The sequence below is a fragment of the Lepidochelys kempii genome, chromosome 5, assembly GCF_965140265.1.
Source record: "Lepidochelys kempii isolate rLepKem1 chromosome 5, rLepKem1.hap2, whole genome shotgun sequence".
Taxonomy (NCBI): Eukaryota; Metazoa; Chordata; order Testudines; family Cheloniidae; genus Lepidochelys; species Lepidochelys kempii.
The window spans coordinates 86,184,782-86,256,132 of record NC_133260.1 but is presented as its reverse complement, the minus strand read 5'-3'; the positions used below and the strand labels follow the sequence as shown (position 1 = coordinate 86,256,132).

The 71,351-nt window shown below is 42.3% G+C and overlaps 1 protein-coding gene across 1 annotated transcript; it reads left to right on the top strand.

Moving 5' to 3' along the window:
• Window positions 1-22,144: 22,144 nt before the first annotated feature.
• NXNL2 (nucleoredoxin like 2) lies at window positions 22,145-28,765 on the top strand. The gene is made up of 2 exons (XM_073346233.1): window positions 22,145-22,837; window positions 28,171-28,765. Exons 1-2 carry the CDS (start codon window positions 22,536-22,538, stop codon window positions 28,337-28,339), a joined length of 471 nt encoding a protein of 156 aa, XP_073202334.1. The 5' UTR covers window positions 22,145-22,535; the 3' UTR covers window positions 28,340-28,765.
• The last annotated feature ends 42,586 nt before the right edge of the window (window positions 28,766-71,351 follow it).

The window sequence follows — 71,351 nt, the reverse complement described above, 5'->3', positions numbered from 1 at the left end:
CCAGAGTGGATAGTTAAAGAAACTCCTGGGGGGTTGTTTATCTTCCCCTCTGCCACCTCCCCAGACATGTTAACCCTCTTCATGGTACTAAGTCCCTTCAACCATCCTTACACAACTGATTAAGACTTTGGGGAGGGAGAGAATGATACTCAGGAAGGCAGATGTGTTAATCCATCTGAGGGCAATATACATAAAGCTAGCAAATAGTTGTTTAATGTGTAAACATTGAAGATGCAGATATCACAGCCCTAAACAGTCATTTATATTGTGTAGGGCTCTATGTATTCTCTGCAGAACCTAAAACTGCTTAACTATAGCTAAAGGTCTTTTTAGACCTCTTATGAATGGAAGGATAGCCTTCCAAATATGAACTGGCTTTAAACTGATGCAAGGTTGTCTTCATGTGTCTGCAAACATTCTAAAACAATATCTCAGAAAGGAATAATTTGTTCCTGTTTAGCTCTGAGGTGTTTACTTCAAAGCCTAATAGCCATTTAAATGGCATCCTTGTTAACATTTACCTTACTGATTACTTCAGCAAAAACACCAGGTAATCCATTGTTGCTTGCAAGGAGTGAATTGGAGTAGCTGGTTGTTAAGTTTTGTGCTGTTCCCCCTTATGGCCTCTCTCTAATTTTGAGGAGGAATGACTAATCATTTGGAGTTGAGGAAATCAAAAGTGATTTTTTTCATCCTTCTGTATTGTCGAAGGATAGATTTCAATTCTTCAGCCATATCTAACAGATGTGTCTAATTCAGCCTTCTCTCCAGTGATGGTGATTCTGTAATCTCACTGGGCATGACACGCTGTCAATTCTGTTTGTTTTCCTTGCTGATGCCCATAACTCCAATTTGATGTGGATGACTAAATAAGAATGAATGATCCCTGTCTATTCTAACATCCCATTTTATATTTGAAAAGAGTTGTTTTCCCTGTGTTACTTTCCTTCAGATTGACATTGCCACTCCTGTAAGCTTTCTTTAAATTCTGTTCTCATCATTTTATTAGTGTTGTTGCTCTCTCTGAATTTTCATTAATTTCTCTTCCAAATTTGGAGTATTAAAACAATCCAAATATCATATACTGCAGTTAAGGCACTAACCAGTGCCAAAATAAGCTGATGTCAAGTTAATATCTCCCATTCCATTTTGATACGATTGATTATTCTTCCCTACCGCATGTGAAATTTTGCTAAATTTTTTAATTTAATTTTATTGATTTCAATCCATTGTTCTGGTTTAAAGATTTTAAATCTTATTCGACAAAACAATCTCTCGCAGATTAACAAATGCACAGAAACATAGGTATAATTTGGCATACTCTGTACTCTACCCATCAAGTCATTAATTATAGCTAAGACCTGACCCTTGTAAGACCTCTGGGAACAACTCCATTCAACTTAACACTAACCATTACTTAGGCATTCTCTACACCCAAACTTCAACTGGTTTTATTAAAAACGATTTGGTTAAATAAGTGCGCAAACCTCTGTGTGAACATTTACTTTGGTTTCTTAAACCTGTTTCACATTGACGTAATTTAAACCAAAATAAACCACTCAAATGAAATAAGAGTATCACACAGCCTTTTACAGTAATTTAATAGCACATTTTAAGTGTAAACTAGCACAGTGCTGTGTACACAAGCCCTCAGAATTTTTTAATGCATGTCCCTATTAACTCACTTAAGTTTGCTTGTCACACAGCCCTGTAGTGTTGTATCAGATGCCCTAAATGACTGTGACTTTTTTATTCACTAGGTTTGTTAACCTACCAAAAAAGGAGAAGTTGAGTGGGCATTTGGTATAAAGCCATTAGATTCACTAACCAAAGATGAAGGTGTACTCACCTTGAGCTGAGTTGTGGACCCATCTCCCTGGGACATGAGGATAATTCTTTGTACCCATTCTATTCCTGCTCGCCAATGAAGTTGCCACTTGTGGTGATGAAAAGTTTTTTGTAACTTAGGCACGTCTGTTAAGTTTGGCATTTGAGTGGATTTCACTGTGTTCTGATGATTTGACTCTTCCCTAGGTATTTATTTTAATCCTTTGAAAATGTGAATCAATTTATATTTTTAAATCTCTTCACAAGTTTGATCAATTAGAAAATAAGGAGAACTTCTTAAAAAATCATTGTTATAAACATCATGTTAAGGAAATACTTGTAAAATGTGAGTTCATCATGTGACCTATGATGTCCAAAGAAAGCTTGTTTGGGAGTCAGCGTGGGCCAGTGGACAGAGCACTAGACTAGGAAAGTGGTCCTAGTCTCATCTCTGCCACTGGTTTTCTGTATGACACTGGGCAAGTTGCTTTCATTTCCTTGTCTGTAAAATGAGAATAATGGCTTATCTTTTTGAAAGTGCTCTTGAGATATATGGAGGGAAAATGCTAAAGAGCTAAATATTACTGTACTTGATGGGCAACTCATCAGCCCAGGCAGGTGAGGCAAAATCTAACAAAATTCCCAAAAGCTACAAAGTACATTTTGTATATTTTTATTGCATTGATAGACACACAGATTTAAGGACAAATTGTGATTTGATTTAAATATCACAACTCCCTCCAGTAGCAAAACACCGCCAGAAAGTTTGAAGAATGTAGTGCTGCATGAGGCTCAAATCTTGGGATAGCTAAGAGTGCCTCAAGAAGCTGCTTTGTTCACATGGCAATTTACCATGCCCAGGAGTCACTTTATAAGAACGTGGTAATCCCTGCTTGGTGAGGCCACAGTGGGATTGTAGAAGTTAGGCAGGTCTGCAAAGGCCCTGCACCTCCCCAGCCTCCCTTCCCCAAGGGGTAAGTGTATGCCTGCATATGCATGAGGAGCCCCTGCCAAGCCCAGTGGCGGTTCCAGCTCCTGGGTCAGCCTGCTGCTTCTTCACCGTAAAGAAGGTAAGTTTTTAATAGCTATTAAATTATAGATTGGATGATTACGGAAATACATATCTTATGGGTTTGTACCTCATCTGTCAAAGCCATAAGCTGCCATTGCTTGATAAGCAAGAAATCTGCCACAAAAGCCTGTAGGCCTGTAGCCTAAAAGGGTCAAAACAAAGGATAGAATCAGGAACCCAAAGAACATGCCCAACTCTAGGGCAAGGATGGCAGCAGCTGACCATATTCACTTCTAGGGGAAGCATACAGTTACTTTTGCTCGTGGTATGTTATTGTGCATTGCATCGAGGAATAGTGTTTTCAGTATCTGGTTCAAAAAATTCTTTATCTCTGTGGAGAGTCCCACCAACATGAGTTTGTTCATCTATTCTCTGGGTCTTGCACCGTTTCCGAGGTGTATTAATTCTGTGCCTGCCAAGAATTCACTCGGATCAATAGCATAATTGTTATAATAGTATAAATTCACTCCATATGTGATGGGGTGTCCACCCCACTCAAAGCAGAGCAGGTTAAATTAAGTTAATTAACCTGATGGACTGCACGGATGGGGAAAGACAAATGATTGAGCATGGCTGAAATGGAACAGGTGGGGATAGTAGAAAGCCAAGATGTTGGCAGCAGAACAAGGCTGCAAGGGAAGTAGTCTGCAGTCCCTCCCTGGGAGAAGGGAGATGTGTTTGGGGCTATGGAGTTAAGAAGTCTTCAGTTACTCCCTGGGAGGAAGGAGTTTGGACTGGTAAACTCAGAATGTGGGAAGCCAGAAGACATAGGAAGGAGTCCAGGAAAATAGCAACAGGGTCTGGGAGAAAGCAGGTTGCCATTGCTAGACATAGGTCTCTACACTGGAAATCTGGAGTAGAAGGCAGGCTCAGGTTCCCCTACCACCACTTGGGGAAGCAGCAGGTTCTGGCCAGTGAAGGGAAGACTGCCATTCTGGATGGAGAGACTTTGATACCCCGAAAGGGGAGGACTACAGTGACCTGGTTGGAGGGCCAAGCCATGAAGAGAGCACCCTGAGTCACAGAGAGAGCAAGGGCATGCAAATGAGCAGCAGATGGAGTTTGGGGGTTGGGCCTGGAAGGAGCTAATCCCCAAAAGAGCCAGGAGGAGGTACACTAGCAGTGATTGGACCCCATGACAAATGTCTGCTCGTGCAACAGTGATGGAAAGACAAAAACGGTTTGTAAGGGAGTTTAAAAGTAGCCATGCTGTTTATGGCAAAACTTGGGACCAAGCTAGAATGCCATGTCCCTGTATATTTCTGTTGAGAAGAAGCCATGGAACATATGCTGAAAGCTACCACGAGGCATACAATCTTGTTAATTCAGTTTAAATTAATGGGTCTGGTCTGGTGTCAGAACTTAACTCTTTTGTCTATCTTCAGTACTTACAGGGCCCCATTACTGTCGTGACTCTCAATTTATGACGTATTTATGCTCACAAAACCTTTAAGGGGAAGTACTAAGTCACTTGCCTAAGGTCACACAGGAAGCTTGGAATTGAACAGAGGAAGCAGAGCAGGGAATTGAACCCTAGTCCCCCAAATTCTAGGCTAGTGCACTAACCACTGAAGAACCCTTCCTCTTGTCCCTGTGCGTACAGTCATAGTGGAGCTGCTGGAGGTAGTAGCCAGCTGGGAAGTGAAGGGGACAGAATAAGGGGATAGGCTCAAAGGGGAACATGCTGAGAGAAGTGGGAAGCAGGGGCAAAAAGGGAGATGTTTCTCCAGGATCTCAGTTCAAACAATCACTCCAGGCTCTCCCCAGAACTTCCCCGTGTTCTCCCTCTGCTAATAACCCCTCCAGGCTATTCCATGTTCTCCATCCCTAAAGAGACTGTTCCTGCCTCCTTCTCCATCTTGATCTCTGAGGTTTCCCAGGTTCAGCTGCTTCAGCCCCCTCACTGTTCCTATTTCCCTCCTTCCTTTTCGCATGGTGCAAAGAATAGGCTTTGGCCTCCCACATACATGTGTCACTGAGGCGGGCATCTGCGTCTTTATCACTGGTGAAACATTTCACATATGGAGCTGCACGCAGCATGGCAGTTATGAGGTAAGTTCATTGACTTTGATAAAAGTGGAGCTTGATGCTTAAAAGTTTGATGATCACCTTTTCTCAAACAGTATGTGATGTTGCCTGGCATTGTGATCACAGAGAGAGAGAAAGACATAATGGAACAGACTTATTGTTAACTTGCCTAGTTGAATTCTCAGTCTTTTAACACTATTTCCACATGGCTTAGCTGCTGCTCGGGCCTTGCCATGCTGGTCAATGCCTTGAGCAGTAGCTTCTGTTTCAGCTATCATTATGCCAACTGGCATTTAATTGCTCTTTCCTTTTAGCTTGATAAAGGGTGCTGAGTACACCCTTTAGCCATAACTTAGTTTGTGACTGAGGACAGCCATTAATACCTTCCAGCATAACGCCTTGCATTTCCTAGATCTCTGTTGTCTGATGTGAGAGGAAGGTCTGTATCATATTGCAAAGGAGTTGAGTTTAAATCCTGTAAAGGGTGTGTCGTTACTGTCACTGAAATTTCTGCTACGTTTTTCCATAAACCTGTTAGGTTAAATAGCAGGCAAATATGTAAGACACAAAATAAGTCAAATTTAGAAAAAGTACCATAAACAATATATAATCATCTTGTTTTGTCTTTTGGATTGGAAACAGCCTTGAATACAAATAGAATTAAACGGGACAGTTTAACAGGGATTTCTGTGTCAGGACAGAGATTAGGAAGTGGAATGGAAGTGTTAGAGTTCTCTAAAATTCTAAACTGCCTGATCGGTTACTGCCAGCTTGGGGGCAAGTGGGAGAATAAAGGAGCAGGTAAGTCAGAAAGAGGACAACCCATTAACGGCCCCATCCATAGCTCAGTAGTAATGGGCAGGGCACCTGATCAGAACACAAGAGTCCCCTTAATCCCCAGGCTGGATTTGGGCAATTTGGGCCCCTAGTCATGGCTCCTTTCCTGCTTGAGGTGACAGTGACTGGGGCCATAGGAAGTCACCACCACTCTCTTATATGGGCAGGATGAGGCTTACCCTATCCCATCCCATCACTCCCTGCCTTCTGGTAATCTGGGGTCTATCCCAGAGAGAGAACTCACGCACACTCACCTGAGCAGAGGACTGGCAGGTGGCCCTGCTACCACCACCCCAACAAAGCCTTTATGGGGTATTTGCAACCCCAACTTCCCTTGAGGTCCCCTTCAGATTTCTCTGCTGGGGTGATCTTGGCATAGGACCCCAAGAGCAGCAGGTCTCAGAGTTAACCACCAAGATGAAGGGGCATTTTATTCAGAACCATTTCATGGTGTTTGCAGGCTTAAGCAAATATCACTGCAGCAGTTATGCTGGGTTTGTTTTCAAGCATTTTTCACAGCCATACAGACTAAAACCTTGCATTTAAAAAAAAAGAAAAAGAAAAAAGCTGAGATTCTGATGTCATTGTGTGACCCCGGGATTCTATGCCTTAGGATGTCTTCATGCCTTGGCCTTCATCTGGCCCTGCCGACCCCATGACGGCACAATTAAGAACTGAAACATAGATAGAATCTAACTGTTCCCCTGCAACTAGAATAATTTAAAGCATTAGTCCAGTTACGGTGCTGCTGCTAGGTCCTGCCCGCCCTGCTACTATTCACTCTGTGGTAACTTGATTCCCTTGCAATTATACTATAGATAGGGCCTAATGGTCAAGTCAACCCAAAACATAATTGGTGCCCCTCATTCTCCCCAGTATAAGTCTGAGCCCAAGGAAGGGGGAATCAAAGGGACCTTATTGTGTCTTAACTGTAAAGCAAGGTTAGTCATTTAAAGTGCAAGTGTTTTAACAGATATCCCAGCTATAAATGGCTGAAATGTACTTTTTCTAACTATTTAAAAGTGATATGTTTTGGATCCTTTGTTTAACATGGGATGTAATGGGAATGTCGAGTGATCTTTGTAGAGATTATTCCATAATTAAAATATCTAGTCCTAAATTACTGTGGTGCATGTTTGAATCAAACAATTAGTCATTTCTGAAATCTGGAACTGATAAGAAGTAACTATTTTTACTGCTTTCTCTAAAAGCAAATCTTAAATTAAATGTATAGCTGTGAAACTCCCACTGATGCTAGAGTAAGCTTGCTAGCCTGCCACCAGCATAATTAAAACTAATAGAGAAAAATAACCAAGGAAAAAATAGTCACACTTAAATGTACTATTTTTGAGCTGGGATCACATGGTCTTCCTGATCTGCTTCAGATACAGCAAGTTACAACACAAGGGTCCAAAACATTTTCTCCCAGGAAATTACCTTAAGTCACCCCTCAAGTGGAAAGGTCTGACAGCTTGCAGAAGAGGCAGAGGGTACAGCCTTTTGATCCTGTGCATCCACTGGGAAGGGAACCTAGTTTACCCTGTAAAGGCTTTCTTTCCCTCCATATTACTGCACTGGCTTCCTCTCTGCCCCCCACTCAGTAGCATAGCCAGTGACAGAGACCTCCTCCCTGCAAAAACACATGCTTCTGTACAGTACAGCAGTTGATGCTTCAAGTAGCACTAATTCCTGCTTGTTTTTCCAGCCAGAAACGTGAGCTTTGCAGAAGACAGTATTGCAGAGACAGCTTGGTCTCTTTCTCCACTAACCGCTTTATTTTAAGCAATCAGTCAATACCTGTTTCTCTTGAGCATGTTCGTTTTCTCTTCATCTTGTATTCATCAGAACTTTTTGATGTCTCCATAAATAACCAGGCATGAAAATTACCCAAAAAATACAAATTAAAAAGCATACTTACAAATGCTATTTGGAGGCTTGGCACCTGGTCAAGCAGCACACCTCTCTCTCCTTAGGGCTCTGTAAAAATAGGACTTTAAATACTTTGTTGCCTTTTTTATTAGTACAAACTCATCCCAAGTAGCTAGATGTTGAAGCCTTGCTAAAGACTGTCTAGAAAGTTATTGCATTATTATTATTATTATCATTATTTTGCCAAAACCCAAACACATTAAATTTCCATGGTGTAGCTACAGGGCAATCTTAACATCAGGTTCACCATCCCATCTAAGTTCACTTGAAGAACTATCATGCTCAAGAATAAGAAAATGGTAGATTTTTGCAAGAGATCAGTGTTCAGGCAATGATAGCTTTTCTGTGAATAAAGTCAACCAAATGATGATGAAGGGCGCAATAAAAACAGAGGAGCAATCCTCTAGTCCAGTAGTGCTCACTCCATTCCCAAATCTTCCTGCAACAGCCACACTCTTGTTCCCCATGATCCTGCAGGAGGATTTAGGCTTACTGCTGGTTTGCTCCTGTCTCTCTGATTGGTCTCTGCTCTACCTCCTGTGGTCAGAGTGATGCACATAGCATCCCCAGCCACTCTGCCTAATATGAGTACTCCTCTGTCTTAAAGCAATACCGTTCCAATATAAAGCGTTGTTAATGGTGTTCTTATTTAGGGAAGGAAAGGTTACAGCTTCACCTTTTTATTGTTTATAAAGTTAATCTAACTTGAAAAGTGAACAGCAAAGGAAACCCATCATGGATACTGTTTTATGTAGGTCCTATTGAAATGGTCACTCATAGGTGGTGAACTTCTAAGCTACATGGTGGAATGTATTACAATGGTGAATTCTATCACCCAGGGGGATGGTGCTCAGATTTCTACAGTGATGGGGGTAATATACAAACCTAGATAGGTAGAGATGTAAGTGTATTAACACTGTATTGATGGAGGTCTTATAAAATACACAAGGTCTTTGACCTTCTAAAATACTGAATATAGCATCCTGAACTGGCCTCAGTTTTTTACTGCACTCTGTTCTCCTGCTCCCATCCCCCAGGATACACATATGAAATAGCAAAGATGCTTTGAACATATTGCCCTGAGGTACAATGCATGATTCCTTTAACAGGTTTATTAACTGTCCATGAGAACAACAAATGATGATGTGCAGAATCCATTTAACAAGATTTAATAATTTAGTAAATCTGGTGATGATCTTATTTTACTGTTTCGTACTTGAGATAATATTTATTTGATATAGCTTTAGTCCTTCATCTGATGTTCCTTTGAAGCCAGAGCTTAATCACAATCCTAGGATCTGTAAAGACTGTTTTGCACGAAATGTGTTCTCTCAACAGGATTAGTTTTGTCAAATAATTGAGTAAATGGCCTTTGCTCTATAAATTTAGCCTCTCAGTGGAGAAATAACACATTTCTTCATTATTTAATCATTGGGAAATCTAAACTCTCAACATCCAGGGATCATAATAAATTATATATATATGTACACATACAAACTGTTCTGAAGGAAAACATTTCTTTAAAGAAAATTCTTAAATGCAAATTATCTCTTTTTTCCCCCCCTTGATGACCTGAAGGGTTCTGGTAATTTCTTAACTGAATATTTGGAAAGATGTTACTCATTCTCATCTTGCCTAAAATTGGAAATTTTCTCTAATGAACACATCGAATGAAGGTAAAGATACTGAACTGCAATTAAGTGAGCCTTTTATTTAGTAGTGAGGATGAAAACATTTTGACATTGAGCAGTCTTGACTATTCCAGAGTCATGTTAACTATAATTAGAGTATATCTTAGAATCATAGAATATCAGGGTTGGAAGGGACCTCAGGAGGTCATCTAGTCCAACCCCCTGCTCAAAGCAGGACCGATCCCCAAAATTAAATCACTGTGCACATTTTTGTTCTATAATATAACCACCTCATCTGCTGAAATTAGCAAATTACATCATTACCTACTTGGATTTGCTCTCTCATCACCAAAATTCTTTTTTAAAGACAAAAGAAAAGATGTAGAAATAGAAGACCTGTTGAGCCAAAAGGCCTTTTTCTGTTACCAGAACACATTACCAGCATGTTAACGGGGAGGGAGTGAAGCAGACTTCTCTACATAGCTCTATCCAAGCACATCAGCCTTCATTTACATGGGAGGACTACCCTCCAGCGGGTTATCAAGGTATTTTCTTTTCCATGTTTCCCATAGTGTTTAATTTGAGAAGGCCTACTGAGAGGACTGAGTTGTCTGATCCAGCCTAATTGTTCAGCAAATGCAGACACTACACATGATGAAATGTTGTTAGGCAAAACTGGGAGATTATGACTTAAGTCTATATATTTAAGAAATATGAGACCCAGTGAAAAAGTTCAACAGATAAATTACCTGATTTAGAAACAGTGGAAGGAGAACCATACTTTGAATATTTAAAAAAAAAAAAAAAAAAAAGCTTTTTAAATTGTTAGGAAGCATATTAATTATGAGCTCTGGATTATGCAGCAAAATAGTCATATTCTGCATAATTTAAATTAATCTAATTAGAATGATTAAATTAATCTATATAGAATGTGAGCCATTAGGAAAAAATGAAATTCAGTCCTACTATGCAGAGGAAAGGACTAATTTACCTTAAGGTCTCACCTATGCCAATCATGATATCCTTTCTCAGACAAAATTCTCATTTGCTATAAATAAAACTATATAAACAACCTTAAAAAGGAGCCCATGTATCACTCTGGGTACCCGTGGCATTATTTAAAGGAACAATACAACCAAAACGAGCAGCAAACCCCAGGGAAAACTCCATCTCTAAAACACCTAGAACTTTCCTCTCAGAAATCCTATGCCCCTGCCCCCATAGGTGTCCATCAGACCACACCCTTTTCCAAAACTGTGGCCAAGAAAGAGTTTTAGGAATGCAGGACCCTGTGTCTGAACCAGAGAAGAGATAGGCGCAATCACATGATAACATCACAAAGAAATTACAGCAAATTGCTATAAGGACAAAGAGTGGAGGGGAAAAGAGAATGAGTGAAGGCAAATGAACTTGTGCAGAATTTTATGCCAGTGTTTTTCCATTGCTGCAGGCACACACATTTTTCATTGTTGCCATGATGCTAAGGCTGTATTAAATCATTCCGAGTTGCTCCCTAATCATACCTGCTCATTGCATCAGCGTTCTTCACTTCTGAAGTCTAGCATACCTAACAGTAATTGGCAGCTTGATGTACATTAGCGTAGGACATCGTTATCGAAACGCTCTTACTAGCCCAGATTTTCTCTAGGGAGAATGTGCTAACCTCAGCTAATTTCCCAAGGCTATCTTGAGGCTCAGAAAGTCAATGCTGTAATTTCAAACACTAATTAGTAGTTCTGAAATTCAGTCCTGAGTCTCACTATGCTTTATAAAAGTATACTACATGCTTATTTAGCCTCTATGTATACTTTTTTTTGGTTTAAAAAAAAATTGTTCCTTCCAACATATCAAATCCAGATGGTTTGTAAATTTTTATGGTAGCATTCTTTTCTCCCTTTCCTTACACCTCTTTTCCTCTGTAATTGTTTTATTGAATTTCAAACAGTGTTTTGGGGTAAAGTTAGTATGTAGGAGATGATGCAAAGTAAATTCCGTAGTGCTATCACAGTTGCAGAAAATCTGTTGTTCGAAAGGAATGGATGTGATTTACATGCATTGAACAGCTCTACCATCCTGCAGTACTTGGTAAAGGGCCAAATCCTACAGTCCATGCTCATTCCTTACTTGACATTATTTTTTCCCCCCTGAGTAAGAACTACAGGATGAAGCCAAAATTCTATCTTTTCCAGGGAAAGGGAATGTACACCCATTTAACTTGCTGTTAGCCTTTTATGGATACAGTATGCTACTCTCACGCAGTTTGAAAAAAGGCTGAAAGGGACATAATTTAAAAAACTTTTGCACTAGTTATTTTATCTAGGAACATTGGGCTAATATGTTGTTTACCGTTTCATGTTCAGAGGGCACTATGTCTTTGTACTCATTAGACAAGAAAGTGACTCCAGTAAATTCACTGTATATGTCCGGCTTCCCCCTCTTCCCTAACTGGGAAATAGTATGTAAGATATGGCATGTACAAATAGGGTGGGGAATTTTGTATGAGAGATGTCATTCATTTAAAATATTATTTTGCATTGTAGTAAAATTTTATATTTTCCATCTCCCTTGCCTTTCTGCTCTGTACTGTGGTTTCTGTTCAGAGCATTGTGAACCAGTGGGCTGACTGCTGGGCTGGGACTCAGAAGACCTGTCTTCTATTCCCAGCTCTGTCACTGGCCTGATGTGTAACCCTGGGCAAACAACTTTTCTTCTCTGTGGTTCATTTTCCCCCTCTGTAAAATAGGGATAATGATACTGACCTTTGTCAAGTGCTTTGGTATTTACAGAAGAAAAGTGCTATATAAGAGCTAGATGGTGGTGGTATTATTATATATTATTTATTATTAATTGACCTGTCTGTCTTGTTTTTGATCAAATATCCTTATGTATTCTGTAATTTATTGAGTCTCAACTTTTTCCATACTGGGATTGCCTCTTCCATACCAGAACCCGTGCTCCCATCTAGCTGGGATCTGGGCAGGGCTCTCCTTCCATTTAGCAATATGGAAGGGCAATGCGGTTGTGATCCCTTACACCATTCGTAACTGACAACCCCCAGCCAGCCCTGGTTGAGAATCTCTGCTATAATCCACTCTCTAAGTATTTGTTTTGTTTGACAAGTGTCTTTTCAAGGTGACTGCTAGTCTTTCATTTTGATATTGTGCTGGTGTGTTAGGGTGTTCCCATTGACTGTCAAACCAAAGTTGCTACAGAAAAGTTTGCTTTTCCAATTACTCACACCTCTCCAAGGGCTTGATCCATGTCTGTTGAAGTCAGTAGACTCCCATCAACTTCAATGGATTAGATCTGAAGTGAAGAATTGAAACATACTACTACTCAGGTTTCTAAGTGTGTGGATCAGTGTTGGAAGTTTGCTACACCCGTATTGCACGGGCCCACATTCACGTGGCTTGGTCTCCTACCAGAGGAGATATTGAGCTTTCACCTTAAACTACTCTCTTGCTTGGCACATACTCTAATGTTCTGAACCCTCTGAATAGCTTCAGACAGCTGTCTTTTATCATCTTCTAAATTAGCCTACCAGAGAGGTGCTTCTTCCTCCAAATGTGAACTTCCTGCCAAAATCTACACCTGCATAGGCCCAGAAAATCTTAAACCAATTATATAAATAGGACACAACTTCAAAGTTTGCTATCTGCAGAGCTCTAATCAGGAGCTTTTATGCCATTGGGGTGGATGGAGTTCCAGTTCTTGCTCCTAAATTTACAGGGCCATGAGATTACAACCTTCAGAGTTGTGACATTTCAAAGTGTAGGAAAGTTATTTTCAGTTATCTTCAGAGACTTTTATGTTTTCTGGAAAGATCTGTATAGTTGAACTCATGGTAACTAACACCTGAGTTTAAAGGTGGAGTGGTACAGAAAAAATCCCAAAAATTCTTTTAATTCTCTCTCTTAAATAATCCTAAAATACCTTTTTGTAATTCTCGTACAAAATACATCATAGTGAGGCATGGCATAAAAATTTTATTGGCACTCATTTTGGGATGGCTTTACCAATTAATGCATAATATGCCCAACCCTGTGTTCCTATATACTGCATGCTGCTTTGCAAGGAAATTAAAAAGATGCATCCCTGTTCTGAGATATGTACAATCTATGGCCTAATCATGTAAACCTTTGCTTACATACCAGACATAGTGCTTACTACTTACTGTTGACTTCAGAGGGGCTATTTGCAGAGGCAAGCACTGAAAGTGTTTGCAGGATCAGGCCCTTTATTACATGGGACACAGCAAGAGATGCCAAAAAAGAGGGTGGAGGAGGGAGCACAGGGTATGTTTAGAAAGTACAAGGACTATGAGTAAAATATAATATGCTTTCATTATGTACTACTTCTTAGTTCTTTAATTTGTGTGTGTATCTTATAGGAACAGTAGTTTTACAAATGTAAGGGTAGGGGAATGATACCACTTAAGTGCATTGTGCTTAGGAAATTTTTAGTCAATTTTGGCCAATATTTGCTTGCATTTCATTTCTTCTATGTTCAAACAGAGGGATGATTTGGCTTTAAACTGCTGTCTTAGATGGGATTTAAGATAAGATGTTACTGAGGCGAGCTGTTAATATAACTTTGACATTCCTGTTGCATTCCCCAAGCCTGGGGCCTGTTCCAGTTCCCATTGAAGTTAATGGTATAACTCCCATTGACTTCCAAGGGAGCAGGATCATGCCCACTGTGGTATGAATTAGCTGAAAATATTAACTTGCCATTATGTTAAAATAAACCAAACAAAAACACCCACCATATGGTCAACTTAATATTCAATGTTTATAACTGTAGGGAAAAAATCTGAATGGCACATTTTAGGGTGGAAAGTGTCTTATGTTGAATTGTGTTAAAATCTGATATTTGCCAGAGGATTTCATTAACCAGGTATTGTTTAAAAGTTTTCAGGGAGGCAGTGTCATCTCCATCTAGAGCTAACATGTTCTCCTGAGGAAGGATCAGGGACTCTCTTTAAATAGCTCCATGATTACGAATCTGAGAGAGGATTAGAGAACTAAGTAAAGCAATAATGTTGATGCCCTTAATGAAAATAAAAAGGGAAGAGTCCCAGACAATATTTGCCATGAACAAAGGTCAATATCATTCAATAAATACCGCAGTCTCCTGTTTTGGCTGTAAATGAAAATGAAACCTCTTTGTACCAGCATATGTTAATGTCATGGAGAGTTGTACTCAAAGTCAACTGAGGTCAAAAGTTGTTGCAAGCTAAGTTTTTGTGACTCAGTACTGTGTTGTCAATACCTTGCAATGTACTGGCTAGAGGTTCATCACAACCTTTTGTAAAGCGAATACGAAGCGGGTCCAAACTATATGGTTGAGATTCATGAGCTGAAATATTGGCCAGCCAATCAGGAGCTGAGATCAATTAACTAATTTCACTTTAAACTAGCTCTGTCAAGCGATTAAAAAATTAATTGTGATTAATCACACTGTTAAACAATAATAGAATACCATTTATTTAAATATTTTTGATGTTTACATTTTCAAATATATTGATTTCAATTACAACACAGAATACTTAGTGTACAGTGCTCACTTTATTTTTATTACAAATATTTGCACTGTAAAAAAACAAAATAAATAGTATTTTTCAATTCCCCTAATACAAGCCCTGTAGTGCAATCTCTTTAGCATGAAAGTTGAACTTACAAATGTAGAACCACGTACAAAAAATAACTGCATTCAAAAACAAAACAATGTAAAACTTAAGAGCCTACAAGTCCACTCAGTCCTACCAATTGTTCAGCCAATTGCCCAGACAAACAAGTTTGTTTACATTTTCCGGCAATAATGCTGCCACCTTATTGTTTACAATGTCACCTGAAGTATGCCCGTTCATGCTTCAAGCACCATTCCAGAGGACATGTGTCCATGCTGATGACGGGTTTTGCTCGATAATGATCCAAAGCAGTGGGAACCGATGCATGTTCATTTTCATCTTCTGAGTCAGATGCCACCAACAGAAGGTTGATTTTTAGAGGTTCAGGTTCTGTAGTTTCCGCATCGGAGTGTTGCTCTTTTAAGACTTCTGACAGCATGCTCCACACCTCCTCCCTCTCAAATTTTGGAAGGCACTTCGGATTCTTAAACCTTGGGTCAAGTGCTGTAGCTATCTTTAGAAATCTCAGATTGGTACCTTTGCGTTTTGTCAAATCTGCAGTGAAAGTGTTCTTAAAACAGACATGTGCTGGGTCATCATCTGAGACTGCTATAACATGAAATATATGTCAAAATTTGGGTAAAACAGAGCAGGTGACATACAATTCGCCCCCAAGGAGTTCACTCACAAATTTAACTAATGCATTATTTTTTTGAACAAGCGTCATCAGCATGGAAGCATGTCCCCTGGAATGGTGGCTAAAGCACAAAGGGACATAAGAATGTTTAGCATATCTGGCACATAAATACCTTGCTTTCAGGTGACATTGTAAATAAGAAGTGGACAACATTATCTCCTGTAAATCTAAACAAACTTGTTTGTCTTGGCAAGTTGCTGAAGAAGTAGTAGGACTGAGTGGACTTTTAGGCTCTAAAGTTTTACATTGTTTTGTTTTTGAGGGCAGGTATGTAACAAAAAGGACATTTGTAAATTGCACTTTCACAATAAAGGGGTTACACTATAGTACTTGTGTGAAGTGAACAGAAAAATACTGTTTCTTTTGTTTATAATTTTTACAGTGCAAATATTTATATTAAAAATAATATAAAGTGAGCACTGTACACTTTGTATTCTGTGTTGTAACAGAAATCATGATATCTGAAAATGTAGAAAAACATCCAAAAACATTTAATAAATTTAAATTGGTATTGTTTAACAGTGCGATTAAAACTAATTAATCATGATTAATTTCTTTAATCGTGATTACTTTTTTAATTAATCACATGAGTTAACTGCGATTAATCAACAGCCTTACTTTCAACTCAACTTTTAAAAAGAACAAGATGGATCTACAGGATGGTCCGAGCCACGCAGCCCTCCAGACCAGATCTAAAACAATTACCTTGTTGTTCCCTTTGTTTTCCATACATACAAAGTAACCATCTGTGTTCAATCCAAATTTACTTTATTTTAGATGAAAGAAAACAAAGCCAATTTTTCATGAGTGATTCTCCTCTATCTAGGCTGCCGCAACTCTCAGAGCAAACTGGTTGCTGTCTGTGCACACAGAACTCCAGCAATTTACAGTTGTGGAACTCTGAAAACAAAAGCATCAAAGTGTCTTAGCTACTCATACTACAAATTTTAAATTCCTTCTACTGCTTATTATGTCTTATTTACCAGCTAGCTCGTGCGGGTACTTGTACGTAGAGTGCATGATAACTCAAACCTTTTTTCCCCCCACTTATGTGGCAGCAATGTGGGAACTCTGTCCTGCGTGGCCAGAAGAAAGGAGTGAAGAGTTAGAACAGTTAGTCTACAATATTTATTCCCCGCTCATGACAATGCAAAAAGGAGCAGCAATCACTCCTCTTCCACCTTACAGAGGTGGATTGGTTGTGGATTTGTGGGATCACCAACCAATGGCCTCACGATACCTCTGAAAACTGTGGTGTCCATTGCTGGACGGACAGGTCAGCTAGATGCATGGGCAAGAGCAGAACCACCCCCATAGAGCCTGAAATCCATAGGGTTTTCCTTACATTTCCTTGTCTGTCTCCAGGCTACTAAGGCACATGGCCATGATGCCCATTCTCTACCGCAAGCCATCTCCTGTGGAGACAGTGTGACAGATTGGAGGCTTTGAAAGAAATGTATGTCTCGGAGGCTTAGCTCCCTTTGGGCTGTTCGAAGCACAAGAAAAGCATGTTGGCCTTGATCAGTTGTTCCATTGTTCCCACTTTTGTGCTCGGGATGAAAGAGTAAAAGGGACATGGGAAAAAATAGGATGGTCAGAAGTTTGGAGGAGTGAAGCATGGATGGCATGGGAGAGCTACTTCTTCATAAAGAACAGGAAGACTTGTGGCACCTTAGAGACTAACAAATTTATTAGAGCATAAGCTTTTGTGAGCTACAGCTCACTTCATCGGATGCATCCTTCTTCATGTTATCAAATTCTCCTTTTGAAATCAGTCTGTTTTCCACTGGAAGCAGGTAGTAATGCCTATAGGATTAGAGGTTTATGGTCAGAAAAGTAGGATACCTGGTTGTCAAGAGTCTGGCAAAACTAGAGAATGATTATGCTTGAACTCAAAACGTTTCTAACCACCTAATAAATTATTTTTCCGCTATAGTGGTGCTAATCCGCTATTATGATTAGTCATAAGTGCTTGGAAAGAAACTGCACTGATGACTAATTTGTGTATCTAAAACCTCTTATCAAAGCAAAATATTGGCTGCAGCCAAGTGTGGATTACATTTGCTATAAAGGGGTGAACTTTGGCATGTAGAAAACAAGCACCAGCTCTATCAATAGTATGTTGAGGGCTACACGGCTCCGGTAACAGATAAAAGATGGGAGGAAGGGAGGGAGGGAGGGACGCGAACGTCAGGAGATAAGGTCTCCTTAAATCAAAATGACTTTAACATCATTTGTTTAAAATCTAATGCATTATTATAATACAAACCAATGCAGTTATCTTTGATGAAGAGTATCAGGAACATATCACCATGTTTCCCAAAAAATTGCCATGGTAATAACCAAAACTATGTCTTGGAGTTGCCCTGACATTCTCAAGCTCTGAAAGAGACCCACCTTGCTTTTCTCTCCCACCCAGAAGTGATGGTAGCACCCTCCAGAGAGAGATGTGTGTCCGTCCTTTCTCAGCTAGAACGTTGGGTCAGCCCAATGAAAGAACTCTGAGAGAACTAAAGGGGGAAAAAAGGAAATCTCTCCAGAAATATTTAAAATACTGCTTGGTTTCAACTCAGTTTGCGCATACAGTAGAACCTTAGCGTTACAAACATCTAGGGAATGGAAGTTGTTCATAACTCTGAAATGTTTGTAACTCTGAACAAAACGTTATGGTGGTTCTTTCAAAAGTTTACAACTGAGCATTGACTTAATATAGCTTTGAAACTTTACTATGCAGTAGGAAAATGCTGCTTTTAACCATCCTAATTTAAATGAAACAAGCATAGAAACAGTTTCCTTACCTTGTCAAATCTTTTTAAACTTTCCCTTTTTTCAGTAGTTTACATTTAACACAGTACTGTTGTATACGGTATTTGCTGCTTCTTTTTTTCTTTTTTCTTTTTTCTTTTTTCTTTTTTTTTGGTCTCTGCTGCCTGATTGTGTACTTCCAATTCCAAATGAGTGTGTGGTTGACAGATCAGTTTGTAACTCTGAGGTTCTACTGGACTATAAACTATATTTGCTCTTCAATAGATACCTAGCTTTGTGGTTTATATAGCTCAGACTGTATAGTTGGTACCCAGAAATTGGCTCTAGATGTCTAAAAATCTCTAGAAAATGCATGTTCTATTACTACGGATTGTGTTCCATCTTATTATAGGTGACACTATGTTTTTCGAATGTTTAAGTCTGTACCTGATATTCATTGGCCATAGCTCTCAATCTTCCAATAAATCAAATGTGACCTAAACTTTATAACATGTCGGACACAGACCCCCAAAAAGGGAAAGAACAAACAATAGAGGGGAAAACTTGAAGTTGTCTTTTCCATGTGTAAAGTTTCTGTAATAGTTATGATATCCATTGTACATGATATGATCGTACCTGCTTTTTGTAGAATGAGGTACACTTAGGTCAGTTATCTTTATTTTAATCTAACTTGTGATCAGGTTCATTTATGTGAGAGCCTCTGAAATGTTCACAGAATTGAGATGATGTATTTTATGAGTCAATCAGAATAATTAAACTATCATATTTCATTCAATTTTAGAAGTCAGGATCATGCTGTAGCAGATTTTTACTTTGATGTCTCATATGTAGGTTGTACTACATTGAGCAGAACAAATTAGAAGTGTCCACAGTCAAGATATAATTGCTTAGTTCTCAAAATGTGGTGCTGGAAATGTATATTGATGATCTTTTGATTCATATGTTAGGATCAGCAGGAACAACTGACCCATTATTCAGCCCAAGCATATAATAGTCTCATTTTTGTTCCAAGAATACCTCTTTTTCCACATGCAAACTGTGTAAAGAGTGATCCATTTTCTGCATATATAGAATCTGTGGTTTAATAGAACCCCATTGTGCTAGGCGCTGTACAAACACAGAACAAAAAGAAAGCACCTGCCCCAAAGAGCTTACAATTTATGTAATCAGGATATACTTTAAAGCAATGGTATTATACTGAGCCTGAAAACATTTCTACCCCACATTCGGAGAGACTTTCAGTTTAGTAATAGCTGAGTCTTGGGCTGGGTTAGGGTTAGGGTCAACTGAATGAGAAAAAGAGAGAGAGAGAGAGAGAGCACTTGCTACAGCCATAGTGGGTGTTAGGGAGAGTGGCTGAGCAGCCAGGTCAGGACTGAGTCCTAATTCTTTTTAAAAAATAATTGGTAAATCAAGCATCTGAAAGAGTATGATGTCCATTTACAGAATGATCAAACAAAGAGACTGAGAAAAAGATTGAGATGTGCAAGCTGTGGAATAATTGTACAGTTTACATCAGGCATTAATTTGTTGGATGATATCCAAATAGTATAATCAAAACATTCACTGTATAAAGGCTTTCTGTATATTTTACAAGAGGGGAAACAAAACAGCTTGCACTTCCGTGTGTGGTTTGTATTGTTTAGCATAAACCTTCCATAAACACACACAACCTCAATTATTTATCTAAGTATTCAGTACTGGCTTGAGAGTTTTTGGTGTCCTATACAAACTAGAAAATGTATAACCTTCACAGTAAATAGTCCCTAAATATTTCAGTGACCCCAATACTTGGCTGTCCTTGAGGTAACCTCCTGATTTTGTATGTATGGTATATCCATCCTGATTTCATTGTTGCTTATCTATTAATCTTATTTGTCTGTTTTAGCAGGATAAAAACAAAAACATACATCTCACCTCTTCCCAATAAATTCACTTTAAAAACCTGTGTTAAAAGAATACCCTGCAAACCCATCTCTTCACTTTAGAGTAAACAGAAATTATCTATCACGTTTTCTCCCACATGATTGGGCCCCTAAAGAATCTTTGTTTTAAAATTATTTAACTTGGCCAAGGTCCTTCTTAGAAAATATTACCTCCTAGAATCCAAAAAGTTTTTTTTTTTATTTTGGAAAACAGATTCATCCTGCGTCTGAAAATTTAACAATAATAACAAAACAGATATTACAGTCAAACCAAAAGAATACTGAATAAATCCATCTGTGCTCCCTAGGGTAGGAAGTGATGCAATGGCGATAACACTAGACAGTCATTCTAACTACTTCCTTGATACACCCTGTTGTGCTAGGGAGGAGAACTCATATCAGTAAAGCTATTGTTGTAAATTTATAAATGCAAAATGCAAAAACACTCAATGAAAAACAGCTGAGATTTTGGATGTGAAAATGGCAGAAATTTAGCAATTGCTGCTCAGCCCCCTTATAGATTCAAAGGCTTAGAAGAGACCACATCTAGTCTAACCCCCTGCCAAGATGCAGGATCTGTTGTGTCTAAACCAGCCAAGACAGATGGCTATCATCCAGCCTCCTTTTGAGGACATCCTAGGGTGACCAGATGTCCTGATTTTATAGGGACAGTCCCGATATTTGGGGCTTTGCCTTATATAGGTGCCTGTTACCCCCCCCACCCCCCCATCCAGATTTTTCACACTTGCTGTCTGGTCACCCTAGAACTTCCAGTGAAGGAGCTTCCACAACCTCCCTAGGCAGTCTGTTCTATTGTCCTACTGTTCTTATAGTTTGGAAGTTTTTCCTGAGATTTAATCTAAATCTGATATGCACAGATGTGCAAAGACAACATCCCCACAGCATTTCCATCATAGGGGAGTGTTGTGAGAATGTTATCTGTTTGAAAAGGCAAGACTGCAGTTGTGGCCACTTTGATATGTTGTATTCCTACTTATGGTGTTTATTTTTATGCATTACCTTTCCTGTGAGATCCAGAACTTTTGATTTCCTTTTCATAGAATCATAGACTATCGGGGTTGGAAGGGACCTCAGGAGGTCATCTAGTCCAACCCCCTGCTCAAAGCAGGACCAATCCCCAAACTAAATTTTGTATGTATTAAACGTCACACTTAATATGGTGTACTGTTAATATAATTTTAGGAATTAGAGCCTAAGTTGTCAGGTGTTGGAGATCTAAAGTTAGCCTCCCACCTCCATATTTGGGCATCTAAACAAAAGTGGCCTGCTTTTCAAAGGTACTGAGCACCTCCAGTTCCTATTAAGGTGTTTGTTTTACCAGGTTGCTTTTCACCAAAATCAGGCCATTTTTGCTTAGGTGCCCAAATTCAGAATTAGCCACCTAACTTTAGGCACCCATTCAGTATTGAAACTTTGGGGCATAACTTCCATTTTGTCTTTGGTTGGGGGGAAGAAAAGAGAGTGATTGACTGGACATTGATGTAAAAGTCTAATAAAAGAATGGGTATTTGAAAGGTGCAGCTTGAACAGGCACCCTGGATTGGATGCAAAGTTACTCCTCTCAGTATAGGCACCTCTTCTCTAGTTTGTATTTGACTGTCTGATGTGGGATTCAAAACTGGGATATATCATAACTGAATGTTATGATATGATATGGCGTGAGTCCCGCCAGCGGCTGGCAGGGTCTGGTGCTTCCCGCTCTCGCTCTGTGCCTGAGCTGCGCGGGGACCCTGACGGCTTCTGCCGGGCCCGCGGCTGTGCGCGCGCTTCCGAGCGGGGCAGGTTCCTGACGAAACCATTCTGGGCCCGCTTCCCTGCGCCCCGGGGGAAGGGCTGGGGCCCGCCCGCGCTCGGGTGCCAGATAACAACGCGCGCGCTCTCTTCTCTCTCCCGTACTAGCCCTGAGGCGCTCGGAGGGGGCCGGCCGGCCGGCGGCAGCAGGGAAGAAGCGAGCGGACAGGGACCGGGCAGGCGCCTTCCGTGCAGAGCCGAGTCCCCGCGCCGGTGCCTGGGCGGGGAGACGCGGGCGCGGCCACTCGGGAAGGAATCTGCCTACGCCCCCCGCGTGCCGTAGCCAAGCCCTCGCCCCCGCGAGCAGAGTGTTGCCCGCCCTAGCCGTGCGCCCTGCCCCTAGACTGCCCCGCCCCGGCCGGCGCCGCGCTCCGGGGGCAGGATGGTGGACGTGTTCAGCGGGCGGCCCCTGCTCACCCGGGACGGGCACGCCGTGGATCCCGAGGAGGTTTTGCAGAACAAGATCGTGGGCTTGTACTTCTCGGCCGGCTGGTGCTCCCCGTGCCGGGACTTCACCCCCGTCCTGTGCGACTTCTACAGCGAGCTGCTGGAGGGCGCCCGCCCGCCGGCCCCGTTCGAGATCGTCTTCGTCTCGTCCGACCGCAGCCCCGAGGAGATGGCCGAGTACATGCACGACATGCACGGGGACTGGCTGGCGCTGCCCTTCCACGACCCCTACAAGCAGTGAGTGCGGGGGGTGGGGGGTGGGGGGGCGAGAGGCCGCGTGGAGGTTAGCAGCAGCAGCCTGGTACCCGCAAGCTGGGAGCCCCCTGCCCTGGGGGAGCTACGCGATCCGGGGGTGGGATGGCCAGGACCAGAGCCGTTGCTATTCCCTAGACCGCAGGTGCTTCGGGCTGGGTTTAAATCCAAGCTAGAACGTGCCAAGTTTGCACCCAGCCTCCCGAGTTCCGCTGGCTGAACGTGTAAGGGCCTCTAGCGCCCAAAGCACCTAGACCCCGGCACAGTCTGGTGGCGCCCCTGCTGCAAACCCCCAGAGCGGGCACCTGGGTCCTGCGGGATCCCAGCCAGTCTTGGGCCCCAATTCCCCAAATTCTAAGGTGGAACTCTAGAAGAACTGTCCCTGTTCTGACTTGCACCGATGAAACCCAGACCATACTACACTCTGGCACCCCAGCACCAGATCCAAAACCTGGATCCTGCTGGATCGGGCCAGTGTTTGCTTTTGTCCCCCAATTCTTCCACATAAATAGAGAACAAGAGTAGATGCTCCAGCACTCCAGTTGTACCAGGACCCCTGAAGAAGAGCTCTGTGTAGTTAGCTTGTCTCGCTCATCCGCCCATCTACCTATCATCCCAGAAGTTGGTGCAATAAAAGGTCACTCACCTTGTTTCTAGGGAAAAAAATATCAGTTTTCATCATGGCAAAAGGTTAACAGCAAGGTGCCTCAAGGTTTCCCTGCGGGTCCTGTATTGTTTTATATATTTATTAACTGCCTGGAAAGGGGAGTGAGTAGTGAGATAGCAAACTTTGAAGGTGACACGAAGTTATTTAGATTATTCCAGTCCAGAGAAGAGGGGAGGGGATAGCTCAGTGGTTTGAGCATTAGCCTGCTAAACAGTGAGAGGAATGGAAGAGAGACATAAACAAGCTAGGTGACTGGACAGCATGATGAAGTTCAATATAGACAAATGTAAGGTAATGCATTTTGGTAAAAAAATTTTAACTGGTGTGCTTTACAGGGTTCTAAACTAATTATATCAGCTGAGGAAAGTGACATAGGTACCACAGTAGCCAGGTCAATTTAAACAAAAAAAAAAACAAAAAAAAATTTCCCATGAAAAATAATCCATTGGAAATGTATATCTTTGCTGCTCCATGTTGTAGCAATTTTCCACCCAGTGGAACTGTGACTGCACTAACCTGTTTAGTTACACGGGGCCAGAAAAAGGAAATTCAGAAAAATTTCAGTGTTGTTTTTAAAGAAGTCTTTGGTAACATTTTGTAAAGTTTGCTGGAGTGTGGCAGTGATCTTTTAAAGTTAGCTTGCAAGTCTGATGCTTGATGTTACTTTGATTAGTTGGCTTACTCCTATCATGACAGGGTGCATTGATTTAAATAAAGCAATTTAAATAATCAATTTTAATCATGATTTAAATCAGAAAGCTGGAAAACTTGTTTTAAATAGTCAATTTTAATTGTGTTTTGCATTTGTACTTTTGTAGTTATTTTCCTAAAGAAATGCTTATTCTCATTAATTGGTAACTATTAAAACATATAATTTAAACTGAATATAGCATTTACGCTAAATTTGGTCCTCCTTTTTGCTAGCCCGGAGGATACACTACATCTATATATATTTGTTTAAGCAATTGTATAGCTTAATTTATTTTTATTCAGGTTATTTATTTTTATATTTTTATTATGCCAGAAAATGGTGAATGATGCATTTCTTATATATTAGATTAATTTTTTACTTGTGATTTGTGTCAAGATCTATTTGAATAGAAATTCAAATTCAATTAATGCACAAAACCAGCATTTAAATTTTTGATTAAATAAAACTACTTTAAAAGTGCTGGATACATTTTTAAAAGTTTATCAAAACATGTTTTGCATTTCAAAGTAGCTGATTTATTAAACAAAGGAAATATTATCTGCAGTTAATTAATTGACCTGATTGTTTCAAGTCACCGTTTCCATCAAGATTCTACAACTAAAGTAGTTCTTGCCTCTAACATGGCTAATTAAGGTCTTTCTCTTTAAAAGTTCCAGAGAGCTTTAATGTTTCTGTATTAAACTAGCAATACCACAAGACACCACATTTAGAAGGGTTTAAGCATAACAAGTAATTGAAATTTAAATTGGAGTGAATTCTGAGAGCTGAAATCATGTAGAGTATTACACCAATGATATATTCATTGTGTAATACTAGGTTACTACTAGGTAAGTTAAAGGAAAAGGCGGTAAGAAGCCCCACCTCCACCCTGCTTCTTCCCGCCTTTTCCCACCACCTCATCCCCGCCCAGTTCTGCTCCTGCCCCCAAGTGATTGGTTGTGTTACCTCTGATCTCACACTGATATTCCAATTTGGGGTAGACATCCCTATCTGCCCCAACCATCCTTTCTGTGAAGGTTGAAAATCTCACTGTATCTTCCTTATTCACCTCCCCAACTTGGATTGGAGACCCCACTGTCTAGAACACCAGGTGGGCAAACTACAGCCCACAGGCCGTGTCTGGCCTGTCAGACCTTTTAATCTGGTCCTTGAGCTCCTGCCAGGGAGCAGGGTTGGGGGCTTGCCCCACTCCACATGGCTCCCAGAAGCAGAGGCATGTCCCCTCTCCAGCTCCTAGGCGTAGGAGCAGCCAGGGGGCTCTGCATGCTGCCCACCCCCGCCCGCCCAAGCACCGGCTCTGCAGCTCCCATTGGCTGGCAACTGTGGCCAATGGGAGCTGCAGGGGTGGCGCCTGCAGACGGGGCAGCGTGCACAGCCTCCCTGGCTGCCCATGCACCTCTGCATAGGAGCTGGAGGGGGGACATACTGCTGCTTCCTGGAACTGCAGGGCGGTGCCTGCAGACGGGGCAGCGCGTAGAGCCACCTGGCCACGCCTCCGCATAGGAGCCGGAATGGGGACATGCCGCTGTTTCCAGGAGCTGCTTGAGGTAAGCGCAGCCTCGAGCCTGCACCCCTGACTTCCTCCCATGCCCCTGCCCCAGCCCTAGCCCTGATCCACGTCCTGCTCTCCGAACCCCTCGGTCCCAGCCCAGAGCACCCTCCTGCACCCCAAACCTCCCAGCCTCATCCCAGAACCAACACCCCTAGCCGGAACCCTCACCCCCCTGCCGCCCAACCTCTGGAGCCCCCTCCCGCACTCGAAACCCTTCAGCCCCAGCCCAGAGCTCCTTGGCCCCACGCCGGAGCTCTCACCCCTCCCACATCCCATCCCCTTGCTCCCAGCCTGGAGCCCCCTCCCACACTCTCAACTCCACATTTCTGGCCCCACCCCAGAGCCCTCCCCCCCGCACCCCAACCCCCAATTTCGTGAGCATTCCTGGCCCGCCATACAATTTCCGTACCCAGATGTGGCCCTCAGGCCAAAAAGTTTGCCCACTCCTGATCTAGAAGGAGATCACATCTATACCTCTATGCAATACACTGTAAATATCTAGGTCACAGACTTCAAAGTACCCTGTCATCAGATCATGCCAGCATATTACTTTGTTTTTAATTGTATTTATTTTATCCAGGAGAGAAGAGAGTTGATGTGTAGTATGTGTTGCATTTTCATTTCGTGCCAGAGATTAGAAATTTGAGGTTATGATAAATAAGCCTGTTCAGCAGAAAAAAGGTGGGCAGATGGCTGACAGAAATGTTTGTTCCTGGAGTGTATAAAATGGCATTTTACAGGCATATAGTTGTCTTAAGTGATGGTACCCTCCATGAGGATATCTTGAGTATTTCTTTCCATTCACTTAACTGTTCATTGCCATTACATTAAATGATTAGATGTGTTTTTAACTGTGATGTTCCATGGTTACATATAGGTTCCAACTTTACCGTTAACTAGCAACCTTAACTTAAATCAAAGTAATGCAGTCTTCGTTTTTGTGATTTAAAATTATGGGGCTGTTGAGGAGCTGTGGAGTGCCATAGTGTCTCTGCCATCTCCTGTCTTTGCTCAGTGGAGCTTAGGATCTCTGCAGGCTCCCCTCTTCCGTCCTTGTCTCTTTCTACAAAGTGGAACCATTCCTTGCTCTCGCTGCTCTGCAGAGCTTCAATTTCCACAGAGTAAGTGGCTTCCTGCACTGCTCTGCAGTTTGTCTCTTCTCCACCTCTCCTTGCCTTGATGCTGGCCTGGCTCTCCCCTACCCACAAACAACCATTGGCTCCTGGGTAACTCAGCTCCCTCCCTCATAGGCGCCTTGTTACTCCTTTAAAGAAAACAAAGCAAAGAGCCTTCAGGTGCCAGTAGCAGCAAAGAGCCAAGCCAGCACTGATTGTATTGAGGGAAAGAGAGGACCAACATTAATTGCACTGGAGAAGGAACTAGCATTGATTTTATCAGGGGGTGGGGATGTCCAGCCTCAACTGGATTGGGAGGCAGCCTTAATCACTGTGGCTGTTAATCCTTCATGTCAGAAAATATCCACACACAAATCTAGTTTTATTCCTGGAGTTTGATGGCACCTGTGTGAAAATGCATATATTTATAGGGACCCCTAAATCTGCCGTGTCTCTGAATATTAGAAATGTAGGTTTTCTGTTCTTTTGTTAAAAGGACATTGTAGTAACTAGATTTCAATTTCCTCAGATTTGGTCAGCTGGCCATCAGTCTGTATCGTTGTATCACTTAAATTCCTGTGTAAACTGAAAGATTCTGTCACTTTGGGTTAATGTTAGGTACTTTTTAGAGTACAGTCTTTCCTTATGATGAAGGATTATGAAATTTTTTTCAATGAGGAATTTAAAGTCTCATTAATACGAATTGGCACAGTTTAATATCCCTTTGTGAGAAGAAATGGAGTAGCCATCATTGTATAATGCTAATTTATACTATACCTTGGAGAATGAAAACTCCTGAGTGTTCCAACCACTTCAAAAATAGTAAAAGGGCCAGAGCAGCACAACAGGTCCTAAGAATTACTGTTCTGGCTAAGGGAGAATTCCCCTCGTGCCTGTATGCTGTGGAAGAGGGCTGCCTTCTGAGGATCCTCTTGTAAGCCAACGGCATGCTGGGGTGAGACCGGAGCAAGCCGTGCTTATGGAAGCTCCAAGCAGTACTGCAGCCCAAATGTAAGCCCAAGGGAAACTGCTGTAACTTAGATTAGGTCCTCCAGGGCTGCAGAGCAGCCCAGAATCTTGAGGGTGCAAAGAGGGCTAAAGCTTTCCCTATGTTGCAAGTTCTGTATTTGCACCTCTAAGAGATGCCGCACAGAATCTCACCCCTTGTGTGTGTGTTTTCAGTTTGTATTGCATAGACTACTCCTTTAAAAATACATGATGGCTTCCTGAAATGTTTCTAACAGCATGTTTAACTTTGTGTTTTGTTTCCAGTGATTTGAAGAAGAAATACAATATAACGGCCATTCCCAAACTGGTGATTGTGAAACAAACTGGAGAAGTCATTACTGACAAGGGAAGGAAACAGATCAAAGAAAGAGGGCTAAGCTGCTTCCGAAACTGGCTCGAGGGGGCAGATGTCTTTCAGAATTTTTCTAACTGAACAAAAATTGGGAGGTACAAGCAAGACAGTTAGACGAAGCTTGTGGGGGAACTTGCAGAGTTCCCAAACTATAACTTTTTTGGTTAGAACAAAGGGCGTTATTGATTAGGAGCCATTTAATTTTTTTCCAAACTATAGAAAGCAGAATATGCCAATAGGCTAACATAGTTCAGAACAAATGCACTTACCATTTTATTCGTGTTGTCTTGTTTACTACAGTTAGTATGACCACCAAAGCATTCGTAATAATATTCAAGAGTTGTGTATTGTAGGGCTCTTCCAGACAGATAGAAGGGCAGCCCTGTGAAATCTATGCAAATGTTTTATTTTTGCAGATGTGTACAGGTAAAAAAAATACGTATTTTTCTCAACCACAAGATTTTTCTGGTGATTAGCACATAATTTATATTTATTGATAAAACAGAAGTATACTTGCTTTAATAAAGTAATATTTATGCATTGCGTGCCTTCAGATGTCTCCTTTGATATGTTACACGTAAATCTGAACAGAAAATGAAATGGCTGTTAAATCGGGTGCACTGTTTGCCCATGCATAAGAAATCCCTTTTTGTCTGTGCTTCGAGTGGGTTTCTTTACACTTTACAGTCTTCCTCTCCGTTTTCTTATCCCCAGATTTTTTTTCCCCAATACCGTAGTGAGAGTCAACATCTCCAATTCACAATCAGGCTTTCTAAAATATATCAGTGTTTTGTGTGTTTGCAATGGGGAGAGGAGTGGCGGGAAGGAGTAGAAAGGCAGTGGATATATAGGTGAAGTGGCCATGTTAAACAAAGATGCTAAGCAGGCTGGTGTCTAGTATTTAGAACATAAAACTATGGGTCTGATTTTCATCATGTACATCAGTGTAAACCTTTGACTTCAGCAGAGTTACATGCAGCAGAGTCCATGCAAAACTGGTAGGAGAGGAGAATCTGTCCTTTAGGCCTTATGAGCCCAATTCTGGATGAACTGCGGATGTGGATGAGGATTGTTAAGCACATCTGTCAGGGTAAGAGGTAATTCACAGAAAATGAGGCACTTTGCCTGCAGGACTCTCAAGCCCATTCTCTAAATGAAATGTACACAGTTACCATAAACATGCATGAATATTTGGAAAGCTAAATTTACAATGCTATAAACAGGAAGGAGTTAGATGGGAGTAATATTTAATATTTGTTGAACTTGCTGGTTCATTTTCTTGTAATGGAGGAAATGATGTTTTCTCCTCAGAGTATGTAATCTGGCAGGGTTCATATCTAGTCCTCAAAAATAAGCCATGAAACGAGCTCCAAAGATACTGAGTAGAAAAACAATGTTAGTTCAATGAGGTGATTAAGTATTCTTTGTGAGTCAGAGGCTCTGAGAGCTGGGTTCTTGAGGTGATATTAGGCAATACTGCAGCCTGCTTCTGATCTTCACTGTCTAACCAGTTAGTTCATAGTTTATTACTCTTCTAAAGAATACTGAGCTATGAATGAGTTTTTGGAAAGGCCTTTATGCAAGCACTACCTACTGTTCTGGAACCAGTTAATGATGAATGTAGTTTGAAATAACAGTTCAATCAGAAACTGAAAAGGCATTAATAGAAAATGTTTCCAGTCCTTACGTATTATACAGTTATGTTGCCTGAAATATGGGGCAACTCCTAATGGCACAGACACCAGTTGTAGCCTAATGAGTATCTCCTCATTTAGATTTCACGTTCAGTGCAAGGTAGATGGCCATTTGGTTGCCTGACTCTGTATACAATATATGCATCTATATGTAAATGAAAGACTTACACTACTTAAAATTTGATTCTTTTAGGGGGCCAGTGAATAATGCATTGAATGGGGGTGGTAAAATGGGCTGCTGAATCAGTGTGTCCCCCAATCCAGTCTCAAATTAAAATCCAGATGGGAGTTAACAGGAATAGAATTGTGATGAAGTAGAAGAAGTATTAAAAAGAAGTATATGGACTCCTAACCCGTGGGGGTCCACTGTATTCTCACATCAGTATGTTGAGTGCCTTAAAAAAAAATAATTACCACCCCTGCTTGTGTTCGTTATGCTTGTCATGGTATTTCATGTTCCAAGTATAGGAAATATGGGGTAAAGGGAAATAGCATAGTGCAATACACTCTCTTCAACAGCTCCTACTATACGTAGAGAAGTTAAAGGAATAACTTGCATTGAGGCTACAGAGGAAGCCATATGTGTCATTCCCTCATATATTGATAGGGGACTAAACTCATTTGCATGTGATACCTGAAATCATGGGTTTTTTACACCTTTGTTTTTGCTTTAAACCTAAACTTTAAGTATGTCTTGCATTTGTTAGCAATTTTTCTACTGTTCTTCCTTTTTTCTATGGTGAAATGCCATGAATATTAATTGGTGGCCAGCTTTCTTTCTTGATGAGAAGGAATGATACTGTTTTCTGATACAGTTATATGCAGTAGCATGAATGTCATTGATAGATAATTACTCACTCAAAAGGAAATTAACGAAAAACTGACTGAGGTGAGGTGAGGCTCTGCTGGGATTAGACAGAATATTACTCTTTATTAAGGGCTGATTTATGGGCCAATTTACGGCACAACACGTGTAAAGCAATCTTGTACAGTCTCTAGTTATTACACAATTTACAACCACATTTCACTAGCAAAAAAAGGCAGGATTTGTATGCTGATATACAAGCATTATGAGTTGATCCATAATATAATTCTGAGGAAGAAGAACTAGCATTTATGTTCAAACAAATCAGTGCTGCAGGCTCTCTTGTGACCACTGAACATATCATTTGGAAAGAAGCAAAGCATAGAGCTCAGAGGAAAAGAGTGTTAGATTCACTAATGAAGTAAACAATACAAATGCAAGTGAAATCAGTGTTTGAGGTCTACAGTGAATCTCTTGTTCATCTTTCATTAGCTGAGCTCATTCCCCCCCCCACCTCACCCTCCAATGCCCCGAAACTCCACTGCACATCTAAGTATTCTTAGTTCCTTCTTAAGAGTTGCTGTTGTGTGTATATTGTGTGAGGATTTTTAATGAGAGAAGTAGTGTTACATTATAGTGCTCCATTATGTTAATAAGATTCTTATCTGGAATATTTGCCTGTCGATACTGTAATTTGATCTTTCAGAAGATATCTCTTTGCCATGCATTTAGTAGACACATTTAGAATATAATTGGTTTCTTTAGGATGTCTAAGACTAACAGTGACTCTTTCTCCTCATCCCCCTCCTTTTGGCAATGTCAACTGATGGAGAGGAACATGGATTAATTTCTAAATCTTCAAGGACTTGATTTCTTTGTCACCTTTTGCCACAACAAGCCAATCACATTTAATCACCAAAACCATGTCTATATTGAATTATACAGTTTGTCACAGGATCCTTCTACTGTTTGCAGATACCAACCTGTTAGCATCCTCTAGGGTTTAATTTATGTGTATATATCTTCTAGTTAGCAATGTTATATCAGTAAAATAAAAACCAGCAGGATCTTATTAAAGGGGAAAAGGCAAAATACCACATTTATTGTGAATACAGAAAGAATCATAGTAAGCAGTTAGTTATAGCTATAACATTCCACTCAATCTCATATTTATTCACACATTCATTCATATACACACACACACACACACAGAGGTTCTGCAAGGTTGTTATCACAGTTACCAGCCTTAGAGTTGCTCATGTCAAGCCACTGGCCAGGTGGCATGGACATGAGGAGGGAGCAGGGCCTTGTCAGATGCTCATCTGATGCTTTTGGAAGTTGGTTTGCAGAATCAGACCCCAAAGGTCTCACTTTCTAGAGTCCATTTTTATAGGAATTTCTTCCTATGCCAGTCTATGGGAATTCCTTCATCATGCTGTTGCTGAATCAATCAGCAGATAGCACATTCCTGATGGCTCCGTGCTGCTAGATGTTATCTTGTTCTTTGGTTCTCCCATTCTTGAGGCTGTTGGGTTGATTCCAGTCTGCCCTCTGGGGGTCCTCTGGTTATTTCCACTTGACGCCTTCTTCAGCCCATGGACACTGGATTCTTAGGCTGGCACCTCCCTGATCATTCAGTTATTATCCACACCAAGCATCCATCCACATACATCCTCTATCTCAATTTTAATCACAATTGTTAACAAAGCGAGATGAATACAACAAAAGGGCAGGGATTCTCTGGGTGTTGTTTCTGTTGTTACAGAGTATTACTTTGAGTCTTTCTCTGTGTGAGTATGTTTCAGAGTAACAGCCGTGTTAGTCTGTATTCGCAAAAAGAAAAGGAGTACTTGTGGCACCTTAGAGACTAAGGTGCCACAAGTACTCCTTTTCTTTCTGTGTGAGTAGATGTTATTACAAAGAATTGCTTTGAGAACAGACTCTGTCTTAGAATGTACTAATGCAATTAGCAGCTTGCAAGTTTCACACACAGAGGGAGAGAAACAGTACCAAAAACCAAGAGACCTCTTAATTAGTAATACCCTGGAATTTAAACTATGGGGAATCAAACTCATTTGTGATTTTAATACAGAACTTCTTTAATATGATCCAACAGCAACAGTCATCTGTGCTGTGCAAAAATGACTCATACTTCTGTCCCACTTTTCTCTTGTAATGTCATCACTGCAAATGGTCAAAACTGGCTGATCAGGGAAATATAAAACCAGACATTTGAAAATTAACAGAAATGAAATGGGTATAAAACATTGTGGTACATGGAAAGTTGCCTATACAAATAGCCATTCTCTCAGAAATTCGAATCTGGAATAAATAAAATAAATGTATTCTACTAGTAGTGTTGGCATATCAATCCATAGTTCAGCAAACTACATAAGTACACGCTTACTTTTAAACATGTGCTTAAGTCCCATTGAAGTCAATGAGATTTGAGCACATGCTTAAGTGCTTTGGTGAATGAGGGCCTAACTGGAGGACATTGTCTTTGTAACAGGTCTAGGTGGCGTATGTAATCATTGAAGATTATTGCTGCAGAAGATTACCATGTTTCATTTTAATCTGGCAGATTTCGTGTGCCAAATTGTGGTCCATGGTGCAATCTAAAGTAATCCTAAAGAGGGAAAATATGAAGCCAGACTAAAATAACTGATTGAAAAATAACAATAAAATGACCCAAGAAAGAACTGACAGAGTCAGTGCTAATGATGTGCATTCTTCCACTGATTCTGGAGTGGATTTCACTCTGTTTCAAAATGCTGCATAAGGAAGCAAAATAAGGTGGTGTATAATAGACATGGAAAATTTATTTCAAAACAATATTTTAGGATATATAAAAGGCTAGAAAGGGAAGAACAATTTATTTGACAAGGAGGACAAGGACAAAACATATTCCTTCAGTAGGTCTGACATACCTAAGAACCACAGCACTGAATGTTTGCTCTTCCCCCTATTCCCCATGTAAAGGCCAAGCTTTTCCTTGCATATCTATCATTTGCATGAGTTCAGTCTAACAGCCAAGCAGGATCTATCTGTGGACATCTTAACTGCATGTGAAGTATGGAAAAATAGAACTCATGAACCTAGTTCCATAACCACGGGTCTCATTCAGTTGGGCTAAAGGAGAACTTATTTAGCTGTCAACAGCAATGAGCTTTTTATATTTAGGGTGACCAGATGTCACACTTTTAGGGACAGTCCCGTTTTTTGGGGGACTTTTTCTTATATAAGCGCCTATTATCCACCACCCCCTGTCCTGTTTTTTCACATTTGCTATCTGGTCACCATCATTATAGTCTCTTGTTGAGGTGTGCCACTAGATATCTGAATAGATTTAACATTCTTTCTTCTAAAAGGCAGTAGTGTATATGTGCAAGAGCCTGGGCACTACAAAGAGAGCACCAATTTTACCATATAAACTTGACTAAAAGTTATGTTTTTCTTTTGGGACCAGGTCCAAAGTAGGGTTGGGGTTTTTTTGCTTTCCAAGATTAATCGTATCCCTTTTAAAAGGCTGTTTCATGTACGTTTTGAAAGCTTGTTCTGTGTATAAACTTCAAAGGAGAGAAGTAAAATGATCTGTATTTACTCCTGCACATAACTGTAAAATTTTTGGAAGGAATTTTCGCCTTTGGGCCTTTTATCTAGAAAACTCCCTGGGAAACTGTGGGAAGAAAATTACCATTCATATGCCACAATGATGGGTGCATAATAAATACCTAGATAGAAAATAATGACATTTATTGGAGTTTGTACATTTCTATGGGAAATAGAAAACTACAGATTTACAAATGAGCTCTGAAGGCCCAAATGTGTGATTTTCAGTGTTTGACTGTGAGACAAAGATCCAAAATGGGCAAAACCTAAAGATTCTTCACATGATGTAATGTCTTCAACATATATTTTAAATATCAGTTTATTTTTTCATTTCTGATCTCGATTTACGGTAATACAACGTGAAATAGCAGATCTCTGTAGAAAGGAGTAAAACTCAAGACCTAAAAGAAGTGATGCTTTCTTGTGATAAGGAATAGTTGAGAGCTTGTCTAGGTCACATGGATCTGATCAGTAAGGAACCTTTTTCAGCCTCCTATTCCCCTTTCCACAACACTGGTGGGTGCAGCTGTCAGATTGCAGGATGTGTTGCTTTTGTTCATAGTGTGACTGCGTTGCTTTTCAACTGCTGATGTTGAAAAGTGTTAACTCAAGCAGTTATCTGTACTGTGCGTGGATGAAGGGTTTTAGATGTTACTTGGTGCATGAATATGTGGGCGACCTAAAAAGTCTCGCTGTTGAGTGCCATAAAGAAAAATGTGTAGATGGGTGAATCCCTGATAGAGTGGGATTTACACTCTCCATCTTCTCCATTTTGTTTAAATTATTTCAAAGCAACCACTCTGCTATATGAAGGGAGATGTACTGGGAAACACGAATGGCTACCTGTTGCTTTCCTTTCACTTTAAGTGGTGTATGGATGTTTGCAGAGGGTGTGCACTGTGGGCTGCAGAGGTTCCTAAGGTAAGGCCCTCCTCGCCTGAACTGAAACCCAAATTTAAGCACCATAGTAAATTCCCACGTAGATGGTTTGAATGCAGTTTTGAGTAATTCATCACAAGTGTTGCTGTAGCAGAGGGAATCCAGATGTGAACCCTCAAGCATGTGCCGGCATCTCAAGTAGACAGACAAAACTGCTCAGGGATGTTGTAAGCTGGTGCATGTGCTGCACAGGAAATGGTTTGGACTGTGCCGATACTAAATTGACTCTAGTGACACTTGTCAGCTAACCCCTACTAAGGTTTGCCCAGCCTGTAGACTCCCGGATCCACAAAACAATACAACAGTGGTTTTTGAATAAGAAATGGTTTAAATTGATTCATTGACTGTACACAGAACAAAATCTTCCAAAAAGAATGTCTTTCTGATGATGACAATATAACTACACAATTCCTACGTAAAGATCTGTTAGACAGAGTTGTATCAGCAGTGTCATGCTCAGATCAAAGTTCTTTTTAAAAGAAATTATTTACCCAAGGAAGCACCCCTTTGACAGCCACCTGGGCTTTTTTAGGGAACTTCTGCTTGTTAAGAATCCAGTTTTCCAGCAGGGTTTGGTAAGGCACAAGGAGATAGAATAACTTGCCTCGGGTCAAAGTGACTCAGTGATCAGCCTGGATCAAAATCCTAGAATCTCTGGGCTCTTACTGATTCAACTTGTTTTGTGGTCGAGAGCATGGGAAACTGAAGTTCTCTGTCTGCTGAACAATTAAAGCGCAGACCGTGGAAGTGCAATACTCATATCAAGGTGTTTCAACCTTTGCTTGAAAGGGTCACCTCTTGCAGTGGGAGGATCAGCATAATCTTTATGCTCACCAATGCTCCATGCTCCAGTCCCTGGCCTCTCTACTAACAAGGTAGTGTAAACTGGGATGGTAGCTTTTGCCTGAGATAATCTGTTCACTAAGGGCATGTCTAAAGTGCCCCGCAGTTCAGGCTGCAGGGGTATGTACAGCAGTGTGCACCAATGTGCTATCCTGTAACTCCCCCATGTGGGCGCAAACTAAAGGGTTTCTAGTTCACATTAATGTGGTCTTGTTTGAAGAAGAAATGTGAGCTTAGGGACCTTTTAGTTCATACCTGCAGCATTCACACGGGGGAGTTGTTGTGCATTGTTATTCACAGCCTCAAAGTCCGAAATGTGGGGCAGTGTAAACAAGCCGTAAGATGGGAGCACCTCAGCATCTCATTTCATAGGCCAGTGTATAGCCGTCCAATAGTGACCACTTTTGGTCACTGTTATCTCTGTCGGATTTCAACATTGAAAGGTGTGTTCTGAGTAAAACTATTTCCCCATGTTTATTCCCCCCCCACCCCTCGCTGTTCCTCAGATATTCTTGTCAATTGCTGGAAATGGCCCACCTTGATTATCACTACAAAAGGTCCCCCTCCTGCCCCTTTCTCCTGCTTGGTAATAGCTCACCTTAAGTGATCACTCTCTTGTTACAGTGTATATGGTAACACCCATTGTTTCATGTTCTCTATGTATATAAATCTCCCCACTGTATTTTCCACTGAATGCATCCGATGAAGTGAGCTGTAGCTCACGAACGCTTATGCTCAAATAAATTGGTTAGTCTCTAAGGTGCCACAAGTCCTCCTTTTCTTTTTGCGAATACAGACTAACACGGCTGTTACTCTGAAACCTGTCATTATGCAAGGCACTGCATTTAGCCGTATGGAGTGGAAATCTATCAACTGCATGAAAAAACTTGTACAGATACAGACAGACATCATCTTCCTCTCCAAATGCAAACAGACGGACATCGTACCAAAAGGACTGAAGGTAAAAAATCCATTACAATCTACATACCACACAGACTATGCTGACAGCTTGTGCCACACGCTCTCAAAGAAACTGCGGAACCACCTGATCAACATCCTCTACAGCAAACAGGGAAAGATAAAGAATGAGCTCTCAAAAATGGATACTCTCATAAAAAACCAACCTTCCACACAAACTTCCTCGTGGCTGGACTTTACTAAAACTAGACAAGCCATTTACAACACACACTTTGCTTCTCTACAAAAGAAAAAGGACACTAAACTATCTAAACTACTACTGCCACAAGGGGCCACAGCAATGGTTCCCTCAACCCACCCAGCAATATTGTTAACCTATCCAACTATACTCTCAGCCCAGCAGAAGCAGCTGTCCTATCTCGGGGCCTCTCCTTCTGCCCCTCCACCCCCACGAACATGATACAGTTCTGTGGTGACCTAGAATCCTATGTTCGACGTCTCCAACTCAAGGAATATTTCCAACACACCTCTGAACAACATACTAATCCACAGAGCCCTCCCTACCAACACTACAAAAAGAAGGATTCTAGGTGGACTCCTCCTGAAGGTCGAGACAGCAGACTGGACTTCTACATAGAGTGCTTCCGCCGACGTGCACGGGCTGAAATTGTGGAAAAGCAGCATCACTTGCCCCACAACCTCAGCTGTGCAGAACACAATGCCAACCACAGCCTCAGAAACAATTCTGACATCATAATCAAAAAGGCTGACAAAGGAGGTGCTGTTGTCATCATGAATAGGTCGGAATATGAACAAGAGGCTGCTCGGCAGCTCTCCAACACCACTTTCTACAAGCCATTATCCTCTGATCCCACTGAGAGTTACCAAAAGAAACTACAGCTTTTGCTCAAGAAACTCCCTGAAAAAGCAAAAGATCAAATCCGCACAGACACACCCCTGAAATCCCAACCTGGTATATTCTATCTACTACCCAAGATCCATAAACCTGGAAATCCTGGGAGCCCCATCATCTCAGGCATTGGCACCCTGACAGCAGGATTGTCTGGCTATGTAGACTCCCTCCTCAGGCCCTACGCTACCAGCACTCCCAGCTACCTTTGAGACACCACTGACTTCCTGAGGAAACTACAATCCATCGGTGATCTTCCTGATAACACCATCCTGGCCACTATGGATGTAGAAGCCCTCTACACCAACATTCCACACAAAGATGGACTACAAGCCGTCAAGAACACTATCCCCGATAATGTCACGGCTAACCTGGTGGCTGAACTTTGTGACTTTGTCCTTACCCATAACTATTTTACATTTGGGGACAATGTATACCTTCAAATCAGCGGCACTGCTATGGGTACCCGCATGGCCCGACAGTATGCCAACATTTTTATGGCTGACTTAGAACAATGCTTCCTCAGCTCTCGTCCCCTAACGCCCCTACTCTACTTGCACCTTATTGATGACATCTTCATCATCTTGACCCATGGAAAAGAAGCCCTTGAGGAATTCCACCATGATTTCAACAATTTCCATCCCACCATCAACCTCAGCCTGGTCCAGTCCACACAAGAGATCCACTTCCTGGACACTACAGTGCTAATAAATGATGGTCACATAAACACCACCCTATACTGGAAACCTACTGACCGCTCTTCCTACCTACATGCCTCCAGCTTTCACCCTGACCATACCACACGATCCATTGTCTACAGCCAAGCTCTGCGATACAACCGCATTTGCTCCAACCCCTCAGACAGAGACAAACACCTACAAGATCTCTGTCAAGCATTCTTACAACTACAGCACCCACCTGCGGAAGTGAAGAAACAGATTGACAGAGCCAGAAGAGTTCCCAGAAGTCACCTACTACAGGACTGGCCTAACAAAGAAAATAACAGAACGCCACTAGCCGTCACCTTCAGCCCCCAACTAAAACCCCTCCAACGCATTATTGAGAATCTACAACCTATCCTGAAGGATGACCCAACACTCTCACAAATCTTGGGAGACAGGCCAGTCCTTGCCTACAGACAGCCCCCCAACCTGAAGCAAATACTCACCAGCAACCACGTACCGCACAACAGAACCACTAACCCAGGAACCTATCCTTGCAACAAAGCCCGTTGCCAACTGTGCCCACATATCTATTCAGGGGACACCATCACAGGACCTAATAACATCAGCCACACTATCAGAGGCTCGTTCACCTGCACATCTACCAATGTGATATATGCCATCAGGTGCAAGCAATGCCCCTCTGCCATGTACATTGGTCAAACTGGACAGTCTCTACGTAAAAGAATAAATGGACACAACTCAGATGTCAAGAATTATAACATTCATAAACTAGTCGGAGAACATTTCAATCTCTCTGGTCACGCGATTACAGACATGAAAGTTGCGATATTACAACAAAAAAACTTCAAATCCAGACTCCAGCGAGAGACTGTTGAATTGGAATTCATTTGCAAATTGGATACAATTAACTTAGGCTTGAATAGAGACTGGGAGTGGCTAAGTCATTATGCAAGGTAACCTATTTTCCCTTGTTTTTTCCTAACCCCCCCCCTCCCCAGACGTTCTTGTTAAACCCTGGATTTGTGCTGGAAATGGCCCTCCTTGATTATCATACACATTGTAAGGAGAGTGATCACTTTAGATAAGCTATTACCAGCAGGAAAGTGGGGTGGGGGGAGAGAAAACCTTTTGTAGTGGTAAAACACCCATTTTTTCATGCTTTGTGTGTATAAAAAGATCTTCTATACTTTCCACAGTATGCATCCAATAAAGTGAGCTGTAGCTCACGAAAGCTTATGCTCAAATAAATTGGTTAGTCTCTAAGGTGCCACAAGTACTCCTTTTCTTTTTGCGAATACAGACTAACACGGCTGTTACTCTGAAATCTCTCACCATTCACCAGCATTATGTTCATCCTAATATAGATATATTTTGGAGAAATGTATTTAACTGAATGTCACTATTATAGATCGAAAGTATAGGGTACTTATTTTTTATAATATAAACAGCATCAAATAAAGAAATACAGCAAACTAAGTGCCTTGAATAATGACAGGTTTCAGAGAGGCAGCCTTGTTAGTCTGTAGCCGCAAAAAGAACAGGAGTACTTGTGGCACCTTAGAGACTAACCAATTTATTTGAGCATAAGCTCCACTGAATGCATCCGATGAAGTGAGCTGTAGCTCACGAAAGCTTATGCTCAAACAAATTTGTTAGCCTCTAAGGTGCCACAAGTACTCCTTTTCTTTTAGCAAACTAAGTGCATCTCATTCCATGTCTCTGCAATCTGTACTGTGCTGTACTTTGGATTAGCCTCAGAGTAACTGATTAGATGAACTCCAGGGCCAGGTAGAATGTTCCGTAGTCACAAATCTGGGAATCATTTGTAATCGTCTTACCAGATTTGCTTTAAAAAGATTTGACACATTTGACCTTTGGGAGAAGATTGTTAGTTTGATGTATTTATTTCCAGTCCCACTCAGAACACTGCTAAAACAGAACAGTAACAGGAAGCTTTGGGGTGACTGGAGGCTGTACTGAAAGTACACTGGCATATTTGCATTTTTAGAACTCAAAGAAAGATGAACATACTCCAAACTGTAACAATCAAGTGCCTTGTGTGAATGCCAGGGTATTCCTGTTTGAGGGCTGTACTTTGTAACAAATGACCTGTTGCTATATCCCAAGCTGATTTTAGTGATTACATAATCCTTTAGTTGTTGCTTATCTGAGGAAGCGATCCCAAATGAGACACATTTTTTCAAGAACAATAAAACACTTAATTTTAATCCCAATAGGCATTATCCTTTGCTAGACACCATATCATTTCAGCTAAGGCAGAGAATTTGACTAGCTCAGCAGTTGCATGCTGGTTATTAGGGCATAGCCTTTGCTTTTCCTTGTGTTTTTTCATTCCTCATGTTCATGTTTTGGGATTAATCCTTCAGGGCCTTGGGCACTGGCAAGAGAAAAGCATGCATTTAAAGGAGAAATCAAGCTGTTTCATGACATTTCAAATATACTTAATGTTACCACCTTTTGATGTGAACAGTTAGCCATAATTCAAGGTCTAGCAGGTTGTTTCTGTTAGAAGAAATTGGTGATGGAGTCAGGTATTTCCCTGATGCAATCCTGTCCATTTACAAAGAATGTACATGAAGTCCTGTTTCCCTGAACACTGTAGGAATCAAACTGCAGGAGGCAGTCTCTTTGCTCATAGTTCCCTGTCCCTCTTCAGCCACCACTGAGCCCAATAGCTTCTCCTCTCTCTAGCCTTTTCTTAGGGCCACGTTCCTAGTTCTTGTTCTGGCTGTGTCCGTGGCTTTCTTTTGCTTCTCTCTCAGCATCTCTGTGGGGATGAATAATTCTTCATTCTGTAGTACCCTCAATCTCTCACCTGGTCAGGAATTTTTCAACACTATTTTTTTTTTTTTTTTAAAATGCAGCTTAGCCAAAGTCAACAATTTCCTGGGAAGGTATTGGTTCCAATTAAACTTTCTTTGGCCAAAGAGAAAGAGACCCCCAGAATAGCCAAGAGCCTACTGGTCGGGCACTCACCTGAGATGTGGGAGACCCAGGTTCAAGTCCCTGTGCTGGAGCGTAATTATTGTGTGATGTCATATCTGTGAATTATGAAATTTAGGAAATGGGTTGAAGTTTATCATTGTAATCCATGTACAATCTAGTCGTGGGGAGGCACACGTACACTTTAAACAGGTAGAAATACATATTTGGTTGAATAAAGCTTGAGTTCAGATCGTGCCACTAGAAATATGTTGTTACACAAGACGGAGCTTAAGTGATACATCATTATGCCTTACAACATTGTCAGTACTCTGCAATTATCCAACAGTATGCTTATTCCAAGAAGTTGTTTATTCCTGCTGAGATGTATTTTTATAGCATTTCCCTATATCTTCCCAGGAATGTACATTGATTTTCCAAAGACTTTTTTTCTTTCAATAAACATTTTATTATGGCTATTTGAAACATAAAACATATACTCTTTTGTGAAATATATGTAATAATAATTAAACTCAAACATGCATTGATCAGACAATATACTGTTTATACTTAGAGTTTGTACCTATTGCCCATAACAACAAACATACAGTATCTTTAGCCAAAAAAAAAGAAAAGAAAAATAGCAACAATGGGCTTGAATCTCTTCTCACTCATACTGGGTTTTACTGGTGCAATCCCATTGACTTCAGTGGAGTCTTTTGGTACATCTTCAAAAATTGAACTTGTATTTTAAAATCGAGAGCAACACTGAAGATTTTTGTATGCCACTAACTTCATCTATCCACTCTCAGAAGGTAATTGTAACAAAAGTGTAGAACAAGGGGCTGAAAGACATTGCCGAGAGAGCCAGTCTCTTTGGAGATCTGATCATTTGTTTGGACTTCTTGGATAGAGATTTCCACTTTTCTAATGTGCCATATGTAAGAGAGAGGGATCTATGATTCCTTTTTCTTTTCAAACATTTTCTGTACAGATCATCTGAGGGTGCTGTGGAATCAAAGCTTGAACCTTATCCCTGGCTGCTGAGGTTTTAAAATGCTAAAACAATACCACTAGATTTTAGCTAATTGCTTTGACACACTAATCTTATTTCATGCCAGGTAATTGCTCATGAGAAAAAATGCTTCCCAGAAGAGTTCTAATTTCTTCCATGAAATATCAAGGACTTGAAAATAAATCTAACTGTTGGACAAAACTCCACAAAGAAGCAGTGAGAGATAAAAAGGCATCTTTTAAAAAGTGGATGTTAGATCCTAGTGAGGTAAATAGAAAGGAGCATAAACACTGCCAAATTAAGTGTAAAAACGTAATAAGAAAAGCCAAAAAGGAGTTTGAAGAACAGCTAGCCAAAAACGCAAAAGGTAATAACAAAATGTTTTTTAAGTACATCAGAAGCAGGAAGCCTGCTAAACAACCAGTGGGGCCCCTGGATGATCGAGATACAAAAGGAGCAACTAAAGACGACAAATCTGAGGAATTGTCACAGATTGAAGTGTCATTGGAGGAGGTTCGGAATTAATTGATAAACTTAACAGTAACAAGTCACCGGGACCATATGGCATTCACCCAAGAGTTCTGAAAGAACTCAAATGTGAAATTGTGGAACTATTAACTATGGTTTGTAACCTGTCCTTTAAATCAGCTACTGTACCCAGTGACTGGAAATTAGCTAATGTAATGCCAATATTCAAGAAGGGCTCTAGAGATGATCCCGGCAATTACAGACCGGTAAGTCTAACATCAGTACTGGGCAAATTAGTTGAAATAATAGTAAAGAATAAAATTGTCAGACACGTAGAAGAACATAAATTGTTGGGCAAAAGTCAACATGGTTTCTCTAAAGGGAAATCATGTCTTACTAATCTATTAGAGTCCTTTGAAGGGGTCAACAAACATGTGGACAAGGAGGATCCAGTGGGCATAGTGTACTTAGATTTCCAGGAAGCCTTTGACAAGATCCCTCACCAAAGACTCTTACATAAATTAAGTTGTCATTGGATAAGAGGGAAGATCCTTTCATGGATTGAGAACTGGTTAAAAGACAGGGAACAAAGGGTAGGAATAAATGGTAAATTTTCAGAATGGAGATGGGTAACTAGTGGTGTTCCCCAAGGGTCAGTCCTAGGACCAATCCTATTCAACTTATTCATAAATGATCTGGAGAAAGGGCTCAACAGTGGGGTGGCAGTTTGCAGATGATACTAAACTGCTCAAGATGTTTAAGACTAAAGCAGACTGTGAAGAACTTCAAAAAGATCTCACAAAACTAAGTGATTGGGCAACAAAACGGCAAATGAAATTTAATGTGGATAAATGTAAAGTAATGCACATTGGAAAAAATACCCCAGCTATACATACAATATGATGGGGGGCTAATTTAGCTACAACTAACCAGGAAAGAGATCTTGGAGTCATTGTGGATAGTTCTCTGAAGACGTCCACGCAGTGTGCAGCAGAGTCAAAAAAGAAAACAGGATGTTAGGAATCATTAAAAAAGGGATAGAGAATCAGACGGAGAATATCTTATTGCCCTTATATAAATCCATGGTACGCCCACATCTTGAATACTGCGTGCAGATGTGGTCTCCTCATCTCAAAAAAGATATACTGACATTAGAAAAGGTTTAGAGCAGGGCAACTAAAATGATTAGGGGTTTGGAACGGGTCCCATATGAGGAGAGATTAAAGAGGCTAGGACTTTTCAGCTTGGAAAAGAGGAGACTAAGGGGGGATATGATAGAGGTCTATAAAATCATGAGTGGTGTGGAGAAAGTGAATAAGAAAAAGTTATTTACTTGTTCCCATAATATAAGAACTAGGGGCCACCAAATGAAATTAATGGGTAGTAGGTTTAAAACAAATAAAAGGAAGTTTTTCTTCACACAGCGCACAGTCAACCTGTGGAAATCCTTGCCTGAGGAGGTTGTGAAGGCTAGGACTATAACAGGATTTAAAAGAGAACTAGATAAATTCATGGAGGTTAAGTCCATTAATGGCTATTAGCCAGGATGGGTAAGGAATGGTGTCCCTAGCCTCTGTTTGTCAGAAGGTGGAGATGGATGGCAGGCGAAAGATCACTTGATCATTACCTGTTAGGTTCACTCCCTCTGGGGCACCTGGCATTGGCCACTGTCGGTAGACAGGATACTAGGCTGGATGGACCTTTGGTCTGACCCAGTATGGCCATTGTTATGTTCTTATTTTTATGATTCTCCTAATTCTGATTTCAAATTGCTGCAATAAAAATGTGTTCTATAAACACATACATTACTTGTCCCTTGTTTTGGACTCTCGATAAGAAATACAATGATGGGGTCTAAATTAGCTGTTACCACTCAAGAAGAGATCTTGGAGTCATGGATAGTTCTTTGAAATCATCCCCTCAATGTGCAGCAGCAGTCAAAAAAGTGAACAGAATGTTGGGAATCATCAAGAAAGGGATAGATAATAGGACAGAAAGTATCATGTTGCCTCTATATAAATCCATGGTATGCCCACATCTTGAATACTGCATGCAGATGTGGTTGCCCCATCTCAAAAAAGATATATTGGAATTGGAAAAGGTTCAGAAAAGGGCAACAAAAATGATTAAGGGTATAGAACAGCTTCCATATGAGGAGAGAGTAATAACACAGGGACTTTTCAGCTTGGAAAAGAGGTGACTAAGAGGGGATATGATAGAGGTCTATAAAATCATGAGTGGTATAGAGAAAGTAAATAAGGAAGTGTTATTTACTCCTTTTCATAATACAAGAGCAAGGGGCCACCAAATGAAATTAATAGGTAGCAGGTTTAAAACAAATACAAGAAAGTATTTTTTCATGCAACACACTGTCAACCTCTGGAACTCCTTGCCAGAGGGTGTTGTGAAGGCCAATACTATAACGGGGTTCAAAAGGGAGCTAGATAGATTCATGGAAGATAGGTCCATCAATGGCTATTAGCCAGGATGGGCAGGAATGGTGTCCCTAGCCTCTGTCTGCCAGAAGCTGGGATTGGGTGACAGGACATGGATCACTTGATGATAACCTGTATATTCATTCCCTTTGGGGCACCTGCCATTGGCCACTGTCAGAAGACAGGATACTGGGCTTGATGGACCTTTTGTCTGGCACAATATGGCTGTTCTTGTGTTCTTAAAATTTAGCAATATCACTGAGCCTTGCTCTACAAGGTAACAGTCTGATTCCTATGTGAATAAATTGAATTGTTCATCAGCCTTCTAGTTTATTGTAGCAAGGGAATCTGATGACTGCCTTGTAAGACAGAGGGGGAGCTATGACAGTGCTGGTACGTTTAGTATAAACCTAGCATTTTACCCTTTTCATTTCACTCCCCCCATTTTCTCTCTAGTTCAGAATGCACAATGATGTGCTGCTCATTATGTACATGTCTGGAAGATGATGATGCCACTACTATGGCTCAGGTAAGGGAAAGTTTCTAGATCCAAGCACAGAGATATGGTAATGAGTACACCTAACTCTGCTCTACTGATCATGTCTGTACTGCATGAATATTCACACAGCATTGACTAGACCTCTATGGGGAAATTGTCCCTGGTGCAAAGAACCAAAACGAGGCCTATTCACCATGTACGTCCCATTTAATTCTCAAAACAGTTTAAATGAGACTTAAGCAGCGTAGTGCTTAGGGGCTGACCCTCTGCACATTGGGAATTTCACTCCTCTATGCACTAGGGACAGTATAAACCATGAGAGGTATCCTCCAGGAGCAATCTTCTCTGAGTGTTCCAAATTCCTGGTCTGGAGCACAGAGGGCATGTCCCCAGGACTTTACATTGTCATTAGCCATAGTATTGTAGATTAAATATGCAGGGTCAGTTCCACTGCCTGGAACTCTAAAGTAAGGATTACTCTGAACACCAAGTGGCCAAGACTCACCACTTTTATTATTATGCCTGGCAATTGGGATTCTAGACCCCAAATATTGCAACTGTGGAACTGTGGTCTTTTTTGTATTTTGCACTGAGTGGAAATCTTCCAACAGTGCTACAGAATGTAATACTCAGGGAATGAGAGCACGTCAATACAAGCAGCAATAGTAGGAGCAAAATGTTTTCCCTCTGAGGACTTATATAACAGAGGAATGAAAAGCAGATCTTTGTTCTTACTGTGAAATTAGCAAGTAGCAGGGCCAATGGAAGTCTGTGGGCAAGCGAAAATTGCAGATGCTGTAGGGAATTTTGTAAAGATTGTTTCTGTTATTTATTTTGTTAATTTCAGTTAAATTCTTTACTTCATCCACTGTGAAGATGATGGTGAAATGGATAAGTGGGTTCAAAAACAAATTAGGTAAGTTCATGGAGATAGAGCCATCAATGGCTATTAGCCAAGACAGTCAGGGATGCAGCCCCATGTAAACATCTGACTGCCAGAAGGGGAAGACAGGCACGGATCATTCCAAGGGTGCCGTTCTATGCACTTCCTCTGAAGCTATTGGTGGTACAGTTAGGAATAGAACCCCAGTTTTGTGATTTAGTCCCAATACAATATTTCCTCTTCTGCAAAGAGAAGGATTAGAATAGTGGTGTGATATATATGGTCTAGCTAAACATTGCTAATCAATTTCTGCCTTCATGTGTCTGCTTTTTCTGCTTTCGGTTCCTACAAGACTGCTATTTTCAGCATACTACCACCGTCAGCCCCTACGGTGACCTAAGTCTATTTATTAAAGAGAAGGTGATTAGGTGAAGGCAGAGAGAGAGGATAAGGGGAAGGGAATCGGTTTACTCCTGCAAAGGTAACATATTCCCAGCTATACTCATGTTGTCAGTCACACGGTAGGAAATGTGCAGATAGGATGTGAAGTCGTTGACTGTACTGATAATTTCATTTTAAAGCGACAGTAACACCATAGCATCTTAATTTCGATAAGTAGTTGTTGTGTCTTTTGCTCTATACACAACAACATAACACGAAGGAACCATAAAGGCACGGTGGGGTCCAAATAACTAATAATGATATAGAACATGCAAGGCCTAGCTACATATACACACTGCTGTTCTGGCAGGTGTCTTGAGGTTTTAGGAACATAGGAGACAATGAGGGCTACTAGATGACTCTCAAACTATTTAAAGGAACACTACAGTTACTGAAAGGTATCGAACTGGGTAATGTTATGATTTAGATGGTGTGCAGCTCCAGCTGCATTGCCCTGCATTGCCCACACACACAGAGTGAGGATGACAAGATCTCTTAGGCCTGGCCTATACACAAATTGCACTGATTTATTTACATGAATTTAATATCGTGCCTTTTAATTAAATCAATGCAACTTCTATGTAAATAAAAAGAGACCAGAATTAGTTCAAAGGTCACTTCTGGTGCAGAACCAGTTCTCATTTTTCTGTTTCCACTGGATACCTGACTTGCATGTACACCTGCTATTAGTACAATGTTTTGTCCTTTTAGTTTCTTAGGTATCCACTATCCACGACAATGAGTATAGCTATTTTTTCCAACATGCTTTCATTCTGCTCTTTATGTTGAACTGAAGGACAATTTCTTTGAATGTTGTTTTTTTTGTGTGTGCATCAATCTGTTAGACAGCCCACTTAGCTCCAATCTTACTTTTTCTAGCGCATTGGAAATTAAACCTCAGATAGGATTCTTTCTAAAACTCGAAATGTAATGGTTTAAATTAGGGTTGTGGCGGGGTTTTTTTAATTTGTTTCTGAACAGCATTCCCCACCCCTTAACGGAAGATGGAGGCTGGGGCTGCTTTTCTGGTATCAAGACAGAGTCCCAGCAAGAGTCCATACTGGAACACTGTCCTAAGTAACAGACATTTTCACCCACTGTCTCCCCATTTAAGGGTCTGGCTCAAAGAGTCCTAGGAGGACGTGGTGTCCTAGGGGGAAGAGAGCACTACTGATGGCTTGAGTGGCTATTTCTAAGGGGCTATGCTGGGTGTGGAGAGGTTGCTGGAACCACAGAGGAGAGCTAGCTCCTTCCCCTGACTCCTGGCCCCTGCAGCATCAGCATGTTTACAGGTTTCTTGTTGAAGAGGATGAAGCATGCTGCTCCTGGCAGAGAAAGGAGGTGGACAGATCTATCTCCTGCCAACACTTCCAACCTTGGCTGCTCAAGAGGTTAAAGCTCTTCTTATTGCACTCCTTTGATTAGCAGTCACACCGATATTCAGGGAGACTCCCTTCTTTTGCTCATATCCTGTAACTTGTGGCCTCTGGCTGGGATGCTATTTGCAAGCAAACTGTCCTGCTCATGACCTCATTAAAGGAGCACGCCCAGTTCCTTCCCTCAGTCAGGAAGTGGAGCGGAGGCTTGTAAATCAATATAGTTCACGCTGATTCTAATTTCAAGAAAAGGAGTACATAAGCATCCGATGAAGTGAGCTGTAGGTCACAAAAGCTTATGCTCTAATAAATTGGTTAGTCTCTAAGGTGCCACAAGTCCTCCTTTTCTTTTTGCGAATACAGACTAACACGGCTGCTACTCTGAAATCTCTAATTTCAAGGTGGTTTTTGACTAAAATGTGAGCTGGCTGGAGGGCCAAGTCACAAGAAGAGGCAACCTGACGGACTAGTGGCAGGGGCCACTACACAGGAGAGAACTGCTATGCCATGCCCAGCCACCAGAGGGTGCTCTAGTGCTGAGTCTATGCTTTCTCAAGCGGACATGAAAAAAGGAAAACTAGCTTCCCAGCTGCGCTCTGCAAGGAACCAGCTACAGCTCCCTGATTCTGGGGCTGGTTCTATGTCAGATTACTTTCGAGCAGACCAGATGGTATTGTAAAGTATGGCAGCTTGTAACATCTCCCAGGAGAGCCATCCATCAGTGAGGGATTTCTGAACCACAGTGCATTTCAGTCCTGTCCATCCCTATCCCTCCCCCCAGGCACCAGAGGGATTTTGGGATGGGGAAGCGGGGAGGTATAGGAGGAACTGGCTACATTGGCTCTGTGCTCCTTGTGCCCTCCACAAGGCCAGGGGAATCCCAAGCGAAGGAGATTTGTCTGTTTTCCAACTCCAATATGCTGTGAGCATAGTGCCAAGATTGCCAGATCACAGCTCATGGGCTTCATGAGATAGCATGCTTTCCAAAAAACAGGGTAGTGTGATTTATTTTCATAGTTTAATTTCCAGATCCCTCAATACAATCCATAAATAGTTTCCATATGTTTCCAGATAAATCCCCTCTTGTCCTGTAATGTATAAATTGTTCTCTTAAGAGACGCAATCTCAGTAAGGTTCGACATCTGCCAACTGGCATTAAGGAAGGTGTGTTTAAAACAACAAACTACTTTTCAGACTTGACTTCCAACAGCCTAACTACATGTGGCTGGTGTATGTCTGGGGAAAGGTATTTGAATCCTTGCGGGGGGGAGGAGTGGGGGAGAAAATGTGCCTCATGATAGAGTTCAGAAGGCTAAAAAGACACCTCAGTGTGCTAATTTTTTTTTTCTAGAGTACCAAAATCTCTCTCTCTCTCTGCTTTCTCCCTGCCCCAGGTAGTCTCATTGTGAGTTAACAGAATCTGCAAATTCAAAGACCCTAACATCTTTCAGGGAAGTGTCAGCATCCAGACCTTGTCTGTAAATAGCAGCCTTAGTAACCCCACTGGCTTTTCTAAACCACACAACAACCCTGCAAGATACAGAGAGCCCTCAACTTCATGGGAGCTAAGCATATGCAGTAACTTTCAAGGAGCATTAAATGCTTTACAGGATCAGATCCTTAACCCTGATCTACACTACAGGGTTAAAAGAACAGGAGTACTTGTGGCACCTTAGAGACTAACAAATTTATTTGAGCATAAGCTTTCATGGTCCCATCATCCCATCATCCCACTTAATTGGATGCATAGAATGGAACATCTAGTAAGAAGATATTTACACATACAAAGAACATGAAAAGGTGGAAGTACGCATGCCAACTGTAAGAGGCTAATTAATTAAGAGGAGCTATTATCAGCAGGGGGAAAAAAAACTTTTGAAGTGATAATCAAATGGCCTATTTCGGACAGTTGACATTAAGGTGTGAGGATACTTAACATGGGGAAATAATGGCTCGGTCATTTCACTAATTGAATCTATTTCCCCTACAGAATCTATTTCTGTATGTATAAATATCTTCTTACTATATGTTCCATTCTATGCATCCGATGAAGTGGGCTGTAGCCCATGAAAGCTTATGCTCAAATAAATTTGTTAGTCTCTAAGGTGCCACAAGTACTCCTGTTCTTTTTGCAGATACCGACTAACACGGCTGCTACTACAGGGTTAGGTCGAATTTAGCCGTGTTAGGTCAATTTTATAATGACTGCGTCTACACAAACAACCCCGTTCTGTCAACCTAAAGGGCACTTAAGATTGACTTCTGTACTCCTCCCCGGCGAGGGGAGTAGCACTAAAATTGAGCTTGCTGGGTCGAATTTGGGGTAGTGCGGACACAAATCAACTGTATTGGCCTCCGGGAGCTATCCCAGAGTGCTCCAATGTGACCACTCTGGACAGCACTTTCAACTCCGATGCACTAGCCAGGTACACAGGAAAAGGCCCAGGAACTTTTGAATTTCATTTCCTGTTTGGTCAGCGTGGCAAGCTCAGCAGCACAGGTGACCATGCAGTCCCCCCAGAATCGCAAATGAGCTCCAGCATGGAGCAAACGGGAGACACTGGATCTGATTGCTGTATGGGGAGAAGAATCTGTGCAGGCCGAACTCCGATCAAAAAGAAGAAATGCTAATATATATGCCAGAAATTGCACAGGGCATGGTGGACAGAGGCTACACAGCAGTGCAGCGTGAAAGTCAAGGAGCTCAGGCAAGCCTACCAAAAGACAAAGGAGGCAAACGGTAGCTCTGGGTCAGAGCCTCATACATGCCGCTTCTATGATCAGCTGCATGGCATTCTAGGGGGGGACCCTACCACTACCCACCACTGTCCATGGACACCTGCAAGGGGGGAGTCTCACGCAACACGGAGGAGGATTTTGTGGATGAGGAAGAGGAGGAGGAGGAGAATGCACCGCAGGCAAGTGGTGAATTCGTTCTCCCTGGCAGCCAGGACCTTTTCATCACCCTGGAGCCAATACCTTCCCAAGGCAGGATCCCCGATGCTGAAGGTGGAGAAGGCACCTCTGGTGAGTGCACATTTGTAACTACAGTACAGTGTTTAAAAGCAATAGTGTTTAATGTTTGATTTGCTCTGAAGACTTGGGATGCATTCGCGGCCAATACAGCTACTGGAAAAGTCTGTTAACGTGTCTGGGGATGGAGCGGGAATCCTCCAGGGACATCTCTATGAAGCTCTCTTGGAGGTACTCTGAAAGCCTTTGCAGAAGGTTTCTGGGGAGGGCTGCCTTATTTTGTCCTCCATGGTAGGACACTTTACCATGCCAAGCCAGTAGCAAGTAGTTTGGAATCATTGCAGCACAAAGCATGGCAGCAAATGGTCCTGAGTTTTGGTCGCATTCAAGCAACATTCGTTCTATGTCTTTCTGTGTTAGCCTCAGGAGAGTGATATCATTCATGGTCACCTGGTTGAAACAGGGGAACTTTTGTAAGAGAACAGTAAAAGGACCCCGTTCATGCTGGGATGTTTGCACTTGGCTAAAAGGGATCATCCCATAGCCACGCAGTGTGGGGGTGGGGGGAAGGGATCATCCCAAATAGCCACACAGAGGGGTGGAGCGATGTGTGTGCTGCACATTCACCTGAAAACCACAGCCCCTCCTTTTAAATGGCAAACCCAACCGGCATTGCTTGCTATGGGAAAAGAAGGCACTGCAGTTTGAAAATATTCCCACATGTTATGAAGGCATTGAAGCCAAACCCGCGTACCCTTTGGCTTACCATGGCTGCCTGGAAACCGAATTCTGTTGCCCAGCCATGTGTGATGTGTCACCATACCGGCAGGCGCTAAATATAAAAGGCAAAATGCAACCTTGTACCTAAAGTACATGTGCTGTCTGCTGTGAATTGCTTGATCACTGTGAGAGTCTCCCTTTTGTTCTCAGAAATGTATCATCTTAAATTTTACTCTCCCTTTTCATCCCCCCGCAGGTGCAAACGTTTCTATGACTCCCCCTATCATCTCCGTCTCTGAGGTTATCGCAGATTAAAAGGCAAAAAACCACACTCGGGATGACATGTTTTCCAAGCTCATGCAGTCCTCCCACACTGATAGGGCACAACTTAATGCATGGAGGCATTCAGTGGCAGAGTCCAGGAAAGCATTAAGTGAGTGCAAGGGATCATCCCATAGCCCTGAGAAGAGGCAGGATGCAATGCTGAGGCTAATGGGAGAGCAAACAGACATGCTCAGGCATCAGGTGGCGCTGCAGGAAAGCCAACAAGAACACAGACCACCATTGCATCCACTGTACAACCACCTGCCCTTCTCCCCAAGTTCCAGATCCTCCTCACCCAGACATCCAAGAATGCCAGGAGTGCTGGAGTGCAGGGGGAGGCTCCAGTCACCTAGCCACTCCACTCCAGAGGATGGCCCAAGCAACAGAAGGCTGTCATTCAAACAGTTTTGATTTGTAGTGTGGCTACAATAAGAAATGTGGCCTTGTCCTTCCCTCCTCCTCCATCCCACCTTACCCCACCCAGGCTATCTTATCAGTTATCTCCCCTTTTTTTAATTAATAAAGAAAGAATGTATGGTTTCAAAACAATAGTGACTTTATTTCTTTTGCCAGCTGTGATCGAAAGCAGGAGGGTGGTTGGCTTACAGGGAACTAAAATCAACAAAGGGGGTGGGTTTGCAGCAAGGAGAAACACACACAGAAATATCAAAGCCTGGCCAGTCATGGAACTGGTTTTCAAAGCCTCTCTGATGCGCAGCACGCCTACCTGCGCTCTTCTAATTGCCCTGGTGTCTGGCTGTTCAAAATTGGCAGCCAGGCAATTTGCCTCAACCTCCCACCCTGCCATAAACATCTCCCCCTTACTCTCACAGATATTATGGAGCACACAGCAAGCAGTAATAACAATGGAAATATTGGTTGCACTGAGGTCTAACCTAGTCAGCAAACAGCGCCAGCGAGCTTTTAAACATCCAAAGGCACATTCTACCTCCATTTTACACTTACAGTTGAACTGCTCCTTACTACTGTCCAGGCTGCTTTTGTATGGCTTCATGAGCCATGAGAGCAAGGGGTAGGCTGGCTCTCCAAGGATAACTATTGGCATTTCAACATCCCCGGTAATTTTCTGGTCTGGGAAATAAGTCCCTTCTTGCAGCTGCTCAAACAACCCGGAGTTCCTAAAGATGCGAGCGTCCTGCACCTTTCCCGGCCATCCCACGTTGATGTTGGTGAAACGTCCCTTGTGATCCACCAGTGCTTGCAGCACCATTGAGAAGTACCCCTTGTGGTTTATGTACTGGTTGGCAAGGTGGTCCAGTGCCAAGCTAGGGATATGCGTTCCATCTATCGCCCCACCACAGTTAGGGAAACCCATTGCAGCAAAGCCAACCACTATGACCTGCACGTTTCCCAGAGTCACTACCCTTGATAGCAGAACGTCAGTGATTGCATTGGCTACTTGAATCACAGCAGTCCCCACAGTAGATTTGCCCACTCCAAATTGATTCCCAACTGTCCGGTAGCAGTCAGGCGTAGCAAGCTTCCACAGGGCTATCACCACTCACTTCTCAACTGTCAGGGCAGCTCTCATCTTTGTATTCCTGTGCTTCAAGGCAGGGGAAAGCAACTCACAGAGTTCCAGGAAAGTGGCCTTATGCATGCGAAAGTTTTGCAGCCACTGTGAATCATTCCATACACGCAAGACTATGCGGTCCCACCAGTCTGTGCTTGTTTGCCGGGCCCAGAATCAGCATTCCACTGTATCAACTAGCCCCACTGCTGCCATGATGTTCCAATTGCCACATCCCGTGCTTTCAGGAACATTTGTGTCCATGTCTTCCTCACAGTCGTCCTCGTGCTGCCGTCTCTTAGTCAGGTTCTGCACATACTCCAGGATAATGTGCAAGGTGTTTACAATGCTCACAACAGTAGCAGTGAGCTAAGCGGGCTCCATGCTTGCTATGCTATGGTATCTGCACAGGTTACCCAGGAAAAAAGGCGTGAAATGATTGTCTGCTGTTGCTTTCACGGAGGGAGGGGAGACTAACGATATGTACCCCAAACCACTCGTGACAATGTTTTTGCCCCATCAGGCATTGGGAGCTTAACCCAGAATTCCAATGGGCAGCAGAGACTGCGGGAACACCACTCCGTGAGTCAATGCTAGCCACGGTAGTGAGGACACACTCTGCCAACTTAATGCGCTTAGTGGGGACATACACAATCGACTGTACAAAATTGATTTCTAAAAACCGACTTCTATAAAATCGACCTAATTTTGTAGTGTAGATGTTGAATCTCAGGTGACTGCTCACTGCAACACTAGTTCAGCTTGTCAATTTCAATTTCACTGGTTACCCACAAGAGGGCAATGTAATCCTTAAATTCAGTGGCTGTTATGGCACCAAAGACATTATAAACCTTTAACATTTTGCTTTCAGTCACATCAACATTACCTTCCATCTTCCATTCCTCTATATGCCCTAATCTAAACATATTTACCAATACATTTTAAAAATGTCAATACTTGAAAAGCTGTGGGTATAGTACACAGCATTCATCAAAGGGGAGTTACAACACTACCAATCTGGGTGATGAGCTTGCTTGTTCTGCTGAAAGCTTGTTACATACCTCTAAATACCTTCTGTTTAGCTGAATAAAATAGATTAGTGGCTTAATCGTCTAATAATAAACCCCAGAAAATAAAATTCAGGGCTGGCACTCCATCCTCCAATCGCAATAATTTCTGGGTACATTAAAAAAAACACACTAGATCAACTGTGTGATTGTTACTTTGAGTGGGTGGAGTGAGATAGGAGCCAGCTAAGGTTTAGTAGCGCAGCTAGTCTGTAGTGTTTGTTGATCTGAATCAGAATTTTGATCCACAAATATGTAGTTTTGGCTGTGTAGTTTGCGGTTTTCAGTTTCTGTTTGTTTTTGGGTAGAATAGCCTCAAACAAACCCCCAAACCAAAGCTTACACCTCATTTCTTATTTATTTGAAAGACATAGGATGGCTCATGAGGAGTCAGTCTGGTCCCTCCAGTAAACATATGCATCTCATTTAACAGTACCCTTTCCCCAACCACTTTTTGGTCTCTTTGTGAGAAAAGAGGCCACCTTTCACACATGGGCTGGACAAAGTAACAGCAAAGGTTCGCCAAAGCCTATCTGTCATTTTGCCATCTGAACTATATCATCAGCATACGGATGATACTTCAGCAGCCTGTTCCTCCATATGGTCCTGGTGGCTTTTGGAAAGGGCTGACTTCACTTTCGCGTCTCCCCAAAGGACAGCGATCTAGACCCTCATGGCTCCGAGCAGCTGCACAAGGCACCATATAACACAAATACAACAGCACTGCTGGAATGCTGAGGTATGCAACTTGAGGAGCCAATGGACCCACCCTGGCTTTGTGCCAGCATTTAAATGGGGAGGTGACATCTGGGCACATGACCAGAGCAGTGGAGAGCGCACCCAGGTAGACGGGTCACTCCTGGTGACATGCAACCACCATGGGATACAACTCAGAGGACTGCCAAGCTAGTGTGAAAGAGCAATGTGTGCACAGAAACATTAGTCTGCACTAACTCAATACACAATGAACTTAAACTGGATTATAGAATATGTACTACTGGACCAGTTAGTTAGAATTTGTTATGGGTATGCAGGGCATTTTAATATGCACAAACTAAAGTCAGCGCATAGTAACACCTTCTCCCTCCCCCTCCCAGGCATATTGAACAGTAAAGGTGACAAATGACACGCCATGCAAGAGACCTCAAGAGAAGACAATGGAAGTGCAGGTATCTCACTAGTTCACAGGAGGTGCTGAGCATCTCTCAGAATCAAACCCTAAGTGGCTTACTCAAGGGAGTCCATGGCACATCCTGGGTCAGAAGCAGGACTTCTTGGCTCCCAGTCTTGGATGTACAGACCCAGCTGTCTCTAAAGGTAAACTGCTGTACAGGATAATAAAGAGAACCTGGGGTATTAAATGAAATTCACATTACAATTGCTTACTCCCCAGAACAGAGGTTGCAGCTCTTAAGATTCTTAAATAAAAAACACTTTAAAATAATTTGTAAAAATAGTTTGCAAGTCTGATGGCATTTATACCAAAAGAAAAGAAATTCAAATGGGGAGTAGTTTTTCTCTTAAGACACTTATGGAATATGATAACCCATAAAGCTGCAGGCTCAAAAAATCATTTTCACCCACTTAAGGCTCATATATTTTAGACCCATGATTCTCAACCTTTTTGGGCTCACGACCCATTTGTAAATGCTTATGGCCTGTTGTGACCTAGTAAATACTCTGGGGGTGGAGGCCCTGGGGTGGTTTCGGTTGGCTCCTGCTCCCCAAATGGGTTGGGTCCTGCCCGGCACTGTCTTAGGGGCGTGGGCTATTTTGGATGTGGGACATATTTGTGGAATCCTGTTTTGCTGTTATGCAGCATTCTCTCCAGCATGTTAGCTGGCATTCAGGTCTCCGTTTGTGTAAAACCATTGAGGATGGTGAATTTGATGTGAGATCCCCCACACTAGATTTGACAAGCTGAAGTAGTACACACACGTACGCAGATCAGTCAAATGTAATATTACCTTTGCCTGGCGAAGGTAGGTGAGTCCTGCATGTCGATGATGTTGATGATCATCTCAGGAGGCAGATTCTATGTTCTCAGTGGTGGCAGATGACAGAACAAGGAGCAATGGTCTCAAGTTGCAATGGGGGAGGTTTAGGTTGGATATTAGGAAACACTATTTCACTAAGAGGATGGTGAAACACTGGAATGGGTTACCTAGGGAGGTGGTGGAATCTCCATCCTTCGAAGTTTTTAAGGTCAGGCTTGACAAAGCCCTGGCTGGGATGATTTAGTTGGGGATTGGTCCTGCTTTGAGCAGGCGGTTGGACTAGATGACCTCCTGAGGTCCCTTCCAACCCTGATCTTCTATGATTCTATCATTACAGACCAGTATTCAATCCCCTGCCATTCTTTAAATACTGATTTGATATCCGTTGAAATAAAAACTGTGTATCTTTTCAAATGTGGTGCCCTTTGAAATTAAACGACAAATTGCTTTGTGTCCCATAATCACTACTCTGAGTGTGGTTGGGGAAAGAGAAATCTTGATAAACACATCAGCCAACCTTATTTACACTGAGCCAGATCCTCAGGTAATGTAAATTGGTGTAGGTTTTCAATGGGATGTTAGATGGGGTGGGATCTGAGTAACTACAGAAAATTCTTTCCTGGCTATCTGGCTGGTGAATCTTGCCCATATGCTCAGGGTTTAACTGATCGCCATATTTGGGGTTGGGAAGGAATTTTCCTCCGGGGCAGATTGGAAGAGGCCCTGGAGGTTTTTCGCCTTCCTCTGTAGCATGGGGCACGGGTCATTTGCTGGAGGATTCTCTGCTCCTTGAAGTCTTTAAACCATGATTTGAGGACTTCAATAGCTAAGACATAGGTGAGAGGTTTTTCACAGGAGTGGGTGGGTGAGATTCTGTGGCCTGTGTTGTGCAGGAGGTCAGACTAGATGATCATAATGGTCCCTTCTGACCTTAATATCGATGTAAGCAGTGTCAGGATGAGCTCCACCCTGACATCTGGTGGTGAGGTGTGGCAAGTTGTGGAAAAGAACTTCAGGGGCCGATCTCATTTGCATAGGCACACCCACCACGCCTAGAATGAGACCATAGCTGCCCAAATGGTCACTTTGGCTGCTGTGGGATCCCCAGTGTCTCTGTTATTGAGGCAGGAAGAATAAATTGTTATTACCCTGATTATGGGAACTGTGCTTGGAACTGCACGTGGCCTTTTGTTATGATGGAGGGATTCACCATCAACTAAGTAGCACTCGCTAGGCAAGGGTCATGGGTTCCAAAACTGTGTGAATGGAGAGAGGCTGGGGACAAGTATTAATACTTGGTGGCATGGGCCCCTTGGTGAGGGCCTTACATGCTAATTGCACTTCCTCCTCTCTCCACTGTGGAATATCAGAGCTAATTTTGATTTCATTAGAAGTCTAGTTATAGGCTGCTGAGCTCACTTTGGGCTGACAGTGCACCAGCACTGGGGTTCCCCTATTATAAGCTGAATTCACCTAAGAGCTGAAATCACTGAGTGTTGTGTTAAGTAGTGGGGGAGCCTGAAGATATATTGTGGAGCAGTTCGATGCGGCGCAGTGTATGGATGGCAGGAGCTGCTTGTGGGCCGTGGAGCTGAGTGAAGGAGTTCGTGGGGCGGCTGGCGGAGCGGAGCGGAGCGCAGCTGAGCGAAGGAGTTCGTGGGGCGGCTGGCGGAGCGGAGCGGAGCTGAGCGAAGGAGTTTGTGGGGCGGCTGGTGGAGTGGAGCGCCACTATGGAGCTATGGGGCGGTCAGCTTCAGATCACGTAAGGTGCCTCTTACCCCTGTCCCATTTCCACCCAGGTTGGGAGGTAAAGCTCCGCAGATAAACTTTCAAACTCTGGGGCTGCCCTGACCAGGGACAGAGACTTTTGGGGCATTGGACTTTTGGGACTTTGTGTGATTTGGGGTTGCTGGACTCAAGAACCAAAGGGAAAAGGGCATGCCCCAATTTGCCTGGGGTGGGTTTTTTTTGCTCATGGGTTGTGTTATGAATCCTGTTGGTGGTGTTTCCCCAACATAATGCCACATTGTTTCTCTCTGTTATTAAAAGACTTTTGCTACACTCAGACTATGTGCTTGCGAGAGGGGAAGTATTGCCTCTTGGAGGCGCCCAGCGGGGGTGGTATATATTTGTCCCAGGTCACTGGGTGGGGGCTCGAGCTGGTTTGCATTGTGTTATTGGAATGGAACCCCTAGATATTGAACCCGGCCCTTGTTGCTGCCAACTCTGACGGGCAGAAGGGTTACATCTATGAATCTATGAATGGACTTCAACAGAGATGTACCAATTTACAGTAGCTGAGGGTCTGGCCCTCTCTGTTTTTCTCATTGTTAACAATACTGGCACAGGAAATAATAGCTCTGGAAATAATAGTTCTGAAAATTAAAAAAAAATAGCAATAGATGATATTGACTAGAAAAAGGAAACCGTATTTGACAGAAGGTTTGTTGGCTTGTACCATTTCTGTAGCTCCATCTTACAGAAAGTACTGAGCTCTGTTGCCTTTTTCCTTTTTAAATACTGTACCTGTTTTGGGCTGTAAAACGCTATGTCAGGTGAGGCTGAACACAATGGATACTTAGTTTCAATAGCTTCTTTAACACCTTTGAATCAAAAGAGGGTTCATACAGTAAATCATTCCACCTGAAGCGGTAAGGAGCTGTTTTATTGTTCTAGGTATAGTACTTCTCCATAAATGCTGCCAAGTCTCATAGCTCGCAACCAGTGTCCTAAAGGATTAAAGCCTCACTGTGGGGTCATCAGGTATTACTGTCCTGGACCAAAGAGGAGCAAGTTGGCTTTCCAGAGAATCCCACTTTCTGTCTATCTGTTTTAACAGATGGTACTACTGTGCCATCTGTGAATCAAGCCCCACCCTCCAGTGCCAAAGTCAGCTCCCATTCATCCCCATCCTGGCCCCAGCAGGGAGAGTGCTGGGGGCAAGAAGGTACGTGGCTAGAGCACTGATGTTCTTGGCTAATTCTCAGCTGGCCAATTGCTTGAGGACTGCAATCAATTGGCCTAGCTACAGCAGTCCCTAAGCACTCTAAGCCAACCCAGGACTGGGACTGTGCTGCTTCCTTCTCTTGCACTGAGTGCATCTCCGTGCAGAAGCGAATCAAGTCCACAACCTACTGAAGCTTAATTGCGCAGTTTTTAACCTGCTGTGACAGGGTCAGGCAGATGGCTACAAGAGAGTGGTCGAAGGTAGATACATTAGTTCCAGGTTAAGCAGGTCCCTTTTCCCTGGATAAGATAATAGGGATTATTCCAGAACACTCAGGAACTTTCTAGAACTAATTAAGGCTGGCAGGCTAATTAGGACACCTGTAGACAATTGGGAAGCTACTAGAATTAATTAAGGCTAATCAGGACACCTGGTTTAAAAAGGCTGTCACTCCAGTTAGTGAGGTGTGTGTGTGAGGAGCTGGGAGCAAGAGGCGCAAGAAGCTGAGAGTGAGTTGGAGGACTGCAAAGTATGAGCGTTACCAGACATCAGGAGGAAGGTCCTGTGGGGAGGATAAAGAAGGTGTTGGGAGGAGACCATGGGGAAGTAGCCCAGGCAGTTGTAGCTGTCGCACAGCTGTTCCAGGAGGCACTCTCGACAGCTGCAGTCCACAGGGCCCTGGGCTGGAACCTGGAGTAGAGGGCGGGCCCGGGTTCCCCCCCAAAACTCCCAACTCCTGATCAGACACAGGAGGAGTTGACTTGGACTGTGGGTTCCACCAGAGGGGAAGGTCTCTGGGCTGTTTCCCAACACACATGGTGGATCAGCAGTGGCTGCAGGGATTGTTCTCCTTCCTTTTTCCCAGGCTGGCCGGTGATGAGGTTAGCTGAGTGAATGGCAGGTTTGAGCCACTAACAAAAGTGGCCAGACTGAGGGCTGCTGCGAATCTCTGAGGCAAGCAAATCCGCCAATAAGCACAGGACCCACCAAGGCAGAGGAGGAACTTTGTCACACTGCTCATATTCAAGAAGTGCCCATTTCTCTACCCTCGTGGTGTTTGGACGTAAACAAGTATCGACAAGCTTCTAGCCTTGACTTTTCTCTTCACCTCTTCCTTCTCCTCCTCGGAACAGCAAATCTCAGAATGTGTGCTCAGGTAGAATCAGTCCTCCACAGTCCTTACGTTTGTATTGAACATCCACTCAGCTGTGCTTCACCAAGTGATGTTGTATTGATCTCAAAGGTCAAAGGAGTTAAAGCTGTAAACCTAACCCAGTCACTGCCCAACATTTAAACATTGTTACATAAGGTTTGGGGTTTTGGTCACAGAGATCTCAGCCTGCTTAGCACCATGGGAAACACACCCTTAAAAATCCTGTTTTCCTTTTATTAAAAATACAGAAAGGAAAAACAGAGCATTTGAAATGTAAAGTATTAAGTAAGGCTTTCATTTTAACATCTCTTGTTCCCTTTCCCTTTAGCTGGAGAGAGTTTGCAGAAGGAAAACCCCATTTGTTTGACACTCTGTTAGAAGGTATCAAAGATGGTAATAACTGTCCTTTTGGGGAAAAGAGAAGAAGTTAGTTGAGATGAGCTGGAGCTGTTTGTTGCTGCTGCAGTTGCTAAAGTCTGATCCCATTTCATCCCAGGTGGTGGCTGAGGTTCAGCTGGAGCTGATAGAGGTGGTGATGTCATCTGGATCCTTCTCTGTGGTCTGGTCAGAACATTTCTCAAGATTAGGCTAATGAAGGTCCAGGTTCCCAGGAGATGGTGGAGGTGGCAGCCAAGCCAGTGAAGCTTGCTTCAGTATCCTCCATTTGTTCTTTCCCTGTACTTCCCTCAGGTCTTCACCCTCCTTCCCCAATCTGCTCATTATTTTGTCCACCAATTAGGCCCAATATCCAACACACCAATTTTGGTTTATTAATTTCTGGTTTCACACCTTCAGTTTTTTTCCAAGCATGAATTCAACATAGTCCTTGAATTATTTTAATGTGGCTGTGACACTTTATACCTCAGGGGAGTGCCCTGTAACCCCCATGTTCAACATTTGTATATAATTGTGATATTTCATATAAAACATGTCATGTAAGGTATCATGGGAAAAGTTATGCTCTGCTGACAGCCATTGTTCTGTCTAAATATGTATTGTTATTATTATTAGTGCATATGAAGCTATGGGATTGTGTTGTATCGTTGTCATTAAAATATGTTATGAGTTGAGGAATCACCCAGATATTAGCTCCCCAGAGATAACAGCAAGGGAGATAATCAGCACCTGGACATGTGTCGAATAATCATCAACAGCCATTGTCCAGCAAAGGAGTTAAAATTCAATGACTCATTTGCACAAGGCCACACCAGGAAAATTGTTCAACCTTGCCTGGTGACTCAATAGTGCTCACCAGACATGTATGGACTTGTGTTCTCCAAGCACATGGAATGAGCATATAAAATAAAGAACAGACTGAGGCCACATGTTTGTGTCCTATCTCTTCTCCTACCCATGGTGAAGGCAATGATCTGGAGCTGAGGAGACTGGTCCCCAGGCTAACACCGAGAGCCTGCATATGAAAGACTGTAGCCAACTTGCAGTATCCAGTAGGGTGAGAAAAATTGTTTAGTCTAGATATTGCCTAGTCTAATAAGGTTGAATTATTCTGTGCAATTCGTTGCTATAGGATGTCAGTGAGATCAAGAATTTAGGAACAATTAAGGAGGGGTTGGATGTTATACTGATAAAAAGAATATTCAAAGTTACAATAGTTAATAGTGAAAAAGCTTTAGAAGGGATATAAAACCTCATGCTTCAGGATTTGAGACAATTTTTATCTATTATGGGTTAAGATGACTTCATGGGATGGGTGTGCAGATTATCTCACATCTGCCTTGCATGTTCCTCTGAAACATCTGGAACTGGCTACTGTTGAAGACAGGATACTGGCCTAGATGGACCTCGGGTCTGATCTAGTATGGCAATACCTATCTCAGTTAGAATTACTATAATATGTCATGTATATAGATGCATTGCATGTCAGGTCTCTCCTTTCCTTTCTCTAAGATGGCAGCATCTGGAGATGTATGTCTCTGAGGGACAGAGACAACACGTGGAAGGAGCATGTGGTGTCATGTACTCCCTCAGATTTGCTGCTTGGTTTGAACTGGGCATGCTCACATGGACTGAGCATGCTCAGTAACACTGCTGAAGCTGGCTGCCCTCAGTCTACCCCCACACTATCAGCAAGCGAAGGTCGTCTCTGCTGAGGGGTCAGCCGTACTATGCTACTGGACTGAAACCGATTAATGTGATGGATATATTTGCAAGAGTTCTATAACACTAAGTTAAAAAGGGATAGCCAATAAATCATTCTACTTACAATGATAAGCAGGTATTTGGTAGGTACAAGCAAAATCTTCCTCCAGAAATGTTGCCAAGTCTCACATCTTTGCATCTATCTGGATTAAAACCTTACTGTATTCTGTGCGCCTACACTTCTCTGGAGCCCATGCATCCAGCACAAGCATTAGAAAATCCCTTCCCCTCCTCCCCTCTATGAAAGGTTCTCTCTCCTGCTGTGTAGTGGAGAGTCATCTATTAAAAGGAATCAGAACCTGATTTGGTGCATGCTGATAACAGATGCTAGTCTTCTGAGGCGAGGTCTGAGGTAAGAATGTGTGTAACTCAGGGATTCCTTGATACGAATGTCACTGTTAGTTGGAACAAATGATATAACAGTAGGGATTGCCTATATCAATCTGCAAGGGGGCACTTTGGGCCCAATCCTGCAAGGTGCTCAGCATCTTGGGAGAGGTCTTTTCATTATGTGTGTGCCCAGCATAATGAGGGTCTGATCTTTGATTAGTGTTTGTAGGGGCCACTACACTACTAACAAGAATTGTAGTCCACTATGAACTTTAGAACAGATTAATTGTATTAAACAGATCTGATCAACAGCATTAAAAAAAACAGATGCTTGTGTGTCATAGAATTTATAGGAGTAAAATGCATCCAATTGATGACTTCACACACAAAGTCATTTTCATAGTCTGGGCTGTACGAACTTGCTAAATATAGTGTGAATATAGAAAAGCAGTGTCATGACCTTTATTATAGGCAATAGACTACCACCCATCTTTTTCATACACTTTTATGAAAGCAATGAGCTCATTCTATTGTACTAGCTCACAGCTCTGCAGACAGTGTGGCACTCTAAATGGTTTCCTGAAGGGAAGCGCTATCAGGCCATGAAAGAACCACAATAGTTTTAAAAGTTGCTCTTTAACTGGAACACATGCATCAGATCAGACAATTTCTACCCACAGTTAGACTCAGACTGAAGGAGACTTCGTCTTGTGGCTCAACTGGCACGGAAAGTAAATTTTCTGTAATGGGGAGGCTTCCCTGATAGTTCATAGGACACAGTCCTGGGAGTCAAGATAGCCTGGTTTTGTTTTCCATTTCTGACACCCACTTGCGGTGTGACCTTGAACCAATCGTTTCCCATCTGTTTCCCATAAGTAAATTGGGGGTGATGAGTTCCCATCTCATTAGAGTATGTAGAGATCAATGGGCATTAAGTGATGTTGTCAGTGAAACCAAGGGTGATATATAGTGCCCAGAAGGGGTGAAGTACAAGAGAAAGTGTCACCTCTTCCCTGCCCAAAAACTGGGGATGCTTTTCTGTAGCTTTATGAACCTTTTTCCTCCTTGTTATCACCCTCCTCACCCTTTCTTTCTATATTCTAAGTGGTTTTGACATAGCAATAACACAGCATCAGCCTTTAAAAGTGAAACAATAGAACCATACAAAAATCCAGCATCAATGTTTTCGAAATGCCCAGACAGTACTCAGACAAACCTGGGGAGTTATCTGGTTCAACTGAAATCACCCCAAGCCCCCATAAGAACCTACCTTCTATAGGCCCTTCAGAGGCAGGTCTGGAAGCATCTACTTATCCTCTCCCCTGCAGGCTTGAGGAAGGAGCCTGACTTCTCTCCAGGGCTAAGGAAATGGAGATGACCGTGATGAGTAACCTGCACTGTCCTTCCACAAAGACCATTGGAGGGGGCTGCTTTCAGGGAGAACTGCCACTCCCCACTAGGCTGGAGGCCAGGAAGAGCAGCCACAGCACCTGCTAGCTCTCTTACACTGCCTGTGTGAGCTAAGTGAGAGCTAACCACTAAGTTGAGGCTGTCCTAGCTCTGCCTAAGGGAAAATCCTCATCAAGATCTGTTCTGCTCCCACAGACAGAGCGGGAAGTGAAACTGTTGAGGCCTCATGAACTCAGAAAGGGGCAGGGGGCAGAACAATGAAATCCAAACTGGTAGTTAGCATGGTCTGGTATAGCTAGCAATGGTCTGCTATATGCAAGGTGCTAATGTCACACAATGTGATAACGGGGGAAGTATCCTGTGTTGTAGACAGAAATTTCTCGATGGCCATGTCATACTTTAAGCCAGGGGTGGCCAACCTATGGCTCTGGAGCCGCATGCAGTTCTTCAAAGGTTAATATGTGGCGCCTTACCTAAGCACTGGTTAATATGTGGCACCTTACCTGGGCTGGAGCTATAGATGCTAACTTTCCGATGTGCTGGGGAGTGCTCACTGCTCAACCCCCTGCTCTGCCCCAAGCCCTGCGCCCACTCCACCCCTTCCCCCAAGGCCCCTGCCCCTTCCCCTGAGCCTGCCATACCCTCGCTCCTCCCTCCTCCTCCCGTAGCCTCCTGCACACGTGAAACAGCTGATTGTGGGGGAGGGGGGAGTAGGCGCTGATTGATGGGGGCTGGGGAGTGGATGGGAGGCTGCTGATGTATTACTGTGGCTCTTTGGCAATGTACATAAATTCTGTAAATTCTGGCTCCTTCTAAGGCTCAGGTTGGCCATCTCTGCCTTAAGCAGATGTCTTCCATACAAGGAGTAGGAAAGTCCATGAGTTTACACTCAAGGGGTTGGATTCTCTAGTCAGCTGTGACCACTTTGCATGGCATAAGCAGTCTTAAATTGGCTGGAGATATCAGGTGAGGAATTCCTCTTGTGCAGGAAAACTTTCTGTGGATGGAACTTATGTGTGTTTTGAAAGGCTGGGTAGGTGGTGCATGGGTAAGAGAAACAGATCTTATGCCAATGGTGGAATTTAGAGTAGGTCCCCGGCTGTTGTAACTTCTGCTGAAGTGGTGGGGTGGGCAAGGATCAGAGAACCACAACTGGCTCCATATGACTGCCATCTTCCATTACCTCCAAGTGCAGCTTCAACATAGTGGGGAATCAGGGCCTGTACAGTAGGTCTCATCCTGGTCTTTAATCGTTAGAGATTGACTTAAATCCAGGATGAGGTTGAATATCCCTTCCAGAAAACTGCTGTCATCATTAGGGACTAAAAATAAGAATTTTTGCTATAAGCTGGGGAATGTATCAGCTGGAAGCCACGAAGGAGGAGAAAGACCTGTATGTACTGGCTGATGATAGGATGGCTATGAGCCACCAATGTGATGTGGCCGTGAAAAAGGCTAATGCAGTCCTGGGATGCATCAGGCAAGGTATTTCCTGTAGTGATAGGGAAGTGTTGTTGCTATTATACAAGGCACTCCTGAGAACTCATCTGAAATAATGTGTACAATCTGATCTCCCATGTTTAAAAAAGATGAATTCAAACTGGAACAGATGCAGAGAAGGGCTAGTAGGATGATCAGAGAAATGGAAAACCTACCTTACAAGAGGAGACTTAAGGAACTTGGCTTGTTTAACCTAATCAAAAGAAGGATGATATGACTGCTGTCTATAAATACATCAGAGGGATAAACACCAGAGAGGGAGAGGAGTTTTTTAAGTTAAACACCAATGTTGACACAAGAATAAATGGATATAAACTGGCCATCAACAAGTTTAGTCTTGAAATTAGATGAAGGTTTTTAATCATCGGGGGTGTGAATAGCCTTCCTAGGGAGCAGCAGGGACAAAAACCCTAATTGGCTTCAAGACTGAGCTTGATAAGTTTATGGAGGACATGGTATGATGAGACTGCCTACTATGTTGTGTGGTCCATCTGCAACTACTAGTAGAAAATATGCTCAATGGCCAGAGATGGGACACTAGATGGGGAGGGCTCTGAGTTACTACAGAGAATTATTTACAAGGTGTCTGGCTTAGGAGTCTTGTTGATTACCATGTCTGTGGTCAGGAAAGAATTTCCCCCCAGGTCAGATTGGCAGAGACCCTAGGCTTTTTTTTTTTTTTTCCCGCCTTTCTCTGCAGCCCTGGGTCACTTTCTGGTTTAAACTAGGGTAAATGGTAGCTTGAAGTCTTTAGATCATGATTTGAGGACTTCAGCAACTCAGACAGAGGTTATGGATCTCTTATAGGAGTGGGGGGTGAGCTTCTGTGGCCTGCATTGTGCAGGAGGTAGAATAGAAGATCACAATGGTCCCTTCTGGTCTTAAAGTCTGAGTGTGTTGTTATCGCTCCAGATATTATTGATATCCATGCACGAGCATTGTGTTCACACACATTTGGTTTAAAAAATGTGGGAAAGAAACAAGCTATCCCCTTACCCTGGTAGTATTTTCAGCTAATGTAATGTCCCCTTTTTTCAGCTTTTCCTGCTAAAATAATAACTTTGTGAAGGTACAGCAGTTAGTTTTTCATCTCACCTACAAATTGCAGTTGGTAGTTTTGTTTTTTTATTATCATAACCTTTGGGGGTGACAGATCATCTGTAGAGAGGTACAAAATCCTATAAAGAATAAGTCTGCAAAGACACAGTAATTTACAACATGTTGTTATATCTTTCAGTATTACCATTGTCTCTTGCTTCCTGTCTGGAATTAATTAACTTATAAACTTAATTATTCCTATACTGGGAATAATTAAGAAAGGGATAGATAATAGGACAGAAAGTATCACATTGCCTCTGTATAAATCTATGGTATGCCCACATCTTGAATACGGTGTGCAAATGTGGTCACCTCATCTCAAAAAAGATATATTGGAATTGGAAAAGGTTCAGAAAAGGGCAACAAAAATGATTAAGGGTATAGAACAGCTTCCATATGAGGAGAGATTAATAAGACAGGGACTTTTCAGCTTGGAAAAGAGACAGCTAAAGGGGATATGATTGAGGTCTATAAAATCATGACTGGTATAGAGAAAGTAGATAAGGAAGTGTTGTTTACTACTTCTCATAACATAAGAACTAGGGGTCACCAAATGAAATTAATAAGCAGCAGGTTTAAAACAAATAAAAGGAAGTATTTCTTCACACAATGCACAGTCAACCTGTGGAACTCCTTGCCAGAGGATGTTGTGAAGGCCAAGACCATAACAGGGTTCAAAGAAGAACTAGAGAAATTCATGGAGGATAATCAATGGCTATTAGCCAGGATGGGCAGGAACGATGTCCCTAGCCTCTGTTTGCCAGAAGGTGGGAATGAGCGACAGGGGACGGATCACTTGATGAGTACCTGTTCTGTTCATTCCCTCTGGGGCACCTGGCACTGGCCACTATCAGAAGACAGGATACTGGGCTAGATGGACCTTTGGTCTGACCCAGTAGGGCAGTTCTTATGTCTCTGTCTAAATCTGAACAGGGTATTTGTCTTTCCTTCTCTTTACTAATCTCTCCTCTTTCATTCTACCTCTCCCCCACCATAAGAAATGCAGTATTTAATCAGATGAATTTTTAAAAGCAATGCTAGCATCAGTGCCAATTCAAAGATGACATGCAGTCATTTTATTTAAACTGAGAATTAGCGGAGGAAAGAAAAGGTTTTCTCCAAACTAAAGCAGCAGGCAAATCAGTCAGATGATGAGTCTAGTTTCATATAGAGGACTGAACAGAATTTTTAGACCACAACCACCAGGGAGGAAACTGATCATTCTAGGTGGTTAATAATCATGCAGACACCTGAGTCTGTAGGTGGTGGTCTCAAAAGTCTTGTCTTTATTCACTAGGTCAGAAGGACTTTCTGTCCTCAAATGTGAGCTATACAGACACAGATCTGGACTTTTCACTCATTATTGTTACTTATTCATATGCACCCTATTGGAGCCGTTACCCTCTGGATATTCTGCAAAATTAAGATGCACATCAGTTACTCTCTTAAAGGAACAGCTCTGCTCAGAATAAGTGCTGGGGCTGCAGCTGCACCACACCTTTCCTCCTCTCCACTGGGCCAAAGGAAAAAGGCCTTCCTTTCCCTAGTGAATCATAGAAATGTAGAACTAGAAGGGACCGTGAGAGCTCACCTAATCCATCCCCCTGTGCTGAGGCAGGACTAAGTAAACCTAGACCATCCCTGTCAGATGTTTTTCTAACCTGTTCTTAAAAACCTCTTGTGATGGGGATTCTACAACCTCCCTTGGTAATTCACTCCAGTGCTTAACAATCCTTATAATTAGAAAGTTTTTCCTGATATTTAACTTAAATCCCTCCTGGCTACAGATGAAGCCCATTACTACTTGTCCTACCTTCGGTGGACATGTAGAAGAATCAATCACCATCCTCTTTTAAGAGTCCTAAAAGTATTCAAAACCTGTTCTCAGTCCCCCCTCAATCTCCTTTTCTCAACCCCTGCAACCCCTTCTTGTCCTCAACCCCTGCAAGCATTTTCACTTCTCCATTTTCTCCCACTCTCCCCTCCCCCATTTAAGTTGTAAAGTCCAACCCTCTCTGTTTCTACCCACTTGCTAGCTGTTTCTCTTTAAATCCATAGGATGTTGGCCAGCTCTGCTTCCTCTACCTTGCCTCTGCTCCAGTTGGGAACCAAGTACTCCCCCTAATGTGTGTGTGTTGCGGGGGGATGGGGAGGGAATGGAATTCTGCACGGAGGGAACCCCTTCCTCCAGAGATCCAAATTGAACTGAAAATTCAGACTGTTCTGGATGACATACTTTGATCTCACCTCCTATCTATACTTTACTTGATGCCACCAGTTACTCCATGGTGCTGCTGCACTGAAAGGGCTAAATACTGCCAGCCCTACCTCTGATCCCAGTTGTATGCCAAGGTGTTGCACTAGGAGAAAAGGGGGCTGGGAGGTTTATGTCTTTAAAGGAAGAAAAGAGGTTTTCATTTGTGTCACTTATTCTTTTAGCCTCTCATTACTTGTCACCACTTGGTTTAAGTTGTCTGCTTGATCATAGGCCAGTGGTATTTGTAGAATATTCGTTTGTTTTCCCATAGACAAAGAGCAAGACTTTTATTTGTTCAGTGTAAGTGATTTTTAATTTCAAATTAAGGACAAGAAACAAAGAAAGCCAATTATAAACTGTGTGTGAGAGAGAGAGAGCTTGCATAGTAAATTTCTCTGTAATGTTCTGCATCTGAACTAAAATTCTAAGCTACAGCTGCCCTCTACAGTAGGTAGGGATTACATAATTTAAAGATGCAGTACACAATAGAGAATCTCTCTTTTCAGTTATACCTGCAGGACACCTGCATAAACAAATAGCCTTGCATTTCACCTTAAAGATGTTATTTGCAAATCATATAGATGAAGGTAGCTAATTTAAGATTTACATGGATTGATGACCCTGCAAAATGTGTGCTGATTAATTAGAACCTTGGCACTGAAGGTGAAATAAATAAAGCTGGGGAATCCAGATTATGAGGAAATTGTTTCTTTAGTACAAAAATGTGTTCAATACACAACCGTGTGTTTATGTCAGGTTCTTCCTCACGCTGTGGTTTTTGAGCCATGCAACTCTTCTTGATTCACAAGTAAACGAAAGTTCCTCTAGGGAAGAGGTGGAGCCATGCAGCCAGGAAAGGGTGGAGGGGAGACAACAATTAGAGCCACAAAGTTCCTGTTTTTCAAACTCCTAATATCCCATTGCATTGCTTGTGTCATAGGTCAGCGTTTGTGTTCCAACTCACTATGCTAACAGATGCATAGTGGGCCCACACTGAAACCCCAGGTATAGCCCCTTCCCCTACATTCCCTCTAGTCTGCAGACCTCTGGCAATAGTGAATATATATTGATATATCCAATACTTTGCTTGCCAAGCCCAGAACTGTAATTGTTTGCATATTTAAGATCAGAATATTGTTAAGCCATCACTGAACTGAAT

Excerpts from the sequence above, each read along its gene's own strand:
- NXNL2 (XM_073346233.1), top strand. The coding sequence starts at position 22,536 with ATGGTGGACGTGTTCAGCGGGCGGCCCCTGCTCACCCGGGACGGGCAC. Across the intron at positions 22,838-28,170 it reads TTCCACGACCCCTACAAGCA|TGATTTGAAGAAGAAATACA; the intron begins GTGAGTGCGGGG and ends TTTTGTTTCCAG.